Genomic DNA, 67,810 nt, shown 5'->3' on the forward strand with positions numbered 1-67,810 from the left:
TCACAGAGATTATCTGGATGTCAGATTTAACATATAATGAGAGCAGTTACTCTACCTAGAAGCAATTCTTTATTTTTGAGCTGGTCACATATCTAAGAGGCTGTTTCTTCTGTTACAGCTGTATGAAAAGGTTGCTCTTTTCCTGACAAATTTAGGTAAGCAACGTTAAATGCAAAATTGAATGATATTGTACTGATTTTTTTTGGTCCCTATACTGTGATAGCATTCATACTGTCTGTATAAATATGAAAAATCCTGATTAATTTGCAATCTATAGGAATAATGTTTTTCTGAAGTTTATAATAAAAGAGTATATAAACTAAGCTATAGTGCCATTAAATCAGTGGTGAACAACTATCGCCCACCTACCATGACTGATCCTTGTTCCAAACCATTATCTTTTAAGAACTTAATAAAATTGTAACCTTGGAAGAAAAAACATGAGTTTTCAGAGAGACTGAACACTGTGGTGGGTTGACATTGGCTGGATGTCAAGTGCCCACCAAGATGCTTTATCCGTCCCTCCTCGGCAGAAAAGGGTGGGAGAAAATAAGATGAAAAAAACCATGTGGGTAAAGATAAAGGCAATTTAATGAAGCAATAGCAAAAAGTCACATGTGCTGAAGTGAAGGAAAACAAAAGATGTTATTCTCTGCTTCCAATCAGCAGGTGATGTTTGGCCACTTCCCAGGAAGCAGGGCTTCAGTACACATAGCTGTTGTTCCAGAAGACAAACATCTTAAATAATGATGTCTCCCCTTCCTCCTCCTTTCTCTTAGCTTTTACATCTGAGCAGACATCATATGGTACAGAACATCCCTTTGGTCAGTTTGGGTCAGCTGTCCTGGCTATGTCTCACAAGATCTTGCCCACCCCCAGCCTGCTGGTGAGGACAGGGAGAAGGCTGGAGAAACAGCCTTGATGCCGTGTGAGCGCTGCCCAGCAGTAGCCAAAACCCTGGTGTGCTGTCACCCCCTTTCTAGCTGCCAATACAAGCACAGCGCTATGAGGGCTGCTGGGGGGCTCAGCCAGACCCAATACAAGCACTCACAACCCTTGGGTTCTGTGAAGACTTGGAAATGGGGGAATCATATCTGGAAACCAAATTCATGGCTTGAAGCAGGTACTTATTGACTATCAAATATGCGTCTTTAAAAGGGGCAGTAATTTGGAGGCAAAATAACTGATTTATCAGCTCTACCAACATCTAAATTCTAATGATGTTCTGAGTTGGAGTAATCTTTTCAGCTCACCTATAAAGGTGATCTTTATGCTAGAGTAAGGACAGCACGTACTCTCACTGCGGTAGCAATCACTCATATATCCATGGTTCATGCAGTCTCTGGAGATCCTAATCATGCTGGAAGATTGCAGTAGTTGGCAGCAATTGGCAAGGGCTCCTTGGTGTCAAGAAACCTGAAACGAGACTCTTTCTGAAGGCCTATTAAGCAAACCATATTATGACATGTGTAGAAGTGGTTTGAGGAAATTGATTTGAGCTTCTGGATATCTCTGTACATTGTTGATGTTCACTAAGATATTTTTGGACCAGATGGACAGATTTTTGTGTCTGATCAGAGGAAACACACAGCTGATTTTAGCTAGTGTCAGGGCTTTTCTACATCTAGGAAGTTATAGGTGATATGTTCAAAGCACATCTGTGTAAGATAGCATTTTTTTCTGTTGTTTCTTATTAGACTGAGAGTCCTCATTTGTATGCTGTAGATTTAAAATATTTTTGCCATCCTGTACCCATGGAAAAGATACCCCCTAGTTACAGCTGAGCAATATGACTTTCAAGTGTGTGATTTGCACAGGCTATGCCCTTTTACTACCCGTAACACCATGGGGACAGTAAGATACGGTCTAGAGACTTTGAAGTTTGATTACTTTCTGGCAGGTTGTCTAGAAGGTAGGTCTGCTGCTTGTAGCCTGTGCAGAAAGAACGTGTATGAAAACTCAGTGGGTCAAACTGTTCTGACCCTTTTCAGACTGGATGGCCTGAGTAGCTGATTTCATTTGAATGATCTTTATCAGCATAATAAGCTCAGAGCTGGATTGACAGCAAAGCTACATTCAGGACACCCTTCTTCAGCCTTTTCATGACCTTTTTCTGAGCTCATGTCTGTGTTCCTCCAAAGCTTTTCCGTTGTCCCTAATGGGCATATGAGCAAAGCTTCAGCTGCAGCAGCTTTGTTAAAGCCAAACTTGTCCTTCCCACCAACTGGCATCAAAAATCCACAATGTTCTATTTCCTTCTGCTTAGCTGAAAATGTATGTACTGGCATACACACAAACTTGTGTTTCTTGACAGGCATTTCCAAATCACTAACACAGGTGTTAATTTATGGTTTGTCTTATGGTTTTGTTGATGCATCTGTTTGAAATTTCCTCCTGGGTAAGGCAGCTCTAATTAAAGAGAATCTAGTTTATTGTTCTTTCTGTACTTCCAGGCCTTTACTGGGGCTCCTTTGGAAATAGTATATGAGTACTATAATTACAATACTCAGAATCACCATTAGTAACTCCACTTCTCTGATTACTCCTGTTCACAGCAATGTCGACTAATAACAAGCTCTTTTCAAGTGGAAAGTAGTTCCAGGACATGGTACTGATGTGTTGGCCTAGAAGTTGTTCTATTAATATCTGTCTTGATATTTCTTTAGATGGAGATCAAGGGCCTAGCTGAAGGGAAGTTTCTTTCCGATTTGCCTTACCCCATCCATTGCAAAATATTTTTTTCTCAGTCTTCTGTGATGAGTTTCATAAGATTCATGAAAGGGAGTCATGCAGTGGTGCTCCACTGGTACCTGTGTGGAGTCCTTAGGTGCCAGCACAGTGGGCAAATCTGTGAAACAAAATTACAGTGCAGATTTGCTCCAGTTCATCGTGACATCTCTAACAAAAAGGCACTTTCATAGCTTGTAGTGAGCTGCATTCTGGCAATGCCATTATGGTAGGTTGCAGAAAAGGAAACAAGATAAGTGTCTGAGCCTGTAAAGTACACAGGAATCCAGGAGGATGTTTAATACGCATATTACCTTGACCACGTTCTTACAGTCTTCTGGGAATATATATATCCAGTATCAGAAGAGATTCCTAAGTCTTTACAAGCTCACCTGCTGTGTGCTGCTTTTGGATACAATTTCTTCTGTCAGCTTATATTTTGAAATCAGCAGGCTAATTTACAACTACATTGCCAGCCCTGACAGATATGTGCAGCCTTTTAGCCAATAGAAATTGTTAATCTGATTAAACCTCTGAAACTTTGCTTTCTTTCTTCACAGAGCAGCCTCGTACTGAGTCCGAGTGGGAGAACAGCTTCACTCTGAAAATGTTTCTTTTTCAGTTTGTCAATTTGAACAGCTCTACCTTTTATATAGCATTCTTCCTTGGAAGGTAGGATTGATGTCCACACTCTCATATGTGCAAAACGAAGTAGGGTGAAGAAATAAAATCATCTGTAATGAAACAAAATGCGACCACATATTATCACACATCTCAAAACGCAAATTCCATACTATCAAAGCAGGACAAATTGAAGTTTTATTTTCCTTTCAGAAACCCAGAAACAATCGTAGTTTTCATTTCCTAACACCACATTGGCTAATGCTAACTTTTAACAATTTCACTACTTTGAACGGATGCATCCCACAATACTATACATGCAAGTCACTTCACTTTGTTTTAATGTGTATAATTTGTACTGGTAAGTAAATAAAACTTTTTCTTTCAGAATAGAACAGAATAGTTCGGTTGTAAGGGACCTACAATGATCATCTAGTCCAACTGTCTGAATATTTTGCTGCTTCTGTTACACAATTTGTAATGCTAAGAGTGAATTATGAGCTAGTTGGGATTTTTCCACAGAACATGAAATTATATATTATATATATACACATATATATGTATGTCTCTTTCTGAAAGTCCCCTAAAAGCAAAAGAAGAGACTCTGAGTAGAGAAAGCATAATTAGACAAACCCATCAGTATGGATTATTTGCATGTGGGCATCATTTTGGGAGAAAACATGGGAGAATAGTAAGAAAATTATGTTTTCCTAAGGAAAACTAATATTTTCACTGATTTCACAGAAAGGCAGATATCACAGCCCCCGTTACAGCATAAGGAAGTGGACTGGCAGTTGAAAACCATTTTCCAAACTGACATGAACAGTTTTGTTCAGATTTTCTCTCTTCTCTGCATATGCTGAATATCCAACAGCAGAGTATTTGGTATTGAAATAAAACTGGAAGTAAAAATATACTTAGCCCTTCATGGAAATTATTCCAGGAATCCCCAAAAACATTTTGCAGACATGCAAAAATATATAAGATGCATGACATCTTTTATAGTTGTATCAATCACGCTAAGATGACATTAAATTAAACCAGTGTGAGCTTTCTTCTGCTACTGTGAACAGACTGCTTACACAACATAGTTGATGTATATTCCTGTGTTAAAGATTTACAGGACACCCTGGTGCCTACTTAAGGCTGATAAACCGGTGGAGACTGGAAGAGGTGAGTGTTCACTAACTGTACACTGATTTATCTACTGCCCAAAGATGCGGTGAATGCAAGCAGAGGCAGACACTTCATTCTATCTAGGTATTTTTGAGTCTGTTATTGGGTTTTCAGCTGCTGTCTAGCTCCACACTAACACCAACATCTGCTACAAACATCTGCATATTGATATATATGCCCTTTTCAAAGCTAGCAGTTTTAGTGTTCGCATCACATTTGGATACTTAGATGGTTTAAACATCACTCACATTTTTACATTGGAAATATTTCATCCTTGAAATGAATCAAAGTCAGATATGAATCTGACAACTTTTTGCTTCTAAAAAAATCCTTTCTTCTCAGCTTTTCCAGCCTTGCTGATCAGAGAGCTAAAATAACAAAATAATAACTTAAAAATTCAGACACATAAAATGTACTTGGAAATTGACCAAAAGATCTGAACAAACTTCCCAAAAGAACTACTGGCATAGTGTTTCATATCTATAAGACCAAATGGATTTGAAGAGCAATGAGAGGTTGGATTTGCAAGTCACTCAAGGACAACTCCTGGTATTTTTTGGCAATACATTCAGAATTCAAAAAGCATTGGACAGTTATTGGAGGTGAACAGCAGCAGTTTCTGGACCAGTTAAGTAGTTTCCAGTGCTGCTATCTGCACACTGATATCCCATTGTTTCTTTCCTGCTTCACAGCTGAATAACTGAAAGGACTTTGCAAATATATGACAAACGGCAAGTGGAAAATGCAGGTCTTACACTGCCAACGTGAATTTACAAACACTTACAGATATATAAATATCTTGGTTAATAGAGGTGATCCAAATACTAGTTAAAAAAAGGAATAATTTGAAAAAGTCATCCTAATTTTGAAGTAGTGAATTTTGTACATTCAAGGAAACTTGATAAATGGGCAGACAGAAATTCACTAAACATCCCTCCAAGTCTGAGAGGGGCTGAGCTGACCTAGCAGCTTGCTGCTGCCAAAAGAAGACAGTTTGCTCTTCCTTTGAACCTTCCCCCAGAACTTTGTTCCTTCCTCTTCCTCTGCACTGGCTCTGGCTTGTCCATCCCTATGAGGAGCCTATTCAGTTCCTGTATCCCCAGAAAACTCTTCCTTTTTCTGGCTGAATGAGTTTTCTAACGAACTACTGGGCTGAATCATCTCAGGGATCAGTGAACAGGGGAAGAACCTCAGCTCTCTGCAGAGGCAGAGATGGGAGGAAGAAACAACCAGGTCTGGGAGGGAAACGCAACAGCGAGGTGCTACAGGTCAGTCGTTAGTGGAAGCTACTATTAGTCCCTGCTATTTTGCTTTTCTCAGAGAAAAAAAAAAAGTCTAATACTAAAAGAAACATCTACTAAAAAAGTCTCGATTTTATTGACTATATCTGTGCTAGGACTTATTAGGAACAGACTTTAGAATATAATGCCCAGATATCCCTCCAATAGCCCTCTCTTCACCTGTTGGATGAAGCCAAGTCTAGGATATTTAATAACACAGTATAGTCCAGTGTCCATGGGCATATTCAGACCACAATTTATATATTAATGATGTTATCGTTGTAACATCACTGCTGCTTTATTAGTACTGCATCTGTGTCTCTCAGGTTATATTGGCTCATGTGAATAATTCCTAAAAATCAAGGTTGGTGATTTAATAATAATGCCAGAAAAGTTAATTTAAAAAGATTATATGAATAATTATCTGCCACCCTCTTAATCTAAAAAGAAGTTGAATGAGGTCAACAGAAACCTCAACAGGGATCCAGGTTCTAAGCACTATATAATGCAGTATGTATAAGAAATTCATATAATATTTTGTTACAGGTCTTAACTAATTTTTCTTCCTAAAAGTTAGAGAAATAGTTCCACTTCTATGATAGTGATCTGATCAACATATACATAATACCCAAGATTTAACAATACAGCTTGGACTCCATTGTTTGGATCAGCAGAGTCAATTGTGCAAAATGCTGTTTGAGGGCAGAAAGGTTTTGGTCCTTTGATGTTTCTCCAAATACTAGATGAAAAAGCATATAATTGCCTGAATTTGTACTAGTTGAGCATCTCTCCCAAAAGCAGCACCACTTCTTCAAGGCCTGGAGCCACTGCTAAAGCAGTCACTCAGAAAGAGACACTAAGAACTGTTGTTCAATAGTTAGAGTTTTTTAGTTCTTCAAGAAGATAAGAGCTTTGCATTGTCCACTCTGTCGTAGACATTAAATAGTACTCAATAAACAGTATTAGGCATATCCTCTAGGCATAAACTGTTTGCCTTTACAGCCAGGAGGAATTTTTTCTTCATTATTTGGCTTGATGCACAGTCAACCTCCCCAAAAACTATTCAGATCGTTAGAGAAACCTGGTAGCCTTTACTTTTGTCCCACCCACAGCTGCACAACATATCAGAAGCACTAATGTGAAAACTCCATTGGTTTCAGCTGATTCTGACCTCTGCAGAGAACTAGATGTTGGGCTTAAAAGGCTGATGATATGATACAGTCTCGTATGTTCCCATGCATTTATATTTAAAAAAAAAAAAAAACAGAGAATGCCATTTAATTTTATTTAAATAAATTATCTATTTCTTGTCTTTAAGAAGTGCTTTAAAACTCAGCATTATTTCTGTTTAAACTTTTATTTATTTTTTTCTTTAGTGCCACCCTAGCGGATGCCTTATTGATCTCTGTATGCAGATGGGTATTATAATGGTGTTAAAGCAGACCTGGAATAATTTCATGGAACTGGGCTACCCGTAAGTGAATACAATGCCTATGATTCTGTAGGTTACAGAAGAATATTAAGTTTATGCTTTCCTTATGACTGGTTACATAAAAGCAAGACACAGTAGCCGTTACAATAGAAAATCCTCCCTAGGATACAGAACTTTTAAGACAGATTTCCAAATGTATAAATGGTGTCTGGTTTTTTTTCACATTGGACATAGTTTGCAAAAGTGAAATGGTAATGTAAATATTAACAAATAAATAATATATGGGAAGTAGTTGATCTGACTACATTGAATTCAGTGTTTTAAAACTCCTTTAAAATTACTGTAGGACCATTGTATACCTTACACAGGAATACACAATGTTATATGTATCAGTTTTTAGCTATACCAGCAAGTTCTAAATTGGATTTCTCCTTGCTGGGTGATAAAAGATGCCTGAAAGGGCTGGTATCAGGTAGAAAAATGCACTGCTGGCATATAAAATCTCAGAGATGGAAAAACATACTGACTGGTACATAGACAGGTTCCCTGGTGATCTTCAGGATATTATGGAGCTGTGCCCTAGCTAAAGAGGTTGATGGTAATTAATTTCCTATTGGTTCATTTCCTATTGATTAGTATTTAATGAACATGTTTAATATGATTAATATGAACAGTTGATGCTAGAGGCATTGTGGCAGGTCATCAAGGGAAATTAGGAAGTGTGAAAATACAAGAGATAGCTGACGTTGTCAGAAAGTTTGCCCTTGCAAAGTTCAGAGAGATTTGCTCTACTGCAGGATCCACAGCAGAGTTAGTGCAGAATTTGGTCCCTGAACTGCAGAAACATGTTGCAGAAGCAGTTTCAGGCAGCCTCAGTGCTGATCACATCGAACTGTAATGAGAATGAAGTAAATGATTTAAATGCAGAGAGTAATTGGCAATCAGGTACTCAAAGATTGCTATCTCTTTGTCTTTCTGGGTTTGTGCCTAGCACTGCTTGCCAGGATTTTGCAGCTGTTAGGGCTGGAGGAATTGGCCAGGGTGGGGAGGAGGGAACAGCAGCAGCCATTGTTGATCCTTCTCCTTCTGCTCCCTGTCTCTTTTGTGTAGTTTTCATTAGAACTTTCTGCTACCTATTAATAGGGATTTTGAAACTTAATAAAGAACACTGAAGGGGATTTTTAAAAGTGACTGGAGGAGACAGGAGATTGTTTAAGAAGAATTGGTTTAATAGGAATAAACTGCTTCAGGTGCAGTCAGTCTCTTTAGAGTCACAACAAAAATCACAGTGCAAAACACAGTCACAACAATGTGAGATGCTTCAGTCTATTCTGATGAGAGATGTATTTGCTCTCCAATCCACCTTCTAGCCCTGAAATTCTGCAGACAAGTGCATTTCCTTTTTTGTGTGAAAAAATTCATTATAATTTCTGCTAAAAGCATGATCAGAGCCCAATACCATGTGGATGGCCTGAGGATCTGGAGGCAATGCTATAGTCTGTAGTAGAACATCACAGCACTTCCACCTGTGTGCTGGCTACTACCTGCCAAGACCCAGGCAGAGCCAGCCCTGCGCAGTGCCAAAGCCGATAGCAGAGTATTTCCCCATAAGACAGCCCCAGGAGAGGAACACCAGCAGCCTGTTCTGGAGAGGGTTTTTGCACCATTTCAGGGTGGCAGCCCAGCTCTGGTGCAGGTATGTGCTCCCACAGGGACCATAGAGACACGCAGGGCAAGTCAGAGATGCCAGTGGGTGTTCCTTGGTGACACATTTCTGACTGATACATGTGGCATTGGCTTCTCTTCTGAAATTTCTGCCTGAGAGTTAAAAACCAGGTGTCAAAGCTATCAGAGAGACCCCAGGATATGTGCTAGAGCATCGATTGTTCAATGGTTACATTTTTAATACAGCTACCGGTATGTCGGAGTGGTGCTTCTACTTCATACAAACACCACCCTGAAACCTTTGAAAGTGCACCAGTTCTCCTCTCCTGCATGGATACATGTGCAATAACTAAGAAACAAAGTATAAATTATTACTTCATTTGGAGATGGAAAACCCCAATTTCAAGTTGATATTTTTCTTGGAAGAACAACGTACATCCATATTAAAACCACATTACATCGTATTGCTCACATTTTACTCACACATAAATCAGAAAATGACTTTTCTTTGAATTTTACTAGGAGTCTTAGATATTTAGTAACACTGGTTATGGGTTTCCTTCTCTCACAAAGAAGGAAGCTAACTAGGATCTGACTCCATGTATTGGTCTCCCACCCACCTCACCTCTCAATTGGCTGCCTTTGCAGGAATTCAGTTCTCAGCCCTCTCACTTTCTCACGGGCAGGACACGAGAAGCAAAGTCCCAAAGGGTGCTGTAAACTGCAAAGATGTGCCCTTACCTGTTCCACAGCTCATCAGTCACAACCATGGTCACTCACAGGAAAGGTCTTTTTAGGCTTTTTATACATTAGTTTTATCAGATTTTGTAACCAGAATGTATAAACTAACTAATACCATATGGACATATGGTTTTATTTAACAATCTGCCCATATTCTTGAAGAAACAGAACACGCAAATTATTTCAACTCAGGATATCCCATGCAAAGAACTATCAAGGATGATTAACTGAAGTAATTGCTGCTGCTTAGGACAAGGTGACTTTGAAGAACAATTGCATCCTGGAAAGTTGGCAACACAAAACTCTTGCAATCAAGATATATCTGATACTTGTTGGACAGATAGACAAAGATATGTCCTTAAGTGAACTACCTTCATTATAATACTAAAAATCACACCCCTCACACCAGATACCCCGGCCCACAAAAATATCCTTTCTCAATGAGCATGTGTACTTAACCAATAAGATTCTGTAAGCATTAGAACCAATAAGATTGTGTAAGCATTAGGTTGATTACCATCCAATCAGTGTTAGAGGTTCAGAATTTAACAAATTAATATTCATGTAATCCTGTCTAAATCTGATTGTGGAAGCCACCAATGGGTGCTAGTTCATGTAGCACCCAAACTTGCAGAAGTTTGTATTAAAAACAATATCTTACATTCTTAGACTTTTTCTTTGGTTTTACACACTGGGTAATGGATTTACGTTTGAGACGACCCTAGTGACTGGCCACAAGCTACTAACCCCAAGTATTTTAATTATTTCTTGTACTTCCAAATTTTGGCTTGGAGCCCAAGCTTGTACTTCTAAATTTTTTTCTTGCACTTCTAAACTCTAGATTTTAATGCCCTGCATTCAGTTGCACCTACACCTCTCTAGAGAAGACAGGAAAAGCTATAACCTCTCTGGTAAATGGCCTGAATGGAAAAATAATCTTTAAGCTTTAAGAAAACAAGCAATTGGGCCAAACCCTTATCCAAACCTAGTGGCCATTGGCCTACCATTCACAGACCAGACCAGACCACTATGAAGGCAAGAAGCAAAGCACAGTCCAGGAAAGGACTGAATTATTTGGGTAAGCCATCGCCTTCTATCTTGCTGAGACAAAGGGGTCAACCAAAAGTTTGGAGAAAATATCTGTTGTGGTGGGGCTTTTCCCTCCCTCTGTACTAATTGTAACTCGTGTCCTTTGTTGGCCATAGCAGTACAACTCCCTGTTCTGGAGAGGCAGGAGTGTTTATTTCAGATGTGAGGACTCATTTCTCTTCTGGTTCGGTGCCTCCCACAGTGCCCTTACATACGCATTTCTTCAGGAACAGTACCTTCCTCCTGAAGGTACTGCTCCCCAGTTTCTCGAGGTGGAGACAGCTGTCATGTCAGCTATCCACCTCCGGGCCACCATGTGTTGTCAGTAGTCCTCACCTTATTTCTGCCTTTTGTGGCTCTGTATATTTGGCTGCAGACACCATTCAAGGTTGCTTTTTCCCTTCCGGGATTGCCTGGGGACTGTTCCTTTGCAGAGTGTAGAGCTGTGTAGAGATGCTGACTGGCACACAGGAAGGGATCAAGCAGCATTACCACTCAGTGTACTGATTTCTTAATTAGAACTCAACTATTTCCACACAGCATTGCATTCTGCTGTAGAAACAGACCCTGGCATTATTTGCCATTCTGTGTAGAGAGAAAAGAGGTAAATAAATAATGTAAAGATGTCAAAATCCCTCCACCTCTAACAACATCTAGGCCTGGATTACAGCTCATCAGCTGTGTCTGTTTTCATACCTATTATGACATGTCATCAGCCACATATATTACTAACACTTTATTTTTCTGTGCATTGGGAAATTAATGCAACAAGGTATGTTGCGCACACTTAGCCTCTTCCAATTTTGTGATACATAGGCACTAATATTATTTACCTTGTTTCTTTAATTTAATTGAAAACATAGGCTAATTCAAAACTGGTGGACCAGGAGAAAACTACGACAAGAATATGGCGCACAGAGAAAAACAAGCTTCCCACAGTGGGAAAAGGACTACAATCTGCAACCTATGAATGCTTATGGGCTCTTTGATGAATACCTAGAAATGAGTATGTGTCCTGTTTCCAGCTGGGATGGAGTTAATTATCTTCTTAGGAGCTAGTACGGTGCTGTGTTTTGGCTTTGATGTGAGACTTTTCAGTTCCTCAGGCCTTGCTAGCAAAAAGGCTGGAGGGGCACAAGGAATTAGGAGGGGGTGCAGCCAGGTCAGCTGACTGGAACTAGCCAAATAGGTATTCTGTACCATGGGACGAACATGCTCGGTGTATGTATGTATATATATATATATATACATATACCTGGGGGGTTGGCTGAGGTGGGCAGGTCATTGCTTGGGGACTGGCTGGGCATCGGTCTGCAGGCAGTAAGCAGCAGTATTGTGCACCATGTATTCCTTTCATCCTTTCCCTTCTTTTTATTTTTTGGATTTTATTCTTTCCCTTCCCCTTTTCATTATAACGGTTATTGTCATCATTGTTATTATTATTCTTTCATTTTTATTCTATTTCAACTATTAAATTATTCTTATCTGAACCCTTCCTTGGGTTTTACATTCCCTTCCAACTCTCCTCCCCATCCCTCAGGGTGAGGGGTAGCGAGCAAGTGGCTGCATGGTACTTAATGACCAGCTGGGGTTAAACCACGACAGTCGGGCATTGACCTTTGTTCTCTCTCTTTCACTAGATTTTAATGTTACTGCATTTTTAGTTTTTTTAATGTGGTCTGGTGTATTCTTTTAATTATTCCTGTATGAAGCTAATGAGGCTGCAAAATGATTTTCATTCTCACAGGTCAGGTGAGGAATGGGAGTGAGTTTGTGAGAACCAAACCAAATCAATGCAGCTAACCACACTGCTGCTGGTTTGCTATCTCCACATTTTTAAAATCCAATAAACAAAAAACATCCACAAAACACTTCTTATTCTGGCTTTGTGTGGGGAAGGTTGTTTTCAAAACCACAGCCCACCTCTTCACCTGCATACATTTCTGAATAACTTTATTACTGTTATTTACTAAAGGAAGTTCCCTTGGGCTTTTGTTTTTAAACTGCATGGTACAGACCTGCATCTGCATGTTTGTTTATGTTTAAAATTCACCATTGTTTACTACCTCATGTTTACAAAATAGCTTGCTGTCAAAAGGCATTGCTCTATCCAGAGGAGAGCAGAGGGTAACTGCTCAAAGAAATGTTAAAGAACAAGAACATTTGCCCTGTGTGACTGAACTGCATACATCACAGGTTTTTGTTTGTTTTTTTCTTTTCTCCCTCACACAATTCTTTTCAAATTAATGGGAAATATGACAATCTGAAAACCTGCCCCTAGAAACACAAAGTTTCGAACTGCTGCCCATCTGTACTATAAAGAGGAATGTGTTCAGCCCTAATCATTGCAGCTATTGAGAGATCCTAGTTGATGCTGGACTAAAAATGTCCCTTTCGAAAAGCACAGTTTGTCTACCTACAAACCACATTCCAAATATACAAAACAAAGTATAGATGTTCTCTCCATTGCAGGGACAGATGTGCACTTGTTCTTGTCATCCTTGCTCTGAACTTTTGGCAAGGAATTGCTGTAACAGTGTCACTAGATCATTGTATGGTACAACATAATAAGCAACGTTTGTATATTTATATGTAATGTTTGGATGCATGTATGATTTGGTATCTTAGACCTTGGGGTGAGATTTTAACAGTCATACTGTGATCTTTCATTTTTTTCCCTAGTTCTTCAGTTTGGGTTCACGACCATTTTTGTGGCAGCTTTTCCACTGGCACCACTTCTGGCCTTACTTAACAATATTATTGAAATTCGGCTTGATGCATACAAATTTGTTACCCAGTGGAGAAGGCCTTTAGCTTCAAGAGCTAAAGATATAGGTGAGCAATTTGTATGTGTGTTTGTTATGTGTGTGTGTTATTTTTAAGGCAAAGTATTGACCACTTAAAGTCAGAGCAGATTAACATATTTTCAGTAGTCTTCCCTATTAATAACACACAATTTGATTGTTTCAAAAAACTTCAAGTATCTGATGCCGATCTACTTATGCAATTAATAGTCTATATTAGAAAATGTATTTTAATGATTTTCTGGGGGACTTAACAGCCAAGATGTTTTAATAAAGTGATCAGTGTTCTCTGCAGGTTTTTTCTTGTGGCAGACACAGTGTGAACACATGCTGCTGCTTGGGTTTAATTCAATAACCAGACAGAACAGCTGAAACATGAAAGTCAAATTAAAGCAGCCACTATCCTGTAAGGGACCTGTGTGTTTTATATTTACCTGGCCAAAACCAAGTGACCCTGTGACTCAGAGGTTATGGCCGCTAGGTCCCTGGTGGGTCACACAGGGTGGGTCTAGATCCCTAGAGACAACTTGCTCTCAGTGAGGCACACCTACGTTGCTAAATACAGGGTTCACATAAATTTGAGGTCACCTAGCCACACACACTACTGCAAGGGCTCTCTGAACATGATTTGACTATGTCCTTGAAGTGTGAAAAAGCAGAACATCTTTAGGAAGGACTCTGTAAAACAAAATCATCTGCACAACACTGAGACCCTGGTGTCTTTGGAGGGGTAAATAGGATACCTTGCTGCCCATCTGCATTGCAAAAACCAGTAGCCCACACAATGAAATAGCAGAAGCCCAGCCTTTGCGCTCTCTGAATGGTCTACCATGCACCTAAAGTCTGCATCCTAAAGCTTTTTATGTAAACAGAGTGGATCTATGAGTTTAGGTACAAGCCTGGACATCAGCCAGTACACAGCATACACTGCAGACATAATTCCTGGAAAAAACCCATACATAACATAGATAATAAAAGCACAGAAAAATAGATGTTGTTTTTTCAGGCCAGCTAAGGTGTGATTTCCCAAAGTAGGTTGCATTTGCTCCCTATTCAGCGAAGTTTTCAGGGACAGCTTGATGCCTCATTAAAATCAACCAGTATGCCTAACCTTCCTTTGGTGTGGTCCTCACGACCAGAGTTGCTGTGTGCCTGTACCACAAGATCTGTCAGGCAGCTGAGGATGGGCCAAAAAGCCAAGGTGATGCCTAGAGGCTGTGTGCCATTGTATAGCATTAGCATGCCAGGAAGATTTTGATGCTGATAGGTACGTGCTGACCAGCTGTGCACAAGTTACGCACACAAGGCTGCTGTGGCAGGCAGATCATGGATTGCATGTACTCATGGCTGCCCTGGCAGACCCTCCTCAAAGGCTGGAGGGAGGCTTACAGTGTTTCTTAAAACTATTCACGTGATGATGTGGCTTGGTGGAGGCAAGGCCTCCATGAGCATTTTTGCAGCTTTCTTGAGATTATTTGCAGTATAAACAAAATAACTGCAGGATAAAGAAAAATCTGGTCCACTGATATCCTGCTGTTCAATATGAAAAATTATTTTTACTCAGTGATTCTTGGATAGAAACCACATAAAAAGACCTTCAGTGGTGGGGATAACGGCTTCAGAGCATGCAGTCTCTCAGGCACTTTGATTTTTCTTTTCCTGGCACTAACATACTCTCCTTGTTGAACAGGAATCTGGTACGGGATCTTGGAAGGCATTGGAATTCTTTCTGTTATTACAAATGCATTTGTTATAGCTGTGACATCAGATTTCATCCCTCGTCTTGTTTATGCTTATAAATATGGGCCTTGTGCTGGCCAAGGAGAAGCTGGACAAAAGTAAGTTTTTCTTTGGGAAAACAGACGTGCATGAAAATCACTTACTACTAGAATAGATACAGCAGTACTGTCTGTATGTTCTGATTTTATTAGCCCAAATTTATTGTTTGTGCTTAGGTAACAGATCTCAGCCATACACACTGATGCTTTCCATATTCACAGAATGGACTGCTGAGTGACTAGTTTATGTTAATTCAAGGAAAAAATGGCAGAGCTGTTATAGAGATTTGGGGTGTGTAACAGCATGCTGCACAAGCTGCACATCCCAGCTGGTGTGCATGGATATGACCCTCTTTTCATTATGAAGCAATGCTGATATTTATCAGTTATGGATTTAATGAGCATTTTTAACTTATTCACTAGACTTTTTTCCCTAATGTAGTATTCAGCATGCATTGCTCAAAAAAAGTAGTAGCTAACAAGAAGCAATTCCCAACTAATAAATCCAGATATACTTACAGAGCAAAGTAATTTGTTTTTCTTCTAAAACTAGAGTCCTTAGATTAAAGCTTTCAGCAGACATTTGTGAACTGAATCCCTGCTGCCTAAGTGGATTTTCTTTCAGCATTGCTAAACACTGAGATTACATTAGTGTGTGCACACTACCAGCAGGTATGGGTATAGTTGCTACACGGTGACTTGTAAAATCTAGGCTGTTGGACACTGAATCCAGCTGAACACAAATAGCCATCGTTTGCAAATGATCTCCTAGCTGCTCCATCAGCAAGGATCCTACTGTTCAAAGAAACCCAGGCTAAACAGTAGACAGTGACAGAGAGCTTACCTTCTGCTATTAGACATATGGCAGATGGATTTTTATTCCCTGCTACAAGAAGCGAGTTCTTCTGTTGCTGCTTTTTTGCCATCTTTTGGTTGTCAATACTGTTTAATCGTACTGACAGAAGAAGAAGGGCAGCTGGTGTGGCAGCTCCTGATTAGCAGTGCTGCTAACTTGCTGTCCTGCAAGGAGTTTGGCATTTTAGTCAGTGCCAGGGGAAATGTTCCATTTATTTTCATGAAGAGTTAAAGTGTAAAGAAAGAGTCTGTTGCCAGTTGCTCCTGAGCGTGTGCCTCTGCTTGTTCCATTATGAAAATCCATAGGGCATGGAGGCACTGTCAGCAACTCTCCTTGCTACTGATTTTCTCAGGACCACTGTGCATGATAATACACCACCTTCAGAAATTATATTTTTATGAAGACTCAAGTATGACTCAGTGACTTTGAAACTAGTTCTGTATGGGGAAGCAGCTTGGCTCACAGGGGAAGCTCTTATCTTTTCAGAAACCTCTTGTACAGTGTTTTCACACTTTGCTGCTTTTCTGACTGAATTTCTAGATTAAACCATCAGATAGTAATCCTTTGAAGGAGACAACTTGGATAAAAACTATGTCAGCATTCTGGATATTGTTATTAATAAGTACTGTTACAAAAGCAGGAAGCTATTCAGAAATCCACAGGAATATTGAATTTTCTCGAATTCAGGAGTCAAGAACATCTGCTAAGGAATAACTTAAATGAGAGAGGTGCTTTTTTCTTTCAAAAAACCATCTGTAGGTATTAGATCCATATGACACCCAGTGATACTAGACAAATACTGTAATTAAGTTAAGTTCCAAATCCAATCAGTATGGAGATTTTGAGACAAAGCCAGATGGGGTCTAAATGTAATTTCTCAAAGACTATAAAATCCATAGTTAAAAAAAACCAAACAAACAACCCTTACTGTGCATTATACTCTGCACCAAGCTGAGCAGCACGCCTAGACGTACCTGTGCTTGGACAGTGCAGAGTGAACAGCACAACACACTTGCTGTATCTCTTCTCAGCTTTATTAACACCAAACTTGAGCCTTCTAGTGAGTCCCACAGACCTTCGTTAGGCGACATACATTCTTTTACTCAGTGTTCTCCAAACTCTGCCTGACTCTCCCAGGGCTCAGCCACCCTGGGATCTTTTAGTACTGATTTCCTCTGATTGATTAACTGGACATTTTTTTAAAAGCTGTTTTAAGTGTGCTGCCTTTCCATCTGATTTAATGTCCCTTTGTGCTAGTACCACAACTTTGTGCTAGTAGTCCCTTTGTGCTGGTAACAGTGGGAATATTCTGATTATCTTCCTTAAAAATAAAAATTATTATTTTCTCTACCTCTATTGTGTGACCTTTTAGGTGATTTTCTTTTCAAAAGTAACCAGTCTCAGTCTTCACCATTTCTTCTGCCATAGAAATCTGCCATTGTTTCACTTTTATTGTCCAACTGACCTACTTGAGTATTTCTTTTATATTGCATCAACATCATTTTCAAACATTAATAACCATCACAGTTATACTCTTGATTTCATGAAACCCAGAGAACATCCTCCTGGGTACAACAGTTAATAGAAAAACCTTGCTGTGTCCTGACTACAGGATTTTTCCCCTCTAGGTGTATGGTTGGCTATGTTAATGCCAGTTTATCAGTATTTCTTGTGTCTGACTTTGAAAACCGTTCAGAGCCAACATCAAATGGAAGTGAATTCTCTGGTTCACCGTTAAAATATTGCAGGTAAGTACCTGATCAAAATACCTCTCTGCTTTAAGGCACTGTAAGGGAGAAGCATCATGATAAATTTGGGATTGGAACTAATTTTCAAAACAAAAAAAAACAGTAACAGAAATAACTGTGCTATTCAGGGACATGCTCATGGTGTGGCTTTGCTGTTACCTGTATGATTCCTTAGATACCAGAGAAGCCAAAAAGTGACAGGTGTTCCTAATGCAGGATTTCTATGGTGTCATGGCTTGAATCAGACACAACCATCATGGAGAAATGTGGTATCAAAGGGCCAATAACAGGTGACTGATTACTTAGGTACCAGTGAGATGAAACTGTAATCAGATTATATCATAGCACATACACGAGGAAGTCAAGTTTGCACAGAAGTGACCACACTCCATTTCACATTGTTTGCCATAGCACTGTTTAGTAATGTTTTGTAATTCTTATCATTCTTTTCCCCCTCTTTAACTGATTTCTTCCCCACCTTGAGGCTGATGCTACTTAAAGCCAGTGGTGGAAATCTCATCAACAAAAAAAGTTGTCCCTTCAATAGCCCATAAACAGAAAACTATTTAAAATGGTGTAATAAATCTCTAGAAGATAAATCTGTTCTTTTGGGAGACACGGAACTGTTATATGTATCTACCCTTGAAAGAAAATTAACATCTTACTTTCTTCAGCTGAGGTTATCAGCTACTTAATCCACCTGAATTCTGCTAAAACATCAGTAATTTTAATTGCACCTCAGGCCAGATACTGATAGTGAGGTAAGGAAATATTATGTTCTACTGTGCAACAGTGTAGGCATTTTTCCTGGAAGGCAATCTGCCTGAGCAAAAACCAGTGGCCGTATTCAGCTACTTTCTGCTTGTCTGGAACCTACATGGTGCCATGTTATTCTCATTGTTTATAAAAGGTTTCCCCATTTATTCATGTGTAGTACTTGGTTCCTAGCAAGTAGAAAAAGGAGACATGCTCTTCTGACTTGGGACTTGGTCCAGAGACTTCAGTTTTCAGGATGATTAGTATACTGTAAAATATCCTAAACTATGAAGTCAGAATGCTGCTTGAAAAAGAGAAGATAATCTCAGTTTTATCAACTTGTACTAGAGATAGCGCAATTTGAGAGGTTTGTTGCTGACTAAGACACAGTTTATTTCATTTTGTGTAGCACCCTCTGCAATCTAAGAAGGTGAACCTTCAGGGAGAAATACAGATTAACATAGAGATGAAATAACTTCATTTCTTTTGCTTATCTAAATTTTCTTTAGTTTCTTAAAACTAACAGAGATCAAGCTTAATTGTATCATTTACTATAGTATTTTCAATATTTTTTTTTGTAGGGGGTTTTCTGTCCCATCCAGGAAACAGATTAAGGAGAAAACAATTTTTCCACCGCTTTTAAATTAAGTTTCTGTAATAGCATTTTGGAATGAACATACTGCTAGTAAAAACGGACTCCAGAATGTGTGACTTTGATTCATGATTTGTTAATGTAATTTTGGAGTCTTCCTGGATCCAGCTTTCACAATAAATCTCTCTAGTTACATTACTGAGACACAGAGTCTTTAAAAAAACCTTTTGTGGGACAAGGCAATAGATCCCTTTTTTACACATCTCTTGCCCTGTTGGTATACCAAGACATGGATCCTGTCTTGGATCCACTAAAGTCCTGGATCCACTAAAGTCAGGATAAGTTATGCTTTACACCAGGGATGGCCAACAAATTGACAAAGGGCCAGAGGAAGCCCATGAGGCTGTTTTATGGGAGGATGGTCAGGATGACAAAATTGAGAGCATTTATGGTTTTAAATTGACCTTGTAGTGGGAAGAAAGTGGTCCTTAAAACAGCAGAGCATCCCACCCTGCTCCATGTTCTGAGGAGGTGCTGCAAGGCACACACGTTGCACTGGCAAGGAAGATGCTGTAGGGTCAAACTGCTGGTGCTGAGCACCCAGCATCCTTTGAATTTGCTTCAGCAGTTTTGCTTCAAACAGGTACTGGCCTGGTCCTTTGCGCTGAATTTCCATTAGCAGCTGGAGCGTGAAGTGCGCTCCTGGAGTGCGTCTTACTGTTAGGTTTCATCTGAAAATAAGCCCGTTGGGGTGAACCAAAGCATAGCAAGTGGAGGTGATCAGGACACTTGCTTCAAAAGCATACACCCGAAGTAAAACACTAGTGTTGGCCCAGCTTAAGAAGCAAGCAGTGTTCTGGTAACTTGTACAGTTTACAACGAGATAATTTTGGTGCAGAAAATGCAATGACTGAGAGCAGCTGGATTTTAGATTTGCCTTGCTCCCAGGCAGCAGGGCAGGAGCTTGCTAACTCCTTTACTCTGCTTGTCTTTCAGGTACAGGGACTACCGAGACCCTCCGCACTCCCCAGTGCCCTACGGTTACACACTGCAGTTCTGGCACGTCTTAGCAGCACGGTTGGCTTTCATTATTGTATTTGAGGTCAGTGACCATTCAGGTGGCAAAACTAAAACAACAAAATTAAACAAATTTCCCTCTGAAGGTTTTTCATTAGGCTGATCTACGATGGCAGCTCTTGAGCTTTTTGTGTTAGTTTCTACTGTTTATATTGTGCTTTGTATTCTCAGATCTGTTTTCTCACCATTCACGGGTATTTAGGTTCCAACAAAAAGGGGAGTGCAGCACTCTGAAAACTATAACAGTGACTTGCAAACAGGGGAAATAATGAAGCTTTTGTTTACTTTCTGAGGTCTGGCATTCATAACCTGTTTAGGCTGGGAGGCTGTACGCTGACTAATGTGTAAGGAAGGGCTGAAAGAACATGAGATAAAAAGATAAAATCTGAACTGAAAAAATGAAGGTAGTTTAAGTTACAGTATTTACTTAGATTATTTTCTCTGTTTTTTTTTAATACCATTCATTTCCCCAGAATGATTAGCATCACAAAGATGATGGTGATGAAAAGAATTTAATACCTTTGCCAGCATTCATAATATTAGTCCTTACTGTCAGTATCTCAGAAATCTTTAAGACAAACTGGAGAAGATAATACTAACTTCCACATGACTGGTATTCCTATGACAGTTTTGAAGAAGGGAGACAGGAGGGTAGATAGATAGGATGAGGTCATTTTAAAAAAATGCAGCTCTTAAGGCCTGAATTTCAAGTGTCTGAATATACCTGCCAGAAACCAGGAGCTCAGCATCTCTCCAGCACAAACAGTTGGAAATGCCTTTTATACTGTGAAGAAGCCAAATGGGGAACAAATAATTTTTTACAACTCTTTACTTAATCCGCTACTCTGAAATCATATCACCAGGGCATCCAACACAGATACAGAAGCTGTAATCACCATAAATTATTGGCATAATGTTCATGAGCACATACTGCATTTCTGACTCACATTACTGTGTAGATTCATTCTGAACGGAGCTTTTGAAACACCTGTTTGGATCACAGAACTGGAGCATTTCAGTTAGAGGAAAGGTGAAGGGGAAATACTTTCTAGAATATTTATTGTGTAGGAATGTCTTGGCAGCTCAGCAGAAGTCCGAGGTCTGCAGAGATTTCCCCTGACAGTTATTTTCAGCCCTTCCCAGATGAAGAGGGAACATGGCACTGCAGGCTGGGCTCTCTCCTTCCTCTACGCTGCGCCAACTCATTAAAGGTTGGTCCTAATGAGATCGGCTCTTCCATCATCTGCACCACATTCAGGGAAACATTAAGGGAAAGAAAGAAAAAAAGATTTGATAGAGGCCTGCTAGGCTTGACCTCTTTGTTTCTTTGTTTCTTGAGGTACTGAAAGCCAGGGTATCAGACTCCAAAAAGGACTACAAGAATGGCTTTGGCAGGTCAGCCTAAGCAGTTACAAGGTTTAAGAGAGCCTGGCTTCTTGATACATTTGTCATAAAGGCAACATTTGGCAGCATGGGAGAAGGGCAAAAATGACTGAGGCAAGAAAAATCAGCCCTACTCAAGTCTCAGTGCCCAGTCCAATTTGCAACCTACCGTGGAATAGCTTTCTGTGTCTGCCCAATACCTGCACAAAACATTTGACTTTGCTTTGCCCCAACCAAAGTCATAAGCTGGCTCATAGCTGGCTCCCTCAATGGCAGCCACTCTGTTTATTGGCACTGCAAACTTTCCTTAACTATATCTATAAAATCAAAAAGATAATTGCAGCAGAAACATTCTTTCTGCTTCTCTTTCTGCTGTCTGTCTTTCGCTATGGAAAACAGTAATGGGTGTATTGTGATTGCTGCAGCAATTACAGTAAAAGATTGCACTATGAGATAAATGATTCAAGGTGGGATTTTTCATAAATTAAGTAATTACCTAAGCTCAGGCACCTTTTTGGCCCTGCAGGTGTGGTTATCTATATAGCTATCTTGACCTCCCTCAAAACCACACAATTTATTTCCTATCACTGCAACAGGAATATTTGTCCAGGCTAAACTGACAAAAGAAGCTTTTTTTCTTTTTTAGGTTTGGCAAAAAATCCAACAAAGTATCACAGGTTTATTTCTCATGAAGGAAGAATACATGGGAAAATGCGTTACATTGTCTTTTCAGTGGCTTTCCAAGGAAAGGTTCTTGGAGAAGAAGAAACTTTTATTTCTCCAATCTAGAATGAGTGTCCTTTCTTAGATGGAGGATTTTTGTTTCTCTGCTGCTCCTCTCAAGTAGTGTCAGAAAATCTCCAAGCAGTGTTTTTGATCTAAAGAAGGACACTCAAGCAATCCTTCCCCATCACACTCAAGCTTTGTTGTGGCATGCCTAAAATAGGAGGGACAAAGGATCAGCTACCTTGTATTTAATTATGATGTTTAGTAAATGGGAATCTGTCTTTGGATGAGAGATACAGTATAAGAAATATTTTATTTTGCATAGGTGATTCATTGGTTCCAATACTGATGCAAGGGTTTTCTGGCAACAGGAAAGTATTATATTGTTTGATCATCCTGTTCCTGCAGAGCAATCCACTAATTGCCAGGCCCTGCCCAAACAACCTTACAGCAATTCATGGCCTCAGGGGGTTGAACACACAGGTCATACAACAGTTTTGAGGCCTTACTTGAATCCAGCTGCTCATAACCTTTGCTGCAATCCATACTCCGCTGATTTTGCTGGAGTTCTTTTGTGGGAAAAAGCTTTGTGCTTTGGTTTCTTCAAATTTACTAATGAATTTAGTTCTAACACAGTATCTTTTTGTGAACTGGAAGGAGAGGGTTTTCAGAAGATATGGAAAGTACTTGTTTTCTTACTAGGATTTTAATTTTTCATCCCTTGTTTTCACAGCACCTTGTCTTTTGCATAAAGCACCTGATTTCCTACTTAATCCCAGATCTCCCAAAAGACCTAAGAGATCGGATGAGGAGAGAAAAGTACCTGATTCAGGAAATGATGTATGAAGCTGAACTAGAACGTCTGCAGAAAGAGCGGAAGGAAAGGAAGAAGAATGGAAAATCTTATCACAATGAGTGGCCATGATGGGGTGAGGAAGAAACTTCTTAAAAGAAGATAGGAATTCTGTTTATAAAAATTTCCTGGTTTTCTACAGTGGAGAGTGCACTGAAAGGAATAGTCAATGTTGTGTGCACTTAGCGTATGTGCACCCATTTCAATAGGGTGCATATTGTCATAGCCTTGTGAAATTAGAGGTCTTTCAAGGCTTAGTCTTCTCCAGAGCTAGAATGTCAGCATGAGCAGTTCAGACCAATGCTTAAGTCTCTGCACTCTTTCCAGGAAGCTTCCAGGCCCTGACTTAAATTCAAGGCCCTGAACTTCAAAGCAGTTATATCTTACAATGCTTTACAGAACTCGGTGATCTTACGGTTCATTCTCATGACCAAGTTGCTTCTTCATAACCAGGGACTGCACCTTGGCAACATGGCAGTATTTGTCCATATCTGTGGCTACCACTTGCAGCACATGCATGGCAGCACTGCCCTCTTCCACAGTGGACTAAGCTGTGTTAGCTTGCATTTACTACGAATTAAGGTCACCTATGTGGACCGTTTCCATTAGTTCAACAGTGCTGAAATATTTTTTAGGAGGAGATGCTTGATCATGAGTCTAATCAACTCAGTCTAACAATGCTGAAAAATTTAGGTGTGCAGAAGCACTGACAGATAAACCAAGCATCTAAATGTGGCCAGAGGTATCTAACTGTAGGGTCATTTATTTGGAAATGATACTGTGAAAATTTGGTAATATATTTTAAAGATTTGAACAGTGCCTTTTCAGCTATAGGACTGTCTGTCTCTGAGGGAAACAAATCAGGCTAGGGCATCTTGCCCAGAACTGCCTGTGTATTTTTATTACAGGATCCCACTGAGGCCTCATCAGGAATTAGGGTGTATGATACACATAACAGAAGACAGCCTGTGTATTAAAGACCTATCTGCACAAGTATAAGAGAAAAAAACAACAGATGAACAAGGTCAGCAGAGCAAAAGAACATAGTCATCCAGAATCTCTACACTTGCAACATTTTCTTTATTCGTCCTTCCATTACCTATGAAGGGGTGGAGGGGAAACAAAACAACAGACCTGTAGTATGAAACAGCTTGAAATCCTTCATGCAGAACAATTCTGCACAGGCTGCAGAATTAGACTGGGGTGAAGTAGGCCACTGCCTATATCCTTTTGCAAATTCTAGCATTAAGAAATTAAAAATTTCCCATATCATTAACACAAAATAGTGGAGTTTTAGGTCTGAAGACTGAAGAAGTGTTGGATGGAGCAACATGAATCAAAATACTGAGTGTTGTGAAAGCTCTACCACCTTTTGCCTCAAAGTGATAACACTGCAATTCTTGCAGAACTTGCGGTGGCATAATCAGCCCCATTACAAAGAAGGAAGTTCAAAAGCCAAGACTGTAAGAAGCCAAGTGGAAGCAAGCCTATGTCCTGGTGAGGATGCAGCTAGAAACAAATACTGGAGCTGATTCATTTGCCTAGCCTTTTTCCAAGTGGAGGTCCATGAAAAATATAGTTTTCTCAGAAATCTTAAGGAATTGTGACCTTATTCGTTTGAAGATACTTAAGAGGGAGGAAAATTCATCAAGTTGTTTCTACAAGTCTCCTCAAAATCATTCAATAGAAGAGCTAGAATGTGCCCTTCTGGACAGACCACACAATGCAAGACCCTACGGATGGATGCCTCAAGCTCAGAGACCCTTGCACCAAGACCCCATATTGCCAAGTTAGAGCTATTAACTTCTTTCCGCTGCAAGGGAGGACTGTGCTATTTCTGTGCAGGAGAAGGTTTTAATGAAAGGTAATATGTCTTGAGGAAGGAGAGGGCTGGAAGAAAATGTATGCACCGTCATCTGTGTGGCCACTGCCTGCCTACGCTTTACTTCCTTGCAGCAAGGAATCTCCTCCAGTAATGACCCATCACCCTACATGAAGAGGACAAATGGCACAGCAGCTCCCATTTATCAGGTGCTCCTGGCCCAAGCCTGAAGGTCCCATGAGGAAACCAACGTAAACACTGAAGGAATTTCAGGACTAATCTGTTCTCTGTTGATACAGTGGCAAACTGAGCGGGGAGCACCACTAGTGGTTGTGGGGTGTATTCCTGCCTAAGGAAGAAGTGAACCCGTTCATCTTTGCTGCAGCTTACAGCAGCTGTGGACACACCCTGTGTGGGCAGTGGAGAAATGGGGGTATTTCTGTCTCTGCAAATAAGGGACGGGGATTAGGCAATGTCATCCTCCGTTACACACATGCCAGATGGATTAGGGTTTACCATCCACCACCTACGGGTATGTATTGCACTTGCAGTCTGGGGACTCGGGCAGGATCGCTGTGCAAAATCACATTCAGACCGAATTCATGTGAGCAACTGGATTAGTTTGCGTACCCTCTGTTTAATATCTAAAACAACAGATGACAAGAGCTTAGAAACCGTTTGCTAAGTAGTAAAGTGAGACATGAGTCATACATAAAATCAGTGTCACCCATATGAGTGTGAACCTTTGCAAACTCCTGCAGCAAAATATAGCTTTGTCTATGTAGATCTCAGTACCTTCCGAGAATTGAACTAAAACCTAGTAGAATATAAACCGACTTCCACTCCAGAGGAACCACTGCAATATACTGTGTCAAAACAACTAAAGCGCAGCAGAAATACAATAGATGATAATTGCTTTTGAGACTAGTTTTCAACATAGGTATATTATGATGAATTTTCATGACAATACATTGCTAGAAGTTGTGTCCTGTTCTGCTCTAAATAAGAACACAAGTTGGTTGCTTACCAGGCTTGTGCTGAGTATGACGCTGAAAGGGGCTCTGACCTCCCTGGCAGACCCTGACTACATTTCTGTTATTTAATGTTGACCTGTCAGTCAACTCACCAGGGTTTCTGTGCTGCTGGTCTGCCGGATAGATTTCCCTTGAGTCTTTCAGCGCTACAGAGCAGAACACTCAGGAAAGATGACCCCTTTATTTTATTAATTAGGAAAATATAAATAATAGGTTAATAATAAAAAACGGATTTTTAATGGTCTCTAGATAGCAAATTGATGCCATTCCCTTCTTTCTGATCTGATGATGGGTTTTGTTTAAACCTCCAGGTGATCATCCTATATGTTGTTTACTTATTCCAGCTCCACAAGAGCACTACCTTCAAGGGAATGAGAAAAAATGCAACCTCAATGCATGCCACAGACATTTTACATAGCAAGCACTACAGCACACATCAAAGGACTTACTATGAAACCATCTTGCAATCAGCATAGGATTGATCTTCATAGACCACTCTTGACAGCAAGCATGTACTTCATGGGCAGTTACACATCAGTTTTTAAAACCAAGGAAAAAAAGTTGTATATTGGGACTTTTTCAGCCTGTTTGCTACGTTTTTTGCATTCTGCCCCATGTTGGTTTTACAGATCTTAGAATAAAAAAAAAAATGTAAATGAACAACCTGGATACTTTGACATGAGAAAAATCCTAGGTATAAAACATCATCTGCATTCAAGCCGCTAAATATTACAACAGAAACCATGTTTACAAATCAGTTCTTTTTTATTTTAAACCTTTCTGATGGGACTTATGTTATTTACCATATATATATATATATATATATAAAGTATATAGAGAGATTGTTTATCTGTAAATAGAAAAATCCTACAGAGAAGAATGTCAAGTTTTCACACTTTAAAAAAAATCATCAACATAAAGCCATGTTTAATGCTTGTATAATGTGATGCAATAAACTTTAAAATAAATTATGCATATGAAATATTTGCTGTTTGGCATTCATGAGTTATTTTCTGTTTACCATATTTGTTCAGCAAGCAAACAGACCAGTCAGGTGGAAGCAAATTTAAATGCAGACTAAAAAGGACCAAAATCTATCCCTACTTTCTCTCTGTGGATCCTTTGTGATTCACATAGCCAAATATTGTTCCTGTTGCGGTTCTAGTTCTTTTTTTAATGTTCCTACTTGTTTTGTTTCTTGACCCTGCCAGATGCTGCATGTAACCTGGACAGTGTGGAGTGCTCCCACTCCCATGGAATTAATTGGTTTTGAGCATCCAGCGTTTCTTTGTCGGGTGAGCTTTTAGCTGGGAATGATGAAGGATCAGGGTGCAGGACTGTAATGGATACACCAATAATTATCTTTTGCAAGATGTAAAGATTTTGTAAGAAGTCTATTTAAAATAGCGTTTACATAGACAAGGCCTTGGCTGACAGTCCAACTAGCAGAGGACAGTATATGGTCCCAGAAAAAACATTATTCAAAATGAATTAGTTGTTTTAATTAGTGATGCCAATTAAAACAAGAAGCATATAGGAAATAGTAAAGTAGAAAGAGTCACTTTGTAGCTCTGCAGCAATCATGGGAGGTTAGTTAGCTAGTAATGTGGTTGTGGGGGTCACCTGCGAAGCTTAAGAACGTTTGTCTCTAAAATGCTTACAGCAAGATATTCTCCCCAGTGAAAACTCATCTTGATGTTGTGATTACGGACCAATAGATACCACCCGGCCCAAACTCACTTCATACCAAAATTAGAGTTAAATGACTGCTTAGTGCTCAAATAGTGACTTCAAGCAGTAAGTGAAGGTAAGTTTGTCGTTTACGTGTTTTCTCTGTTTTAAACCACTATGTGAATTCAAAGCAGTGAGAAAAAAACTCTGTGGTGCCACATTTTTTTAACTAACTGGGGAAATTAATCTTCACTCCACAAACAAAACAGGTAGAAGTCACACATCACCCAAGACAGTTTAAGGCAGTATCAATTACAGTGCAAACAGTGATCTCAGTACTGAGTGGTGCCATGGAGGCCACGCTGATGCTGCTTAGCACAGCGGTAATCAAGTCACCCTTCTGAGAAGCACATTCAGATGGGAGTTCAGCATTTGTGTTGGGAGGGCTGTAGCTGGACCAGCAGGCACACAGGTCAAGTGCTTGCCACAGACTTCTGTTCTCTCTGTCCACAGCTTGCTTTGTACCATAAAGCACAGGTACTCAGAGCCACACCAGTCCTCTTCATATCAGTATTCTGCAGCAGCATGGAGATACCAGTACTTACCCTCTTTCAGACCTGCAGGCTGGAAGTACCTGGTAAGTATAAATTACTGTCTTCCAAGTCCCAAGACCTATTCCATAGCACAAAATGCAGTATCTATTTCTGTGTCATGAAGACAAGGCACCAGCTTGCTATGCTTCATAAGTCTCAGAAAAACAGTGCAGCTCATTCAGCCATTGGACTAGCTGTCTCAGAGTGACTAGGATAGTTCCAGAACAGAGACCCCTGTCCTGAATCCCAGAAGACTTTATTCAGCATGCTATTGTTTGTCTCAGATCTTAGATGTAGGGACACAAGACATAACTCGTGGGATCTATCCCATTCACTCACAGCCCTTCCACACAGTGGCTTTAGGCGCTTACCTGGTGGTCACAGAGCTGCAGCAGAGGAATGGGAGTCAAGGGGCTGGCCCTAAACACTGCATTGGATCGTGCAAACTACTGCTTCAGGAGGCAAAGGGGGAACCTGCTCCATCGTGTAGCGTTGCCCTGGTTAGCCCATCGAGACATACCTCTGGTGGCAACGCATACAGCATCTCTCTGGCCTGTACTCTGGTAGAGGTATGCTCCTTGGAGCCCATTTTTTCTTCCTAATGTTTTCTGATCCTGTCAGTTCATCTTATGCAGTAGACCATCAAGTGCTCTCTGTCACAGGGGCACAAAATAAAGTGATTTAGATGCTAAGGGGCCCTAGTCAAGGCAGATAAACTAGCACTGTGTCATATTTCAAGTTACAGCAGCTCAGCACCTCAAATGCAGCATGACTTTTATAAAGCACTTAAAACATGCAGTTTTTTATTTGATTCTCAAGCATGACTGCTTTCTAAGCTTCACAGCTCAACTTTCCTGCAATGGCTTTTATTTGCCAACTTGATTCTGCTGTTCTAGAAGATTTTAAATGCTCATGTTTAGCTATAGCAAAAAGTTTGCAGTACAAAAACAACACAGTGGATCAGAGTCTGTTCCCTGCTGTACAGGAGAAGGAAGCAATAGCGATTTTCCCCCTCCCAAACCACCAGTACCGTACACGGTCTGGAACGGTTGTACTGCTCAGTGTCTCCTGGCAGCCCAGCCAGAGGATAAGCCATCCCGTGCCCTGCAGCCCTGGACAAGCCTTCACCAAACGACATCCTCTGCGATCCCTTCCCCATCCTGGGGCATTGCACAGCGGACTGTCTGCCAAAACACACAATGTGCTCTTGCCTGATCTTGACCAACCTTGACCATGAATTCCTAGAGTGACAACAGGGACTGCAGGAACACAAATGGCTACGTGAGGTTTCAGGTCACAGCTCCGCAGATAACAGCGGTGGCAACTGCAGATGCAGCCTCGCCTCTTGTCCAGCACAGCACACTGGGCATGAACTAGAAGACTACTGTGTTCTGCTCTATGGCATTGAACAAAAAGCCCAAATAGCTCATTTTCTTCATGAGGACCAACTCTGTAAGGGTAAGACAGGGCAGAAGAGGGAGATGGGGTGTGAAGGGAAGGACATTACTGACTCTTGACTCTACCTATCACCAAAGACATTCTTGTAGCTTCCAGCAGTGAGCACAGAGGAGGACGTGCAGGTAAATAGGGAACAAGTGCCTTAATAAAAACGAACACATACAACAAAACCAGCAAAATAAATATGCTTTCAAGATCAATTCTACAAAGGAATCAGATGGCACTAAATATACCTCCTGTACATAAAGAAGACCCACTGTTTCCTGTAATCTGATATGGTCCTGCAGCGCTAATCTCTTCATACTTTCAATGTCTTAAAAGAAAAAAGAGGAAAAAAAAAAAGAAGAACCACCACCATGTCTGGGAGAACAGTGCTCTTATCAAGTAAAAAATTTACTCCGAGAGTGAACTGAGATTAAAAGCAGATATTTTCCAGGACGCTCAAGAATATCAGGCAAATATTTCACATAGAAACATTGCCTTAAGCCCTGTCACCGAGATCCAGAGTAAGAGAATGAGGAAGTGCAAGAAAGACCTGATTCCTTTCTTGACTAATGTCAAAGTCATGCAAGGGTGACAGTGCCATGAAGCTCAGCAGACACCTGCCCGTGACCCCAGCAGGGCTGGTAACTGACCCGACACAGGAATGTCAACAATGCTTTACATGAACAAAACTGTCCTCGTGGGCTGACGTGGCCCCATGTCACATATGAAGGCCATTGACTTTGTTCTTACTATCTGCAACATCCATTTCAATGTGGCTGAAAGCAGGGTTGTCTGTTCCTTCATCAGCCATGGTAAATGGTTTCCAGTTCAACACCTCCTGTTTCTCTGGCTAAAAAACAAAAGACAAAAACCATGCTGTGAAGTGGAAGAAACAGTCTTCCCCTCTTTGACCTGCATGCAGAGTCAGGCCTGACATACTGGATGCCTTGCAGAAAAATACATGTTGGTTGCTAATAGATGATAAACAGTTATTCAGTATAGTAGCTAGTATTTTTCTAGGTGCACAGAAGGTTTCTTATTGCATAAGGTACTAGTTGTACAACATGTTCTTGTCACATAAAACGTTCCTGTCCTGCAAAGTGTCTAAAGTATTTTTAGGTGCACAAAGTTCTATTTGCTGTTTTCATGCCTAGTAATACGTCACCACCAGCTCCTTGAGCTATTGATTCCCTGCTCACAGTCCTTGCCTCATCTTTGACATGAAGAGTACATTAACATGCATGATTGCTTAGATGTTCCATCTCTGTTAAACATAATGAGATGTTGAGCTCTTCATGTGCAGGAAGTTGCTCGGTTCCCCCTGATTTTTTTTCTTAGCAACTTTCTGCATTATTTGTGATGTCAACCACTTGTTATCCAGCTCTTAGCTGCATAACAGGGCAGACGACTTCTTTCTGACTCTGGGCATAAAATAGGATGGCTGTGGACATTAGCTTCCATGTGGATGAGGGTTTTTTTAAAAAGATGACTTTAGGGATTAAATTCTTAGATAGTGAAAACAGTTGCTGGTCCATTAAAGACAGTGAATGACAATAACTGGATAGATGGTCTCCAGTCCTGATATGGACAAATAGCACATACAATTGAACTGTAAAAATCCCTTTCTCTTTCTGGTGTTCACATCCAGAAGTTGAAATACATGAGGTCATACTAAAAGGAGTTGTCATCATGGAGGAAAAATATTTTGCAAACTGGACCATCTCAGAGATATGATCATTGCCTGTACTGCAGCACTTGAAAAGCACTGAACGCAGCTGAGCTTGAATGTTCAGCATCTTGATAATACCAATTGAAAAATCATCTATAGTTTATTAAAAAAAATATTCTCCTATATTCTCCCTTCTAAGGGATTTTTTTACTCAGTAATGTCTCCCCTTTTCTTACATCTTAGGGAGGGAGCTAGGAAACAGATACACTGACTAGAAATGTTTTCTCTCAAACAGTAGCCAGAGTTGAAAAAGAATCCAGACTTTAGAGACACATTTACAAACAAAGGAAGCTTTGCTGAGTCCAAAGTGTGCCTTGGGCCAGCTTCCAAGACACTAGTGAGGGAGTATTTTGGCAGAAACCTGAGAACAACTATCCCTTGTCTCAGCTGCTGCTCTGTTGTTCACTCAAGTCAAGCTGTGGCTAAACATAGCTTCCCTGCCTATGCCAGCTGCTTTACTCCTACCTGCCTTTTGCTCTGCTACTGCCTTAAAGCAGACAGTCATATCAGACAGCATCAGGTACTGTTCATCCCGGTGGGAAAAAATAAGCCAGGGACTGTTTGCCTTTGGCCCCAGGAGGAAAGATTGATTTAAATCAGAGATGCATGATTACACTTACTGTCTCAGATTTAGACCATGAGAAGTTGGACAGGAAATCTTCCTTAGTCAGCAGGAATTTACAATCTGTGTTCTGCTTTAGTCCTCCTGCAAAATAGGCAGGTTTCAATCAGCCAGGTTTCCACATGCAAATGATTTGTCAGAGCCCAGCTGTGGACACCAGGCCAGATGAGCAGGGCAGAGTCATACAGCAAATGCCATCAAGCAATCACAGGCCTTAGGGATGATTTCTTTACAGTGATGTATACCCTGTACCTCTCAAAATATAAAATGATCCCTCAAAGTCTACTTGAAATGCCTTAGCTATTTCCCAAAATTTCCTAGATCATCCTCAGATTTCTTATTGTGTAAAAAAGCCTGAGACAATCATCAGAAAAGCACGAATCCCAACAACAATACCTGGGACCACCCTGCCAGTCCAGGAGATGTAATACCAACTGCTTCCCTGGAACCTGCACCCCAGTCCTCAGCCATCAAGACTCCTGTCTCTAAATCACCAGCAATTTTTATAGTGAGTTATTTAAGAGCAGCCCCAAAGTGGGGTGGGGTGGGGTGGGTGCATGTGTGTGGTTAATGGGATGTTTGGGCATTTTTAAGGCATGGAAGATTAACTAGTCTTGTGTGGGAAAGAAAGAAGGTGCAGGTTCTGGGAATTAGCTCTGATTGCCACCTGAGGCTTAAATGTCATCTTGTACCACAGAGAGCAGGGTGATAAAGTGGTTGGGTTAGTTTTTTAGGGTTTCTGTTTCTTGGGCTGAGGACTTCTCATCTGAATTTCTCAGTTTTCATGTTTTGTTTCAGAGCTGATCTGATCCTAGCTTGGTAAGTAGCAAAGTTTGTCTACAACCATTACTATAGCAATGAGGAGAGCGAAGGAAGGAAAGGGGGTGGGGAGCCAAATTCTCTAGAAACTCATAAGGAAAAGAAAATGGTAGAAGTGTAATATGCTTATTAGTTGCAAGGTAACAGGGAAGCTAATAGAAGTGAGTTTGTCTGTTGTGTTTGGAGTTTTATAATCTGGACTTGTTGTAGGTCAGTTCAATAGGTCTGAAATCTGCCTCAAAGACAGTGGCTGTCATAGGAATCTGGCTGGGTATACTGGGGAAAGCTGTAGAGAGAACCTGCTTTTGTGCTATTTTTGCCATGCAGATAACAGTTGCACATCACCTAGATGCAAAAGTAGTGAGGCCACGGTCTGGAACTGAAGTTGTTGTTGTGCATCTCATTCCCCTGGTCCCTTACCTGTAGGGTGCTGCTTTTTTCTCCTTGCACAAATAGTACAGGTAAACTGAGAAAGAAGCTAACATAGCCACGCACAGGGTCTTCAGCTGTTAGGTATGTGCTTGGGGGATGTGGTGAAAAGCATGCACTGTACCAGTACAAACAATATCCCTTGAGTGCTCTGAACTCACTCAAAGTACTCTAGAAGCATGGGTGTATCTCCTTGCTTGGAGTTGTTGCCATGTTCAGGGACAATCTAAACCTCCAGCCCCTGCTGGAATCTAATAAAACAGGAAAGACAGATGTTTGGGGTTTGGGGGAGGGGGTTTGCCCCTCAGGTTAAAAAACTGTTGAAACTTCTCTCTCCTTAGAAATTTGAAGTAACTTTTGCTGTGAGCAGAGACCAAAAGTGGGTTGCTGAGGGGAAGGAATGAGATTTATGATGGTAACCTTTACATCGTGTTAGCAATAGGGTCACTGGCACTTCCTGTGACTTCCTGTCAGCTCTCTGACCATCTTAGTTTGAAAGAGATTTAAGACATGTTCATTCACAGCTTGAACCAGTACCTGTTAGGAGGCTGATAATTATTCCCACAGTTACTGTGATAAGTGTCCCAAGTGTGCTAAAGTAAAGATAAGACAAGGAATACCAGTTGTCTGCCAGGGCAGGCCTGAAAAAGAGCAGAAAGTGTTAATCTCTACTTTCCTATTCCAAGCAACTTGAAAATGTTGTCTGTTTCCAGACAGTGTGTAAATACAGAGTCACTTCTGAACCAAGCGACCTGGTAGTTCTTGAACTACCTCTTTACAAAATATACACTGAAAATTTGTCCTAAAATTTGCAGCTCCTTTGTATGGGAGGAGACTGGTTGGTACAGTGAGGCAACCCATGAGATAGAGCAGCTAGAACAGAACAGTTCTGTCTTGGCTTGGAGCCTAGTGCAGAGCTGAGCACTCCAGCTATCCAGATGAAGTGCTAACTTCTTTAGAAGGGGGGACAACATTATTTAAAGGAGGGGATGGACATGGACACACACAAAAAAAGTTGGAAATCAATCATGTGCATCTCCAAACAGCCAGAAACAATAGGACAACTGTCACACCTAAGGATACACCTTATTTTGTTCTCCCTGACAATGTGCTTTGTTGTAACAGTTGTTTCCCTGCAGCTGTGAGCAATGCCAGAGGCCTTGGTGAGAGGTATAACATATGAAACTGGATGTTGGGCACCTATGTGTGTACCAGGTTATCTGTTGATTGTACAGTTCTCTAAGGTGTAAGGATTGGAAATCCCTAGAAATGTGGGAATTGTTCAGCTTCTTTCTGTTCCTGCTGTTCTCTATGTCATTCATAACTGTTACACTTAACTGTGATTGTCCAAAGTAAGACATTGGTAATTGCAGAGGGGAGAAAATCCTTTATATTATGCCCTCTTCAAATTTCCTGAATAGAACTATTTCTGCACAGACAAGCTCTTGTAGCTGGAGCTGTTGAACTGGCAAATGGCCCTTTAACAGCATACTGCTTTAATTCATGTGGCAGGCTATGGAAGTTAATCCAGTAACTATGAATGTTATGCTTTGGTTTCTTTAACGTCGTGGTTCCCAGTAAGGCATATCCAAGCCTTTAGACTCAAATATTTGAACTGAAGCTTTTCAGATCAATAGAAGATTCACTTTGACTTCTGTTCTGCAATAACTCAGACAAACTTCATTCTAACAAGGGAAAAAAATACTAGAGAGAACTGCATCATCTTAAACAGTCTGGCAGGTAAGTCAAGGAGGGATAGTTATAGTCATCTAAATGCTAGGCAGATGTTTGTGTTGCTTTGAAACAAATACATGCTTTGTTGATCGCACTTGATGAACTTTTATACCTCTCTGCAGTTGTTGTGCTGAAGACTGTTGTTAATGGATTTTCTGTTGATGTCAAATTTCCCAGGGATATGTTACAGCCCGCAGTTGAGAGGTATAGTGGCTTGGTCTTCTCTGGGAGTGGAGGATAAATCTGAGATCCGATTCCAACCCAAAGTGAAATAACAAAGCCACTGACAAGACCCACAAATGCACCCTGCAAAAAGAAAATGAAACTTGGATTTACATGAAAAGCAGAAGGATATTTGAGAAAATAAAACACACACAAACAAAAAAGAACCACCCACATGAGTAAGAAACAGTCAAGATAATCTAAACTGTAAGGCTGCATAGCAAAAATGAAATGTAGAGTTAGGGAAAGCTGGGGAGTTTGCTTCATTCCTACTTCAGGAAATACAGTGTTTACTTGCAGCTGCTGAGCATACTTCTTTTATTTTGCCACTGTGTCCATACAATAAATGGAAAGCTTTGGGCTGCATAGTATATGGGAAAGTATTGCTTCATTTGAGGCCCTCTTTGAACAAATACAGAATCAATATTTCTTTTTCCTCATGTGATCTGTTTTTACAAAAGTCTCTTCTACTTCAGGTGGCAGGTTTTGGCTGACAGCTAGTGACTTATTTATTTATTTTTAATATATACCTAACATCTGCAACTGTAAAGAGATAAAGGTTTGTGATTAGTCAACCTTACTAAATAGCAATCCTGTCAGACTACCCATGGACCATAGTTCCAAAGTTCTTTTTTTTTTTTTTTTTTTGATGGAATAGCTTTTTTTTTGTCTGGAAATTATAATTTCATAATACCGAAGCACTCTGAGAAACTCCAGCCTGCAATTGCTTGGGCCCCATTTTCCCAGCCTGACCCCCTTTTTATTTTTTCAGACGGGCCAGCATCCTCTGAGTCCACTGGGTGTTCAGCTGCATCTCCAGGCGCATCGTTCCCTGCTTCTGAAACTGTTTTCTGGAAATCATTGTCAAAGTGTTGGGGGTTTTTTTTGGTTGGTTTTTTTGTCGTTTTTTTTTTTTTTTCCCAGATCCCTCCTCTGGGCATGTAAATCTCTTCATGGGATGGAAACTCAAGTTCCTATGCAGCCCTGTTCATGGCTTCTCTCTAATAAGGAGGAAAGGCAGCAAGGGAAAACGTCCTTACAGAAAGTATCAAAGACATGTCCCTCATCACCCCAACATAAAAATTATTGGAGGGAGAAGGGGAAGGAGATGCCCAAAATTATCAATGAATTTTGGACAAACGGGGCTTTAAATTCTACTTACAATTCCATTTGCAAAGGAGCAAAGGATTCCCAAGGCAAACAGTCCTAAAAGGGGGCCACCAACCATGCCAAAAATGCTGAGCGCTGCCTAAGGAAGAAAGAGTGTGTTATCAGGTGCTGTGCAAGCAGGTTAAAGCCTCTAACGTGGCAAGAAGAGAAAATATTGAGAAGGAAATTATGAGGGGGTTTTTAACTGGTGTGTGCTTGTCTGGCAGGACTTGGTATAGTTCCCTGGTGCTTAAAGCAGAGGCTGAGCCACGGGCTGGTTTAAGGCCAGTACCCAGCAAAGAATAAAAACTAATCTCAGAATGGTATCCAGCAATTATTTTCTTATGTAATTCATTCTGGGCCATTCAACATGGGCATGAAAAAGCAGTCTATACCTACCTGCAACAAGGCTCCCAGGAGCGATGCCAGTGCAGCCATGGCAATGCAGATTCCACCATAAAACAGGCCTGCAGGGGAAAGGCAGAATGATGCGTAGATCTGCCAAAGTTTGAAAATCACTAGTGGAAATGTTTCCATTTAACCCAGCATGACCCCTGATGTCTCCAAAACAAACCTGCTAGCATCTGGGTTTTGTTTTTTGGTTTTTGGTTGTGTTTTTTTTCTAAGAGAGTATGAATTGGCCAAAAGGTCAGGCTCTAAGAAGAGATCATGCAAACATGACAAAATCTTCTTCCAGTATATTATTATAGTTACTAAATGGCAGCCATATGGATTAGCTGTAGTGGCAATAACAAATGTATTGTTCATCTTTCTCAGCTAATCTCCTGTGTCATAGTCCTTATTTTGAGAGAATGACTTTTGCTTCTTGGTCTAAAAATTTCGGAGCAAAAAGGTAAATGCTGGCGGATTACTGGGAGCTGACACTGTGATAAAGGACACCCTCGGTCACTAGGATATAGTGTCTCTTCCCAGGGCCTGTAACAATGGGCTTTGGGGTTTTCTGTTTGGTTTTTTTTTACACCTCCACCCCAGTAGAGTTTCACTGCACAAGCAATAGGTTAATCTCATTGTTTAATGTGCTATATTAAGCAACTCATGATAAGACCAACTGCAATTTTGGCACAAATATTGTTTGCAATAATGTTTAAGAAACTGCTCTCAGGTGAAAATATTTAATAGTTGTCACCTGCCACCAATCTGCTGTGCTTACTGGTATGAGCTATGCCAGCATGTTGGGACTGTGGTTTTTCCATGCTTATTACAGGCACTGTCTTGGGCTACACCTGCAGCTGGTCATAGACAGTACAACTAGCAGAGATGGCAATTGCATTTCAGAGATTTAAACATCTGCTCAGCCTAGTTCTGACCCTTTTGAGCCACATTAAACAGAGAAGCTAAACAGACTGAGGCTCTGAGAATACATCAATGAAGACATGAATTTCTTTTTCTCTGGAACTTTATCAGGACACAACACCATTGCTTGTGTATCACTCAGTTCAAAGGGTTTGTTACAATGTTGTTTCCTGTGCTTCTCATTTTTGACAGATGAAAGAAAAATAACAGGTGTTTTAGTCTGAGACATTTGGCTTTGTAGTATTCCAAATCAATATTGAATACAGATGCAGTGCACCCTCCCTGCTTAAAGATCAAGCAAGATGGTGTTGGGTTTTTTTTTCCTTTATGCTCACTTGAAATAGCTTGTCCCCTATTCTGTGCAAAACCTATGCAGCAGACCTTGTCTCCCTCAAGTACTGCATCAATGTAGTCCTATCAGTGTGAACACACTTTCTCCTGACTTACACTGCCATAAGCAAGATCTGAATCAAGCCCTCACTTTGTAAAATGAAAGTGGAAAAAATATTTTCCAGACATACTCATCCCCATGGAAATCCATGACAACTTCTTTTCAGAGAGGGATCTGAAGTATGGCTTGATCAGGTCTTCAACAGTCACGGCAGCCAGAGCATTGATGCTGGAGGACACTGTACTACAGAAGGCAAGTTTTATACATTTTTTTAATCTTAGAAGCTGAAATTATAGATAACAGATGAGTTACTGGCAGAGAGAAACTGCCGCTGTCTAGAACAGTGTCAGAAAACTAATGTAACTGCTGTATTGGTTGAAATAACTTATTATTCCAGGTGATGCCATTAATAACTAACAAAAATTGTTGAAAATAATTGCTCTTAGGGAAGACAAGGCAAATTTTGATGAAAAGATGGTCCTGGAAAAGTCAATGAAAATATCTATTACATGTGGCTACACTGTAAACATTATTGGTGTACATGATACCTTCACAAATTATCTACACAGTATATATCTGGGTAGGTAAAATTTCTACACGCAGGTCATTGATTACTTTGAACGCACTCTGAGAGAAGAGAGGAGGATTCAGGTAATCTAATTATATTCATCCAGAAAGTAAGGATCTACTCCACACTTAACTATTCCAGGCTCCCTATGGCATCCAGAGAAACCAGCACTCCTAATGTAGTCAGGTGATCTTGCGTCTATGTGTACCTTGCTCTTGCAAGCCACCAGGTTTTCCTTAGCATGTGAAAAACAAATATCCTGGCTGTTCCCTCTACTTACATAGCTACAAGTACTCAACAAAAAAATTATTCTGGTGTCACATTCTTAAGTTTCCTCACTTTTACGTGCTTATTATTGTTCAGAGCCTTCCTTGAAAGGCAGTGTTTCCTAAAAGATGCTCCTTGTGAAAACTGAACAAAACACTCCCCATTATGGGATAGAAGGGGACTGATTTGTCTCCTTCAATAAAAATATATAGTGATTGCTATTTTCATGGGGTTCATTCAAGACAATTGGAAGTCCAGGAACCCTTTTGTAAACAAGACTCTAAAGATCAGGTATGAGGAAAGGGAGATGGCTTTAAAGTTATGCAGATTTGAAACTGGAAAATTAAGGATGAGCAGTAGGAAATTCCCCCAAACTATAGCTATGTAGTGCAATCACCCATTTATAACATTTAAAAAATCCTATAGCAGAGGGGCTTTAAAGGTACAGAGAGGAGGGTTGATTAGTGCCATACATAGCATGTTGCTAGCTATTTCCTCACATTGCTGGTTGGGAACTCCAAACAGCTTTAAGTCCTATGACCTCAGAGCACCACTGTAGGAAACTATGGGCTTTTTAAGCTGCATTGTCAAAGATCTTACAGTGCTTTTCTTTAAGAACAAAAATTAGCTGGACAGAGATGAAATGCAAAAGTTTTAATATAAATGAAAATTCAGCTCTAACAAAAAAAAAAAAAAAGACAACAGGTTGCAAATTATTCATTTACCTTAATGTCCCACTGTAGGCACTAGCCACAAAAAGCCCTGGCACTCCTGGAAAATCATGGAGAATATCCAGCACTAGGTATGGCATTAGCTGAAAAATTCAGAGAGTAGGAAATATTACTGTCTTGCCCTAATTTTTCTTTTTATCACAGTATGCTTTTTGTTACAGCCTTCTCACTGACATTCTGCCCAGCTGTTCTAGCATTTAATGTCCCACCTTGCACTATTTATTGGTTTTCTACACAGAAAACCCACTCCTAAAACATCTACTTAAGATACAGCAAAGTCTATTTAGACCACCTAGCAGAGGTGAGCATTTAGCCATGCCATCAGGCATGGTTTTGAGTGATGATGGTATAGGAGGCTAGTGCTGGGCAGCAGGTAGCCTGTATTGTACATCACTGTTGGGCTTGGGTGCCACAGTAGATTCTCATGTCTGCTGGGAATTCCACAAAAAGGCTTTGTAGATACAGCCCAATAACCCTCAGGTTACCTGAGAACAATTTCCTTATTGGAAACTGTGTGTCATTTATTGACTTTTGCAAGATCTGAGTGCTGGGAAGAGATAGGAATTTTAAGATTTTCTTCCTGAGAACCAATTTTTTTCACAGACAAGTTGGTCTTTTTAGTATCTTACTTCCAGTTTCCACCAAAGGAATGTGACTGACAGGAACAATTTCATTTCCTTTGAGTTTCCACCTTGGTTTTCTGTATCTCATTTTATTCTAACCTTCAACACCAGGTGGTCCTGCCTTAGGTACTTCATCACCTCTGCTCTTCTCCTGGCTTTCCAGCTCTTGTCTGTGGGGCATTACCCAGAGCTTATGATTCTCCCAGGCATAAACATACAAAAAAATGTTTCCTGGGCCCTGACTCTGGTCAGTCTATGGGCTCCCAGGGCTCTTGTTCCTCAGGATCTGTTTAGGGGGAGGCCACTGTCAGTTTCAGAGTGGTTTCTCCGCAGCACAGTACAATGCTGTTTGGTTGCCCAGCTCTCCTCCAAAGGAGGGAAGGATGCACCATCACTAGCAAAAAGCTGCCTGCTGCTAACCTTCTTCCAGGTGTGTGCTTTGGGCACCATTATGTTTCAAATATGAAAAGGCTTTCGCATCCCTTGGCACGAAAGCAGTTTAGGTGCGATGACACAAAGCAGCCCTCTAGGGCCGGCCGTCACTCACACAGGCACCACTGCTTCAGCCATCCCTCGCAGCAGCCTCTTCCCCCATTTCACTCTGAAGTGGTTTCACTCGCTGTTGGCACTCTCAGGCACGTTTTGTTACAGAGTCAACTGTTAAGGGACTCGGGCATGTCATTATTGTCAACCCTCGGCTCTTGAACCCCCACACCTGGCAGTTATGGTGCAGAGGAAGGGCACCCCCTCACCACCCTTGCCTGAAGCATGGGGCCCTACCTGATCGAGTGCCGACACCTGCTTTGCCGACCATGGGTCGCAGTCCTTGTAAATGGAGTAGAGGGCCAGGCCGCACAGCACCGCACAGGCCAGTATCGCCCAGAGGCCCACCAAGTTGATGTACAGCGACCTGCAGAAACACCACGTTAGAGCTCAATGTCCCCACAAGACCCCACCAGGGTCCAGCAAGCAAGCTGAGGAAACCTCCTGGCTGGTGGCTGCCCGCTGGAAAGGGAGTCACGATACAGGTCCCAATATTTCACCTGGTGCGAGATCATGGTTTTACATGTACAAATTACGCTTCTGGTTTTTGGTGGTACGGTCTGAGTGCCTGTCCTCTGACAGTCTGCTCTGGAGAAGATGGGAGAGATATGGCAATTCCCAGGCATGTGTGTGGGTTTTATGCTGCAGGCAGCTGGAAAGAAGATGCTCTTCCCCCCTTGCCACACCTTGGTGAAGACAAACCCCAGACAGATTTGTAAGGTGGGATGCCCCAGATCAAGCTGTGGGGTATCTTTTAGTCAGCATCAGCACTCCTTTGCCTCTGGAGCTGCAGTGCTGTGCTTACACAACAGTGGGGTTGTCCTTGTAAAGCAACTAAACCACCGTTTCCTCCTGGAACGATCTCAGTGGGAGGCAGCCACGAGGCACTGGGACCCAGGACCTGGTCTGGAGCTACCTATAGCTGCCATTTCCAGAGAGCAGGGGGTGGCCACCGACCCCAGGGTTTCCCCTTTAGTAACTAAACAACTTGGAGCCTGCTATGGTCCAGTATCCCCGTTGCCTCCCTATGTCCTGACAGGAGCTTCAGCTAACACGGAGGGCAGAAATGTGTTTTCACCAGGCATTATGCTACTTTTGCCACACTCAACAGGCAGCCTCTACTGGTGGTGAAAACTAACTTGTTGTTCTTGCTCAGTGAGGGCTTTTCCTTTCCATCTAACTATCCAGTCTTCTCAAATGTTTCTCAGCTCTTGATGACTCCTGGGTCACAAATTTCTTCTCACCTAACGTGATCAATTCAAGCAAACACATCCTCTGGGAGCTTGGCCTTGAAAAATAGCGTTCCTTTCCATCAGTTGCCTCCCAGTTATCCACCAACAGTGATTTAACTGCCTGACAGATCATGTACCCTGGACCCGTGCCAACTGCTAAGACCTCCACTGGGAGAACCTTTGGTTTCTGTGCAAATAGATCCATGCCTGCAATGCTTCAAGAGGCCTTTTAGTACTTTCAGTTCCCAAGAAGGTAAGGGACACCAGCCTTTAGACTGCTCTAGAGGACCATCAAGAGAATGAAAAAGTAAACTTAACTTTATAGGCCTTGTTAAGCATTGAAATGGACATTTTCAGAAAGGCATAACATAGATTAATTAGTTGAACTATCAGTTTCATACCATAGAAAAGTTTTTGGCAAGCACAATGTTAACTCTTAAAAAAGACCATATAGCTGAAGCTGTTCTGAATTGGCATAATCTGCCTTGATATAAGGCACTCAAACTGATCTAATGCAAGATTTAACCAATGAGTTAAATCAATACAACTCTTTTGAACAGTATTAGCCTAGAGCCTGCAGGAAAGATTAAAAAGTCAAGAGAAACACATGGAAGCAAAATAAATTGTTTGTCTGAATCCACAAATTCCTGTTTTTAAACTGCATCAGTGTTTGACACTGAAAAGAAAGCTGTGGGGTTTTTCTTCTGATTTACATCCCAGTTCATGGTACACCCTATGACTAAGCACTAGAGTATAGTAATTGTAGCACTAGTGGGGGGACGTGTTCCCATCAACTCTGGGTGAATAACATGGGGTGGAGTTGTGAGAAATAGGCACCATGACTGTGCAAGGCTTATTTTTGGTTGGTTGTTTCAGGCTGGCTTTAAGGTTTTAGCACTGAAACATGCTAGATTATGACCTTGAAAGGAGAGAGAAATGTTAGTAGCCCATGTTTTCCTCCTGCTCTAAGCGCTTGTTATCATTCTTGTATAACCATTATGTTCAATTTGCATAGTTACTGTTTGAAGTTGACAACATGTGCTCCTACGTACTGGTGTGTTTCTTGAATGGGATGAAATCCTTTCCCAAAGCCTGAGAAAATTCCTTCTCCTGTGCCACTGTTAAAGGCTTTCTTAAAAACTGCAAGTTGGGATCTGTGAAAAAAATTTCTTAGCTCTGATCTATTACTGTGCTGTCTTTATAAAGCCCTACAGTAAATGCCACAGAGGTACACCCTATTACTCTGACCTGATGACATTTTACATTTTATGTACAGATTAATAATAATAAGAGGTGCAGGCTACCAAGGTGACTTGCCAGATGTGTTTAACTACATTTGAAATTACCTGGATAATCATCACAGAACGGCAGCATTTATAGTTGTGACAAGCTGCAACAATTACACAAGATGATTTCTCCATGCAGGGGAAATACACTGTACAAGCGAGGCACAAGCAAGATGCCATGGAGTCCAACCACACACACCAGCAGAAAAGGACTCTACTGATTAAGGCTGTGCCACCACTAATACGGTATGAGCTATAAATCCCATTCAAACCCCTCCAGAACCAAATAGCCTCTAGCCCTGGTTAAAGCTGCTGCAGCAGCTCAGAAAATCTGCCCAGAAGCTGCCATGGCACCACATTCCTCTTGGCCATGCTGCTTCTGGGTTGCCCTGCAGGTGTGCCTCCTTACAAAGAGGACAGGGAGGTTGCAAGAGCAGAGCACATCCCTAAGTTGGAGCAGGTGCTTGGGAAGAACAGTCTCACCGGCACACAAATCTAGCACAATGTATGCAGCTGTTTTCCTATAAGCAATATGCAATCATGCCAGGCAGCATTACAAATGTGGGATGCACCTCCTGCTTGTGCAGTGCTGAGAATCTGGAACCCAGCCATGCACCAGAGCTTGTGGAGAAGCCACATGTGGAGAGCACCAGCTCATTCCAATCTGCAGTGCAAATGGCTGAAAAGTAGATATTTATTGCCATAACCAAAATATTTCAGTTCTAAACTGTGCATGATTTTGTGGGTATTTTGCTAAATTTATGAAGTGAAAGCCTTCATAAAATTCCTTCTCTGTGTGTCACTGTATTATACAACTTATGGGGACTGTAGTTATGATGTGCATTTATATATTTCTCCTATAAATGGACTTTGAGCTCACTAGTAATTCTTAAATCCTGAGTTAGGAACTACTGGAATGATACTAAAGATAAAGGTAAGATAATAGAGTTAGTAAATATACTCCATTCTAGAGTAAAGGCTGATCAGAAATGTTTGAATTCAAGAAAACAGAACTCTCTGCCAGTTTCCATAGTGAATTCCTAAAAAAAAAAAAAAATATATATGATTCCTCAGCAATTTTATTCCTCAGTTCCTCAGCACTGAATAAAACACTTCTGCATTTTCTCATGCCTATACTCATTGGTATGGAAAAATCTTTTAGTCTTTACTTATGCAAAATTCCCACACAATGATTTAGGTTTAGTAGAGTAGCAATTCAAGATGCTGTCTTGATACGGCTTCAGAACAGGCACTATATTATTTGGTCTTTAGGTTGCATATAGACTTAATGGAGCTATTTGTATGCAAGAATGTATGCAAGGCATAGTGAAACATTCTGGCACAAAGTTCAATGTTGTAGCAACTATACATGATTCAAATACCAGTATTTATTGTATTGATTTGTCTTCTACCTGGTCCAAAAACCAGAAAACAAAAGCTGTTACATTTTACAAATGGATTTTATATAGATAAAAAACATTCCATTTAAAAAAAAAATATCCCCCTTATAAAGAACAGTCACTGTTAAATTCAGATGTTAAGAGTTACTGTAGGCAGACTTACAGTTTTGCGTGGAACCTGCTTTTGCATGAAATGTACCTCTGTACTTGAGACTGGTTTACCCCATATATGCTAGTCCATGTGAAAGTCCCACCTATAACAATTGTCCAGAAGGTGTGCCTTTGCAAAGGATCGGGATTAAAGCTACAATGAGAGGCAAAAAGAGAAAATCAGAATATGAAAATTTTCTTATTATGAGAAAACCTTAATGCATAGGAGAAAAAAATTCCCCATAATTGTCCTAATACAAACTCTTTTAATATGGCCAGATTTTTCACATTCAGATACTCCAACTTCACATGAAATCACAGAAAGCAAATTTTAAAACTCAGAGCTGATCCAGTGAAACACTCTGATCTGTCCAAAGGTGAAGTTTAACTAATTTATTTGCCTATACACTACAGTCCTAAGTAAAGCTATATGATGACTATGACTGTTGTTATTAAATGATGCTCCAGTAAAAAGTCTCACATGCCTACTTATCTAGAGGGACATCAGTTTAACACCAATATAAAGGTGTGTTTGCAAGCCCAGCCTTTGTGGGCAGTGCCTCTGTCTGTAAAACATTTTTCTGGTTTAGTTCTGAGTAAGAGATTTTACATGGCCATAAGTACTTTTTTTTTTTAATCACACTTTAATATAGCAATAAATTATGCTTATCTTGGTGAACAATGTAATATTATTTTGCTTATTAGATGTTTTTATTCCTTTTCTTTTTCCATCTGTGAACCCTGTGACTGGGGGGAAAAGCAATGCAGTATAACCACTGCAAATCAGCCAAACTGATTGAAAAAAATGACTGTTCACAAGAAGCAAAAAAACCCACCCCACAGATGAATTACTTACTGAAGAACTTGGTGAAGAATTTTACAGAACAACCTGATTAATATTGTGAACTGATAGAAAAAGGTAATACTTGTCACACTAAACTGTCATTAACAGCACTGGGTGAAGTTTAATGACTGGACTTGATGATCTTAAAGGTCTTTTCCAACCTAAATGGTTCCATGATTCTAAGTATCTCAGAGGAATCACCTATTCACCAAAAGTACAATAACTTTTTCTTTAATCTTAAAGTGGTTTTCAATTTAATACTGTCAGAATGAATAATCTTGACCTTGCAAAACTGTATTTTTAGGCTATGATTAGTTACAATAATGAAGAGTGAAATACTATTAAAACTACTTTCAATTCTTCTTTCAGGAAAAAGGAAAACATTGCGGTTTTTCAGATTAGACAAAAACTATTATTTTCCCAGTTGTTTTGGTTCAGTAGCTGAAATGCCAAATCAGCTGTTTGGAAACTCTAAGTGTAAATATGATTGTCCTCTCCCATTCACCGTTCACTTGCAGTGGAACCCAAAATGTATCCTTAAAACACCTACTTGACAAAGTAAAAAGGCTTTTCTTTTTTACAGGATTTTGCATGGTGTAGAACCTAAAAAATATCCCTCAAACTAGGTAAGCTTGTTCAAAAATACATAAAAATTGGGTCACAACTCCTCCCCCCCTCCTCCTCCTTCAATAGCAATTTAATTTCAGTTAGTCACCATGGGCCAAATTTATAGGAATAAAACAGCACATCATCTGCAAGTACAAACTCACTCCCAGAAGTTTAATCTTCCTCCATAGTAGGAATCGTTTATGATACGTTCAATTCCCTCCTGAACCACCACAGCTCGTATAATCACAGATGAAAATCCAGCAACCATGATTCCAACCTGGAAAACATCTGTCCACACCACTGCCTTCAGACCACCCTGCATGAGGAACAGCATGTATCAGGTACAACAGGGAAGCAGCAATCTTGCTTCGTACTCACATTCAACTAAGAGAAATGTTACAATCTGTGTTATGCATAATAGATCAATTTCATCTTTTTCTTTCATAGAAATTGTTCTGTTACTGGAGTGTTTAGGAATTGCATCCTGGAACCTATTCAGGACATCCTGGTCCTTTTTTGAAGCGCAGTAGAATTTACTTTGGCCATACACACAGTTTAATCCAATATTTCCTTCATCACATAACCTGATTCAGAAGTCTGTATCAAAAGATAAACTGGCAGACAGTGTTCACCTTACACATATACAGTACCACTGGCCTCCAGAAGGCATACCATTCACATGAATAAAAATAAACATGATTTAACCGAAATTACACAAATAAATTTGTCACTGAGGTTCCATTTAATAATTTCTAGACATGTGGTCAATTAACACTAATCTAAAGACCAATCTGTTCCTGTGGTACTTGCTATTTTCAGTGGCTCTATTCAGAAACAGACAGGACTATTATAGTTGCTTTAAGCAGGTGCTTGAAAAATTATGCAACTAAACCTGGATTAGAGGAAACTAGATTAGAAGAAAAATCACAGGAGGATTTTAGGAGGGGAAATTGTCTTTTTGCTGTTCTTTCAGCTACAACAGAAGTTTGAATGTTTCAAAAGAGAAAAGGCTCGAGTCACATAGTGGCTACCTTTGCATCCATAGAAGTCCCTGGATGAATATGGCCCTGTGGCTAGAGCTACACTGTGAAATGTGCTCCCATGGGTAACCCAGTTATTAGGCTACTTTTCAGTAAATTCCATATTTGATGTGAATGGTGAAAGGAATAGAGATTTTTTTTCTTAGCCAAAGGGCCCGCATACCAGTGTGCAGTAGAAAGTACAGACCACGCCGGTTGCCACCACTGCACCCCACAAGTCAAAGCCAGTAACTGAAAAAGAGGGAAATGGCATCAGTGTGATTGAGGCACTGGGAGAGGAAACAAACAAGGTCAATTTTTCACCCCCAATCTGGTTTTTGAAAAAACCTAGAAATAAGTTAAATGCAAAAGTAAGAGTAAAAATGGAAATGAAAAGATTAGGGTGACTGAACCAGGGGATTCGCTCTAACCAGTTCTAAAATGGAAACGGTTGTTACAGACATTGGAAAATGCTAAAAAGTTGGATATATTTCAGGATTCAAGCTATTTGTCTTTAATGTGAATGATGCCTAACAACATCCAATATATTTGTAGCCCCAACTCAGAAAGGTGTTAAAATAGTTGCCCTTTCTTGAAGTGCCTGGGTACTCCCACAGAATCCTTAGGCAGGGATTTAAGCAAGTAAATAGCATGGGCATGCTCCGTGGAGGTAAGGTGGTTCAAAACGGTCTGGAAGAAATGTGTCAGACTAAAAGCCTTTCTTTTATTTTTTTTTCTTTTAGGGAAACATGACAGTATGCCTACACCAGATGATGCTGTACTGTGCTTGGCATACAGGCTGTCACTGCCCCAGCTTGGCACACTCATGTGCTGCCAGGCAGGATACTTGTGGGCTCCCCAACAGATAGCTCAGGTTAATGAGAAATACTGCAAAAAAACCAATGAAAAACAGTGCTTCTAGCTGGGGGCCAGCTAGGTCATAGCTTGGTTAGCATGTATTTGCAGGGCAAATATAAAGGATATAAAACCTGTGGGTCTTATACATTGCAGAAGACCAATGCAGATAGTGTTGGGGTTTTTCTTCCTTTTTGTTCAATGAATGAGCCAAAAAACACCCCAAAACAAACAAACAGAACAACTGTGATTTTCATTCTAGACAAAATTATTAATTTTTATTTGTATTTTGTTATTGCCTTTTCTTGCCAAGTGGACAAATTAATTGCATCAGATTAGAAGTTTAATTTGGCTCCACATAAAAGCATTTTTCCCCTTTAGAAATAAATATGGCTCATTTTCAAAGCAAAGAGTCATTTTGAAGTAGAAAATGGAAATATTTCATTTTGTAAATATCACAACAAACATCCTAAGTTGAAGATCTCTTTGCTGTTACATTGGTTTTCCTGGCAAAATGATAGGCTGAGTTAAGCAGTTCCAGGCAGCCCAAACCCATATTTACAGAACTTTTGCCTTGCTCTCTTCTAGAAGAGCACTTAGCCAGGGGAATTAGGGAATTAAATGTTTGTTTAGTCTCTGCATTGCCTTCAAACTTTACTTAAGTCATCTTAACTTTTTTGAATGTAGCCATTACCTAAGGATATTGCATGAGAAGTAGAGTGAATGTGAGCAGGTTTTGCCCTTGAGCCTCTTCTGTAATTCCTTACAGGTAGGGATTAAGGGATCAGGATTAAAAATGGGAGGCCTTCTATCAGAGTTCCCATCAGGATCAACAGAAATCTTAGAAGACTTCATGGAAAAGCCTTGATCTATATTTTTAGGTGTGCATTACAAAAAAAAAAAAAAAAAAAAAAAAAAAGAAAGCATACCATACTATGCACAGGAAAAATTATAACAGTAGACGAACAGTTGCAGTATCCTCATCTTACCTTGATTTAGTGCTAAAGCTGGAGCATAAATTACAATACCAGTGTACAAAGTCTAGAAAGGGAAAAAAGATAAAAGATTAAAATAAATGTAAATTCTTGCAAAGGTGATAGCTTTCTGAGATTATTTCTTTTCAAGTATTTATGTGGTCTGTATTTCCTACATAACTGTTGTGAAATAATTCCAACTGTTAGAAGACTAATGTCTGAGACTAACCAACACTGTAGTTTCACAGCCTAATGTTCTTAAATACCAAGGACTTTTAAATACCATCCCTCTTGAGCTTCTCCTAGCTTTTATGATTAACTTATTTTATTGCTTTAAAACTTCAGTCATATGACAGAAACAAGAGCAAAAGGAAGTTGATGAGGTTTACACACAGTTTGCCAAGGCATCTATTACAATTTCTCTTCTCAGTCTTGGGATCAATATGCCTCTCAGTATGCAACTACAATGCACATGAATAAGAACAAAAAATACAGCATTAGTTAGTCATTATTGATAGCATTATAAGGAATTACACTCCTATAAGATAAAGCCATGCCTTATTATCAGTAGATTTGTATTTTCACCCAATACAGTAAAGATACAGACAAATGAAGGAGCTACTCTCCACTTTTGTGGGCACAATGAGATTCACACACTGATATCCTCTACGATTTCTTTGTTTAAATTTCTTTATTTTTAAATCATGTTTACTTTTTTACTATTGTTATTACTGCCTTGTAATAATAGGACAAGTTCAGCTGTGACATGATTCAGGACAATACAGCCTGCAAAGACTTCTGCAAAGGTCAGTGATCTTGACTCAAAAGATCTAAATCACAGTCAGGTCCTGAGCTGACATGCATCAACTTTCCATGGTCAAACTCTTCTAACTCCCTGATTTACAGGGTTGGGACTTGGACGTGGAAAAGCAGCAGAATCAGACATCATCCAGCATTCAGCAAGCCTTTGCCCCTTCCATGAGTGTGCAGTCCACCCTAGGCACAGGTATTAAACCAGAGCAGGATGGTTAACCACAGGATTACTCACGGTGGCTTTTGAGCAGGTTAAAACTGGTCCCTGTGGCAGAGCTCTGCCACATAGCCAATGGCTACGCTGGGGAGAGAACCAAGAGGTAACTGGAGTGAGTGGTAATCCAAACCCAGCAGAGGGGCTGCTTCACCCAGCATGACCAGATTACCTTGGCCCCTTGCTGTAGACCTGCTACAAGCACATGTCAGCAAAGATGGTAGGGCCACTGGGGAAATAATTATTCCACTCATTACTGGTTTCCAGTAGGACATTTAGCTGTTGACTGCAACTCTTCGGATGTAACCATCCAGCCAATCCCTTATTCTTGTAGTAGCCCATCAGTCAAACCCATATTTCTCCAAACCTGCTAGTTCAGGGATTCAGCATGAGAAAGCGGCATTCTCATATGCAGCAAAAAAGTGCCAGAAGCTTTGAATCATGAGAAATTAAAATCTACAACTCTGATCACATTTTTGTGTAAACTAAAACAGGACTGATTACACAATCTTTCCACTTCTTAAGTAGTTTTTCAGGTTGTATTACTACATACCCTATTTTTCTTCTTTTAAACACATGCCAATATTCAAAGAACAGTTAAAATTACACCATTAAAATATTGGGGAGTTTCCTCTCCTCACGATTCTTTTTGTTATTCAGGTTAAGCTGTTAGCACTTGCATAGAAGACACCTATAGATCTTCAGTTAATTTCCTTGAGTACATATTTAGGTTGTATAGAATTACTTTTCTGATCTTTGCCAAGGAAAGATTATGCTTGGCTTGTTCCAGTTTATGCAACTGTGATGTCTTTGTATTTGCCAGTGAAACAGCATCAGGATTCTCACTTGGTAGCACTCTGCTTTTCCTATGGGCTTGTGTATCTGTGAATGCCAGCTAAGCAACCCTGTTCAAGTAAGTAATTAGCACTGCACTGACCACCATCTTAACTGGTGCAAGTGTGATTGCCCTGTAACTAGGAAAAAAGCAAGCATGTAACTTGAAAAGCTTTCTGATTGTGTACTCATTCTTGCTTTGAATTCCCCCAAAAGTCCACTTCAAAATTGTGAAAAGAACACATTCTTGTTTCTGGTGAATTTAACACATGTTCACTGTACATTTAAAAGCTGTGGTCTCTCACCGACTCCCTGAATGTGCTCTGGATACAGCAAGCCACACCAACAATAATTTCAGGGACTGCTTTAGTTTAACATTCCCTGAGGCAGTAATTTGCTATTTCTCAGTTTGCAGACACCCAGATTTTTCCAGTGGTGGTGGTATAAACCCTTGTGCAGTAAATGACAGCTCCTGACTGTTTTGTCACCTTGCACAGACTCTTGAGAATTAGTCAGACGCCCAGAATCCACGCACTGGAGGATGAAAACTGCCGCTGCAGATGATTGGGGCATGTTTACATTTTGAACCCATTGTGGGTTTCTCCAGCAGGCAGGCAAACAACTGCTCTTCACACTGCTACCCTGCAGTGAAGGGTCGCTCATCTCTTGGCATGGTGCTGACGCCAAGTGACTGCTCTGGGTGCTCAACAATGCACACAGAGAGACACAATGCACAGGGGCAGGTAGCCCAGCATCCTCTCCCCACCTCATTGCTTTGGAGCAGAAAGAGCTTTGTTTCTCGCACTCTCAGCCACCTATGCACTGTGGTAACCTCATCAACTGTTCAGAGAAAACAGCAAGTTACACCAAGCTGAAGAATCCTGGTGGCTACAGGGACCACAGAACAGCTTTGAGATTTACTTGCCGTTTGTATAATGAAGAGGACCGTTCCACAGAGGCGCAGGTATTTATTAAATCGAAGCTCTAAATACTGCAAAAGAGAAGAAAAACCAAATTATTTTTTTTCAAAACTTGGCACTATTGATAGGACTAGAGTGAAGAGATGAGCAATACAGAAGGGACATAGTGTCATTTTTACATTTTCACGAATGGCCAAAATCCTTAGAGTCACCTTGATTGATATCTCTTTCAACTTAATGTGATATTTTTTACAGACCTCACCACTGGATGATAATACACAAGCAAGTGAAGTAGATGTAAGCTAGTCACTATATGATGGAGTCTGCCGAATGGAAACCAGTGCTACTCAGCAGCCTCAAGGCACTCAATAGACAGGGAGCTGTGCACTGTGACCTGGTGAAGATCAGCACATATTATCACAGAATCATTGAATATCCCTGGAAGGGACCCATAAGGATCACAGAGTCCAGCTCTTGAATCTGCACAGGGCAACCTAAAAGTTCACAATGACATACCAGCAAACAGCAGAACTCACTTGCATTGTGAAATCAGAAAGAAAAAGAAAGCATTATGGCTATTCCTAAGCCTTAGTGAATTTGGAAACTCTGGCATTATGTGTGTCCATTTGAACTGTTGCAAGAGAGGGCAGAAGGTTTTCAGCAGTCGGCAAGCTTCCTCCCACGGTAACCTCACCTTCTGCACTGCCCACAGCAGCTCACTGTAGTCTACCAGTAAGTAGAAATTTAGCCTTTTGCAAAACAGAAACCCTCACTTTTCTTTCTAGCCTGGGACAGCACAACCTCTGAATGAGTTTGTCATGCTGTAGGGCAGATTTGTTCCTACCATCTGTCCTAATAACCCTCTAGGGCGTGTGGTTGTACAAAAAGAATCAATCTCCTTTGCCTGCCAATCTGTTCAATTGGCACAGGCAAACACTGAAGCATCTCAAAGTGCTCACTCATGAAGTGAGCATTTAAAACATGATCTGTGAGCACGTCCATGCAAGAAAGCAGTGCTGAACCCCTGGACAGACACAAAAAAAGTTGTTTAATCTCTGAACTCTGTCCACAAACAGAAGATATATCTTTTATAGGTGCATTACTCAGATCTAACCCCAAGATTATCAGTGAGTTTCTGGTCATTATTATAGAGCCCTATTTTTAAGTATCTTCATAACTGACAGTCCAAAGATTAGTAGTTTAAAACACACTGGAAGACACCAGAAATTTCTGTTGGTGAATTCTTATCTAAATCACCAACAGAAACCTTGTTTTCAGCCTCAAGTGCTGCAGTGTTCGTTCAGTGTAATAAAATGCTAAAGACCAAAGTAGCTGGCCAAGGACTTTCACCTGCAGTGATGCCCCTTTCCCAATGTCCTCTGTGAAAAGAGCAATTTGCCTCCAAATCTGCAGCTAGGAGCTGTCTCCACACAGGAAGATAAACAGGTTCAACAGACCTTCTAAATCAGAAGAAAGTCCTGACCAGATGCTTCCTCACCCCAAAACAATCAGACTCTACCTGTGATTGTACCACCACCCCAGACATCTCAGTGTCACTAGCTATAGCTTGAACTTATACACTGAGCTGAAGACCAGCTCAGCCGTATTTTGGTGGAAGTAGGAAAACTCTCTCGGGTGCACAGTACTTCCTGACCTCCCTGTATAAGCATGATGGAGAAGACATTCACCTGAGGCTGTTCAGGAGGCTGTCTGAACAGCCTCAAGTGAAAAGGTTGTCTCCCCAAAATCTCTAGTAGCAGCACAAATATATAGTCTGGCAGAGAGGGCCTTCTGTGGCTGCACGTAGAAAGAAACCTGTCTGGAGGGAGCATGATGTGAGAACTCTGGTTCCTATGTAGATGTGTTTGCACTTCGTTCTTGGTACATTAATTACACATCATTAACCACATGTCCCCATCTAAGCTGCATGAGGATTAATCCACCTGCTGAACTAAGTGTCTGGAGTGAGGAAACAAACCTGACATGATGCACAGCTGCTGAGCATCTCCTGTCTGCAGACGCAGTGTGGGCAGACTTGGGGACAGAGTAGGTTGCAGCCTGCTCTTGGGAGAGTGGAGATATGTGGCACACAGAGCACAGGGTGTTTGGGGAAAGAGACTGAGGGAAGGCATGTAGAAAGCAGGCGCGAGAAGCCCCCCAGCTCCCTGAACGCTGTGGAAAGGCTCCTTCTACTCCACCTTACCTCATAGGTGCTGGTAATGCCCAGCTTGTAGAAGACAGGTAGGAAGATCTCGGCACTGCACAGCACCACCAGGCCATAGGTGATGGCAAAGATGCAGAAGATGGCACCGTAGCGATAGATCTCGGCAGGGGTGCCCAGTACGGTGACAGCTGACATGAAGCTGGCGGTGAGGGAGAGCGCGACAGGGAGAGCGCTCATGCTGCGGCCCGCCATGAGGAAGTCCTTGGATGTCTTCTGTCCTCCTCCCACAAAGGCATAGTAGACCCCGATGATGGCCGAGACCAGCAGCATGGCTGCAAAGACCACGTAGTCCCAGACAGTGAAGCTCCCCATGCTACTGGAGGGACTCGCACTTGGAGCCGAGGGGCTGGCCCGAAATCGGAGGGGCAGCTGCTGCCCGCGCAGGGCAGGAGGAAGGGGATGGGGACGGGACCCGCGGGGGTGCGCTGAGCCCCACCGGGCCAGGTGCGGTGCGGAGCGGTGCGCAAATCTCTGCCCGTGTGTCTGCCGGGGACGGGCTGCGCCGGGCGCGGCAGTGCGAGTGCCGGAGCCGGGACGGCGGGCGGACCTTATACGGCCCCGGTGCCCGCTCCTCCCCGCGGCGGTGAGCGCCCCCGCGGAGCGGGAAGGGGCGGCGATCCCCGCTCCGCTGCGCGGCCCCGGCCGGGCCATCCCGGGCCACTGCCGCCCGCCCCGGGCCCTGCGGCGCCCCGGCTGGCGGGACGGTCCTCTGCACAGCCACAGCGCAGACGGGGTGGCGGTCCAGGGTTTTTGGAGGGAAGACAATTCAGCCTACAATTCCCCAGGACGGTATTTCCTACCCTCCTTCATTACCATATGCCAGCAACTCCCCTAGAGAAGAAGGTGAAAATATGGTTTAATATACACATTTCTATGGGTTGAGCAATCTGGAAGATAACTCAGTCTCAGTGATTCAGGTATCATAGAAGACTTGCCAAGGCGAGTTGCGGAACACTGCAGTTATATGACAGGGAATCCCCACTACCTGCACTGTGCTCACGGAAGTTTTACTAACACTCTTCAACTAATTGTAGGTTCAAGAGTCAAAGTGCACAGGAATATCACAGATGGAGCCTCACATACCTTACCCACAGGGGAACACATCAAATACACCTATGGGATTTCAAGGCCAGGGATATCAAGTGGTGGAGATGCACCTGTTTCTACAGCTAGCAGCACATACAGGACTAAAGCAGCAAATACTACGTTTGGCCTCTTTGCCATATGTTAGAAACCCCAGGTGAGGGCTTAAGATGTAAGGATGCCAAAGCTGTCTAAGGTGGGCCTGATAGCAGCACAGCTGCACACACAGCACACCTTGCGACAAGGGCTCGGTAGCTCTGCACAGCAGCCTTCCCACTTGAACTGCGCACTGGCGAAGTGCTATGCTGGAGTTGTTTTCCTAGTAAAAGTCATCACCAGCTTGAGGATTAAAAATTCCCCAGTTTTCCTTCATGGCAGGTAGGTAAGTATCTTTCCTGTCCAGCCTCTCCTGGCTTTTATTCACATTTGGATTTGCCAGAAGCAGTTTTCGCTGCAAGTGCTCTGGGTTCAGCCCAAGGTCTTCATCTGATTTCAGTCATGGTTTCTAGCAGCCTTCGATATCTTAGACAGATATGATTGGCCAGATACATCCGACAGCCAAAGAGAGCTCATGGAGCATTTTTTTATCTCCTTGGGAGCTCTGAGTTTGGCAGGCTATTTGGAGGTAGTTCTGAGTGTCCTGGTTTCAGCAGGAATAGAGTTAACTTAGTTACTGGCTGGGGTTAAACCATGACACTGAAGGCACGTTAGAAGGAGGGGACGCATGTGGAAGACTGGTCTGGCAGGGTTATTGGGTTGAGCAATGAAATCATGCCTCTGTTAGTCTGGCCTCTAGATGCCCATCTGGGAGTATAAAGATCCCTAAACATACAGAAGCTGGCCACTGTACTGCAAGGGGCATGTCCTAACCTCACCACAGCAGGTCAGGGTGTCAGTTTCTCTGGCTCAATTACTCTTTAATTACTTATACAATGAATAACAGCTTCTAGATGTCCTGCTAAGGAAGAGCAAGAAACAAACTTATTCTGTACCCCTACCAATTAGGCTACTGAGTTATTGATTATCTGAGGTGGTTGCCCTAATTTGCTATTAGCTTTTGACCACATGAAAAATGAGAAACCCTCCCAGCAAAGCTTCAATCAAAACCAGCACCTTCCCACACAGGGCAATGAACTGCTGTTGTCCAGCAAATAATACGTGTTGTCAAAAACCATGCCCGCTTTCTCACAGGAAGGACATAAGCAGCCTCCTGCCCAGACCCACAGCTTGTGCTGCTCAGAGCTTCATGCTCGGTGTCACTTGTTTGCACTCTTTCAGGTATTATGTTGCTTAAACCATTCAAACAATAACATGCACTTAAAGTATTAACTACATGAGGTGAATACAGGTTTGATTCTGCTTCTTTGTCATTTTTGACATAATGTAAATACAAGTGATAACATGTATTGGAAAACAGATCATGTTTCTTAACTTAAACACAAGCAGCTATGAGGAAATGCATGCCACTCTGGTCAGGTGGCATCTCTGATTCTTTTTACAGGAGTGTTAAGCAAATCGTCTTTCAAATGTCATCATGATTGACATGGCAAGAAAGGCCGGATCCTCCCATTCGGAAGTTTCCATCTTAGGAACCAGCAGCAAATCTGTATGATACCCATGTCCTAAATCACAGTAAGTGGACCTGGAGGAAAAGGCTAAATGTTTTTCTTCTGGATTTTTCACACATGAAATGAAATTAGTTCCATGGAACATGGTGGGCTTGTGCTGTGTAACAGACACAGAACTGCAAGTGTTTGCTTTTTCTTATTGCTACAATAGATATTTATATGTCTTCCAAACTCAGAAAGCCTATTTCATTGTTTTCTTGTACCACATTGTCCCATCTTCACCGGGTCTTATGCAGTCCCTCAGCTCACTGGCTCTGTGACTCTGTTCTTGTAGATCCAACGGTATTGGTGGGATTTGGTGTTTAATAGCAGGAAGTAAAAGACCAACATCTTCCAGCACCCTCAAGTTAAAAAAGCCACCGATCTGCCTAAACAAATCCCAGACTGCCCTATGGGGTCCAAACAGTTCCTTCCTTGTGCTGGTATTAGGCTCCTTTCCATTACTGGACAGCTCTGTGAGGTGTTACTGGTAGTGTCTGCATTGCTTGGAAGGAAGTCCCTCCTTGCTCCTTTTCAAGAGAATTGGCACTGAGGGACTGGTGCCATGGGTTTCCTTCTGTAGATGAGACAAATATATCAAGCCCTGCACTTGGAGAAATGCTGCCCACCTCTCTGAACTAAGTTGCAGAAATACACTTTAAGGGGTTCTCCTGCTTGTAGGCAAATGTGGGCATGGGCAAAAGCAACTAAAAGTGAGACAGGAGAGCACTGGAGGCACAGTGAATGCTGTTTGGCAGTGATGCAAGACCCTTTGCAATTTGCCTTGGCAGCCTGGGAGCCCTCCGACTTCCAGTGATTCCTTGCTTGAGTGTGCAGTTTCAGATTGTGTGGCATTCAGCTGTACCTGCACCAGCTGAGCTGAGTTTGCAGATGAAGAGCAGTTCATGATCAGTGGTACTCTCCTGTGTAGTGCCAGATCTGGGTTTGGGAGTCTGAGCTCTGTTCTCTTCCGCTTACACAGGAATCAGTTTGGAAACCTCATCAGAAAATAGCTGGGCATTGGTAAAAACAAACAAAATCTGCCAAAGCAAATCTTTGGCCTTTTTGTACTCCATTTGGCCTTTTCTGGGAACAGTGTTATGATTTGTCATTGTGAAAAACTCTGTTTAGTTTTGTTTGGATGATTTGCTTAGGAAATCAGGGGCATGGGATCATACATGTATGCATGTGGAAGGTGTTTGCCCTCCATCCAATAATCATTGAACACTGTGACCAAATTTACAGAGGGGTAAGGGTCTCAGCGATATTAAGGTGCCACCAGTTTCATGAAAGTAGATGAACAAAAAATAGGGATCCCATAAATGTTTTTGTTGAAAGGAAGACTGCAGCAGCTGAACTTCTATTAGATAACAGTGAAAAAGAAAGGCTTGAAAGACATCCAACTGCAGGAAATGGTTCTTAGCTTCTTAAACACACAAGCCAGCCAACCCCAAGACACAGAGCTATGAGGATCCACATTCCATTTTCTCCTCTGTTCATGGAGCTGCCTGTTAAATTTCCTCTTGGTTGTAGCTATTATTAGGAATAATATATCAACATTAATCATTGACTTCTAATTAGACAGTTTGGCTTTTCTCACAATGCAATGCTTTAAGTCAAAATGCACTTCTTTAACTTCTGGAACATTTTGATTCCAGTAAAATTAATAAAACCACAACTGCTTCCTGCACAGCATCATTATCACCTTGAAAAGCCTGCTCAGATTTTGGTGAAATGGAAGTTCATTGCTGATGGTGCTTTATGTTACCAAAGATCAGTTAGCGTTTGGCTCCACTCTAACCTCTCCGACTGGCTGTGCTTGTCCATACACTGCTGTTTTGAATTGCTGGGCTTAGTATAGCTAGTTACCTGACTACCATCAGCACTGACTTTGCTTCTCCTGGTTTAACACTACCTTAGAGAAATCTTCCACAGTGTTATTTGGTGATGTTCTTAGCTGTCTGTTTAATTATTTTTCTTGTCAGTTCTTCTGTTTATAGTATTTGGACATGACAAAATGACTCTGCAAGGCTATTCAGAAGACCAGTATCATCACCAATATTCCTTGTGAAATTTGGTTGCATTCTTTAGAAATAGTCACATGGCACCTGTATTATGAGCACTGGGATTTTCTTGGTACAGAGATGTCCCACAATTATCACCTCTTTATTTCCAAGAATACCACTACAGTACATTTCTAAGTATACTTTTATAAACTTCTTTCCAGTTAGTTGGATTTGCAGTGTCCAAAGCTCCAAACAGTATGTTTAGAAGGCCCTCTTGCACAGACTATGTGCTGTCTGTGGGCAACCACAAGAATGTGATGCAATTTGCCAGTGTCTTATGCCTTAACACACCACAGTAAACTTAACAAGTTAAATATCTGAAGAAGCATAGTACCCTAATTCTATGTCTATACCATTTCCAATCCTCATCCTATCCAAATCCTAAATTTGAAGGGGTGTAGGTTTGCAAAAGTTCTTTGCTTCACACCCTAATCATGGGAAGTCTTTCAGGGTAACAACTTGTTCTCTTGAAGTGCTTGTCCTCTCATGCTTAGCTTGTTTGGAACACAAAGACAAAAAGAGTGGCCTGCAAAGAAAGAGATCAATAGGGAGAAAAGAGCCAGAGAGATGCATAAAAGTCCCAGAAATAATTCATTGACATTGACAATAAATATTGACATTTTGAATGAAAACTTCTTGGCTGTGTGGTTTTTTTATTTATTTTTTGCATTCCACAGAAATTTGAACGAATGCAATTTGCAAGGAAAATAATTTAAACATGAGTGCTTAACGGTCTTGAGAAGGAAACTTCAGACTGTGAGATCCCTAATACAAACACACCATTTAAAATTAATAGCCAGTGCCTCAGGACTGAAGGAAGTAAGTTATCCTTGAATACTGGGCATTTAAATCTGAATGATTTCGAGCCTATAATGTATTTGCTGGAGAATTCTGCTCTTCCATTTAAAAAAAAACAAATCTCAAGATTTATTTATGGACTGCCCACACAGTGAAATGTGGCATGCATAATTATGTGCTCAAGAGAACAATTAGTATGGAAATAAAATTGTGGTACAGTTTTTACTTCTTTAACTCAAACAGATAAATAAGTTACATGCTTGAACTTTATTCTCATGGCTTTGGGATCTTTTGTTTATTTAAGGTGTTCAATTTTGCATCAACAGAATTACAATTCAACTAGTTTGTTTACTTGCAGTTAATGTATGAGAAAGGACTGTCAAATGTTCACCAGAATGATCAATGAAAAATTATTTTTTTTTTCTGAGTAGGTCTTTCCAGAATTTCCTTCTTTTATTTCTGCTGTTTTCCCTTTTTCCACTATCTGCTACCCAAACCATCTCTGTTCACATGTACTAGTTGGTGTTATTTTGAGATGTGTTTGCTTTAGGTGTACAGTGTATGTACTTCGGTTATGCAGCTTGGTTCCCTACGTTTCCTTTCTAACTGAAGGAGGAACAGGCTCTTCAGAAAGAAACTGCTGCTTTGATATGCTCCCTGAAGGAGCCTGTCTCTTTCCATTTTCTACAGAGGAAGCCTCTGGAAATGAGCCTGCTAACTTTGGCACTTAAAATATGCTGAAAAATGTTTTCTGCCACTGTCCCAGTGCCCTAACTAGCTCTTCTTTTTGATTATTTTGATTTATTCTTCCATTCATACTCCAGAGTGTCTATCACCAGTTCTGACATCTCCCTGGTTACCTGCCTTCCATCCTTCTTCGCAATTTGAACTGCTAAATCTCTTGTGCTCCCTCATTCCTTTCATCCTCCCGTCTCATATTAATTTTCTCTTTTTTCCCTTCTCTCACATTTCTTCTGCCAGAATCTTTTTTTTCTTTTTTGGACCCTCAGTCCCAAGAGGCATTTCCCCAAAAATTGCTGTTTGCTATTCAGTTCATTTTCCATTTTTCAAGTGTCTCTATGAACTGACTATCTTCTCTCTCTTTTAAAGCCCTTCTTGATCCTCTTCAGTCCCTCTTCCGCTGTCTGTCAAGGCTGCCCACACTGGAGATCACACAGACACGTACATCGCTTGGAAATGTTTGAAGGCAGTTACGTATATTTGCACCAGCACTATATGTTTAATTGGTTTGCTTGTCAGACACCCTCAAAGCAACATTCACCTCCAAGTGTAGATAGGACGTTTCCCCTCAGGTCCAACTGTCTGCAGCTGCTGGCTTTGGTTTGGTTTGTTTCTTCTGTTTTCTTCTATAACATGGGGCTCATTGCAGCTATTTCTGATGTTATCTGGACACTTCAAATAGAAAATCCCTGGGTTTCCAGAGAGTGGAAATACTGCCATCATCCTTGGTCTCTCCCAGTATGCTGCTGGGACACACCATAATTTTTGTGGCCTCTTGGACTACAGTCTTACGGCTGTTGCAGGATGCTGGGGAGTGGTGGGTCATTTGTGGTGGGTGGGGGACAGTGAGCATGTGTTATGTGGATTTTTCACGACCAGACTCCATGGGAGGAGGACTTTACTAATCCAGGCACACTGGGGACTCTTACAGTGAATGTCTTTATTATTGTAGTGGTACACTGGTATCCAGAGTTAGCATGCATTCAAACAGGCTGCTGAGGGGGGTTGATGTAAATGTGTATTGTGGGCTAAGGCAAAGGGGAAGAAATAATAACTTTAACATGCATTTCTGAAGATGCAAAAAAGAATGGTGCAGATACAGCATCATAAAGCCCCCCCAGCTTCTAAACAGTCAGGTTAATACCTGTAATGGAGATATCATGGGATAGTGTTAGCAATTTGCAAACTCAGTGAATGTCATGACGCACGAGGAAGCACAAAGGTAAAAATGACAGTTGGGGAGAAGCATTTTGGCCATGGCTGGTTTTAAGGGAATCCATCTCTTGGCACAGCAGATGCTCTGTATCTGTACAATAGTATTAGCTTGTCACCGTTTTAAGGGGTCTCACATCATCCCACTTCAAAACAGGCACTGGTGGAGCACCTGTTAACTCATCTATGTGGCACCCTGTAAGTACTCATCTTCTTCCACTGGCTATGAACGCCAGGTCAAATATAGCCCTCCATGCAGCAGGTGGCTATAGTCATGCAGGTGAGCTTCACCCTTGTTGTAAGTGCTTGCCCAGTACAAGCAACGAGGACCTTACCTGCTTCAGTGACTTTTTTTTTCCCTCACTTGCAGTTGTTGCTCTTTTCCATTTTCTCTGTTTCTGAAGTGTCAGGCCCCACCTAGGTATCTTTTGCACAGGCAGCTATTATTTCAGTATGCTCGTTGTAGCAGTTGTTTTTATGGGTCCTATTTGACTGATCATAACTTAGACCTACAAGTCATATTAGAAGCAGCAGCAGGGTCCAAAAACTTATTTAAGTTTTGTGGAAAGAAGGACCAGCCCTGTTTCTTTCCTGAGCATCATCAACATCTCTACAGTCACAGTATCAATAAAAGTTTGAATCACTTCCTCCAGAGAGAACTGTTTTCCAAACAAGATACAGTTCTATCTCCTCATAAGGTTTTTATCACAGAGAGGGACTCACTGACTAGCAGAAACTTGGAGTGCGCAGAGTTAAGAACACACACCTGGGGTGTAAGTCCTACTGCAGTATCACTAGGGACACTGTCTGGAAGCAGAACAGATTCTGGTGGCAAATCCTTCTTCAGTTAACACGGAGTTTTGGAAACCAACCAAAGAATCTAGTAATGTTGATTTTTTTTTTTTTTCTAGTTGATATAGACCTGGAACTTTCTCATAAACATCTATGATTTAGCAGCCAGTACCAACAGCCAGTGACACAGTGGAAGTGGCAAGATGGGCTGCTTTCTCTCTTGATGTTATATAAAAGTTCATCCATTTTTCTAAGCTGCCCACAAATATTTCACCAAGCAGTACACACCAAAATTAGACTGCATCATAACAGACTCAGCTTAAATGTATATATCAGTTTAAATGTTTTTTACCTAAAGGGCTCTGCAGTGCTGAGATTATTAGACCTTTTGTGGAGCGTTTCAGCTTTTGTACACTATGCCTCTTGGATCTATGAGGCCAGGAATGGTTAACCAAGATACTGTCTTTATTGGAACCTGAGAGCAAAGTTAGAGCTGCATGAATATTCAGACAGCTCAAGCTTCAAATAAGAAAAAAAAATGCAAATTAATTAGCCATGACCTCAAATCTAGGTACCTAATTTTGGACCCATCTTGTTTGAATGAGATGTATGCAGAGACATGAGTAGTATAACTGCTTTGTGTGTTACCTTCTATTCAACAGCAGGAACATCCTATCCCTTTCAGTAACAAACTGCTGAGCCTGGCCTTATTTGCCCCTGAATGTCATGCACAATTGACTTTGCAAGTTTGAAAGCTGAAACTATTTGAGAAAGGAAATATCCTTGACCCCATCTGTCTAAGATTTTGTTTTCTTCTCACAATTAGCTTCTCAATATCATTGTGAGAAATTACTGTCTTGGATTATTGATTTAGTATTTCCTCAGTGGCATTTTACAGATAAAGGGACCAATAAAGACAAAGTAAAAGAGGACAAAAAAGAGAAAGAAAATTGTGTATGGGAGATGGCAATAATTTTGAGGGAAGTATTCCCTTGTGCACACCTATTCCCATCTTTACTGTTTTTGGAAGGTGTAACTTCATCTTAAAACTTACCAGTTGTGATCCTTCAGCCCCCAACTTGTCATCTTACACTGTAATTTCAAGCTTCCAAACAAAAAAGAGGGATTTGGAGTGGGGTGGACGGAGAGATTTGGGAGGGGTGGAAGGAGAGATTTGGGAGCACAGCTTCATATTCACAGCTAAAGGCTTTCCTTTTTTTTTTTTTTTTTTTTTTTTTCCTGGACATGCCAAACTGCCAGGTTTCAGGACAGTTGTCAGAAATCTGAGTTAGACTGTAATCAGATGTTTAGTAGTCACAGACAGCCAACAGACAGCCTGAAAACCAGATGGTCTCTGTGAAATCCAGATGCCCTTTGTTCTAGTGGTGAGGGTGAAATGCAGGAGAAACTTCTCATCCCTTTTGGGGGACAACACTCCATTCTCCTTGTTCATATTCCTTTCCATGCCCCTTGCTTCTTCTGTGGGTCCTCCTCCTTCTGCCTCTGTTGCTGTTGCTTCCAACAACGCTGAAGCCAGTTCTGTTGCTGCTGCTGTGGCAGAGCAGTCGAGCGAAGAACAGCAGCAGTGGTCACCACTGCAAATCCCTCCTGTCCAGGGCCATCTGTGTAAGTGCTGTCTCTGCAGAAATCAGGCCCTTTTTCTTTCCAAATTAAATTATAAGACTTTCTTCCCCACCTTAAGAAAAAACCCTAAGGTGTGGCTTCCTACTGGGCAGAAACCTTGGAATTGTACTAGTTGGCATGAACCAAAATTGTGCCAGGGATTGTGTTGATGATTAATTGGTGTGGATGATCCCTGTGCTCTGGCACTACTCAGTTTACTTCTAGAGATGGAGCTAGTACAGCCCACCTCTTCCACCTCTGCAGCAGGACCCTGACTCACAATAGCGGAGCCACTGGCCTAGATGTCTTAAGGGGCTGAATCAGGTTGTTGGTGCACCTTTCTGTGAGGGAAGTCCCTAAGTTCAGGATATTTTAGGCATGAATGCTCACCCCCCCCACCCCCACCCCCGAATAGCTGCAGAAATCTGGGATCTATACTCCAACTCCTTGTCCAAAACCCTCTCTGATCTGCAGGCCTAAAGGTAGGTGAAATTCTCCCCAGGACTCAGCTAGCGTTGACCTGGAGTTGCATTATTTGCAGAATCTCTGTGCTTCAGGCATATTAGAAAAAATGTGGCCAAACAGTTCCACCCATTTGCAGAACAGGATTCCAGTATCTTGTCTGCTTTGATTTTGAAAAAGCAAGTGCTCTTGAAAACACCCTACATAATCCTCTTGTGGTTTCCTCCCACAAGGCATGGCAAAATGTCAGCTAGAAGCTAAGGAGGAAACTGGAAGTGAAAATATGTCATCGTGTTTCAAAGGGCTCTCCTTGCTTTCCATACAAATTAAAAAAAAATAAAAATGTTTGCTCCAGCATCATGCACTTGTATAACCTGACTGCACACTCACACCGGCTTCCCTCTCAATGAGGATTTCAGAGAGCTCCTGTGATGGATGCAGCAGGGTTCCAGCCATATGCACCCAGCCATATGCACCCCAAGTTGTTCTGTGGGGTGAGTAGAGACAGGCAAAAAGAAGCATTTCTGGGTTCACAACCAAGGCAGGCACCACTTCAAGACTGCAGTTACTTATTTAGCATCTATAAAATTGACTGAGGAACCTACCTTTGGGCATCCAAGCTTGGAAGTTGTTTGGCTCAATTCATGAGTGTTTCTGTTAATATTTGCCTATTTTTCATTTTGAAAAGCAAGATCTTCTCACAATTAAATACCCTATGTAAACTCCTTTCCTGGCACATCTCCACCATGCCCATATGAATATACTAGAAAAATGAAAATTTGATCTTACACCTGCACACCTATGCAATCTACAGTATCCTGACGTTAAAAATAAGCTGTTCTGGCTGCTCATTGGCTTGTACCAGATAGTATGTCCTCTAGGTTAGAAAGTCAGTGTCATACAGGCTTCATGAGTGTGTGTTGTGCTTGTGATTAATACATGTAAAAATATGAGGGTGGTAGGGCAACTCTACAATAATTTGAATACTGTGTATTTACGTAGTTATCGAGCTATGTCATGGGGGGCATTCACAGGGTCAGTTGCAGATACGCACATACCATCTAGGTCATCCAGACTCTCTGAGACTAACAATTCAAAGGCATGATTCATTTTATTCTAACACAGATGTTTCAAGTACAAGAATGTACCTAGATCTGCACTGAATATAAAAGCAGCGTAAAGTGACTGCTCAGAGGCAGATGTGTATTGTAAATGTTGCGGGTTATATGAGATGAATTCTGCCCTGTGAGACCATCCTGGGTTAAATATTGAGGTATTTTACCCAAATTACTATTATTAGGCTAAATGGACAGTGCTCATTTAAGAAACCAAAACCGAAACAAAAAAAACCAAAGTAATAAAATAAAATTAAAAAAAAAAAAACTTGAAAGTGTAACACCGACTCAAGGTAAGATACATTTCCAGACAATAAGCCTGCTTTGCTTCTACACAGAGTGGCTCTGGCTCTTGCGACATCCAGCAAATAGATTTTGGACAGCAGGACTAAAAAGCCCAGGAATTGAGAAGACATAGGAATCTTAGACCCACCCCAGAAGTGCTGATGGATTACTGTCAGGGACTGGTGTTTGTAGCCCACAGCGACTGTTTGAAGTTAGATCTGTATAGATGATTACTTTGATAGATGTGCATGTGCTGTTTCACAATGGTTTCCTCTCCATGCCTCTACCGGTATTACGACCAATAAGCCATCACTCTTCAGAAGGCCATCTGCTTGCCGTTATCATGGATTTCTGAAGGAGACCTGGTGACAGCTGCACCCACCAGTTAATCATAGGTTGTTGGAGCTGGGGCCTGCCCAGAAATGGGAGCGCACATCTCTTCCTGGAAAAGTAAAAGAATAAGGCCTGAGGCTTGAGGCATTGCAGTCAGAGAGGAGTATATGTAGAAAGTGAATTGTTAACATAGTTGAAACACATAGAAGTGGGGAAGGGACCTTCTGAGTCACTGAACCTTCCCAGCTGAAGCGCCAGTCCTACTGTCATGGCCATACTGGTATCAATAGCTGAGTTACTACCCTGAGGCTCACTCAGATGTATCTCCAAGTGCTGTATGCAGTGCTAGCTGAAATACAGTCCATCACTAGGTCTTGTAGGCAGAAGTTGTCATGAACATCAGCATCTGCAGGTCTAGCCTGTCTCAATCTTCTGAGAAGCTGCCAGTTTACAAGCATAAAGAAGCATTTATAACTTTTAAAAAAAATCCTGTAACATCTTTTATTTTCGTTGGTGACTCCTCTTCTGCAACAGGCAGAGCACACCTGAGTTCTTCTCCCTGTTGCTTTCCACGAATGTTAGGTTTTACTCATTCCCTTGCGTGATTTTGGAGCACGTGCATCCCATAAGTTCAGTAACTATACAACATGCTATTCATAATGAAAAAAGATCTTGCGGACTGTTTTTCACAAGTTCATATGTAGGATACACAATAGGTGAATTTACTAACCACGCCTGGAGGGGTATTTGTGCTCTTAAACGGTTCCACATTGGTAGCTAAGCTCTTTTGTGGACCTAGACCCCTCCACATGCTTTTAGCCACACATCCTCAGGGAGACGTTTGGGCTCGAAAACACTTAAGCCTACAAGTGTCTAAACTGGGCATTCTCTTCTCACTTAATGCAAATGCCAGAAGTCTTTTCTATTCCAGCAGTAGAAGAGCAAGCTTTAAAGCTAACAGCTATCTCTGCAGTTCTCTGACTTCACAGGTGCCAGAGCGAGCACACTGCCCTGTCCAGATGGCTATCGTGTTAATGGTTTATTGCCCGCCCGTGGGCAGCTTTTCTGGATGCACCCGGCAGCGTTTAACCTGTTGGGTCTGTTCAAAGTTTGGGTCCCTACACACTCCTAATGGTGAACTTCAGACGTGCTCAAAGCCAAGCTCGTGTCTTGCTGTCGAAATAACCTGCCAGCCTAGCTTCTGAGAGCGGCCTTGAGCTGCCTGCCACAAGCAGGCTAGGGAGGGACAAGCTGCCCAGCCCGCCAGCTGCCGGGCCGCTCGCCCCGCACCTGCCCGAACCAGCGCTTCCC

General features: G+C 41.3%; 2 protein-coding genes across 3 annotated transcripts in view; one reads left to right on the plus strand and one right to left on the minus strand.

The window, feature by feature from the left end:
- The window catches only part of ANO4 (anoctamin 4), a 227,652-nt gene extending 200,288 nt beyond the window's left edge, over nt 1–27,364 (plus strand). The window contains exons 19-29 of one of the 2 annotated variants that reach the window (XM_080394148.1): nt 119–155; nt 3,288–3,399; nt 4,464–4,521; nt 7,181–7,278; nt 11,595–11,737; nt 13,414–13,566; nt 15,226–15,373; nt 17,798–17,917; nt 20,262–20,367; nt 23,185–23,380; nt 24,213–27,364. In XM_080394148.1, the coding sequence (XP_080250274.1) occupies nt 119–155; nt 3,288–3,399; nt 4,464–4,521; nt 7,181–7,278; nt 11,595–11,737; nt 13,414–13,566; nt 15,226–15,373; nt 17,798–17,917; nt 20,262–20,367; nt 23,185–23,376 (1,167 nt within the window). In that variant the 3' untranslated portion in view covers nt 23,377–23,380; nt 24,213–27,364. Of the gene's footprint in view, nt 1–118; nt 156–3,287; nt 3,400–4,463; nt 4,522–7,180; nt 7,279–11,594; nt 11,738–13,413; nt 13,567–15,225; nt 15,374–17,797; nt 17,918–20,261; nt 20,368–23,184 lie in introns of both variants that reach the window. The other variant, XM_080394147.1, reaches the window with a different exon arrangement.
- Nucleotides 27,365–30,570: 3,206 nt separating this feature from the next.
- Nucleotides 30,571–54,745, minus strand: SLC5A8 (solute carrier family 5 member 8). Its single transcript, XM_080394174.1, has 15 exons — nt 54,362–54,745; nt 52,164–52,229; nt 49,393–49,444; nt 47,733–47,800; nt 46,691–46,845; nt 45,090–45,230; nt 41,246–41,375; nt 39,837–39,925; nt 38,407–38,519; nt 36,971–37,038; nt 36,585–36,671; nt 35,313–35,506; nt 34,004–34,107; nt 32,217–32,302; nt 30,571–30,717 (listed from the first exon to the last, which is right to left on the minus strand). Exons 1-15 carry the CDS (start codon nt 54,692–54,694, stop codon nt 30,586–30,588), a joined length of 1,818 nt encoding a protein of 605 aa, XP_080250300.1. The 5' UTR covers nt 54,695–54,745; the 3' UTR covers nt 30,571–30,585.
- Between the last annotated feature and the right edge of the window lie 13,065 nt (nt 54,746–67,810).

The sequence above is a fragment of the Falco punctatus genome (genome assembly GCF_963210335.1).
Source record: "Falco punctatus genome assembly, chromosome: 6".
In the NCBI taxonomy this organism is placed as follows: domain Eukaryota; kingdom Metazoa; phylum Chordata; class Aves; order Falconiformes; family Falconidae; genus Falco; species Falco punctatus.

Coding starts and splice junctions, on each gene's coding strand:
- SLC5A8 (XM_080394174.1), bottom strand. CDS start 54,694: ATGGGGAGCTTCACTGTCTGGGACTACGTGGTCTTTGCAGCCATGCTG. Junction 39,926..41,245: donor AGGTGTCGGCACTCGATCAG/GTAGGGCCCCAT, acceptor TGAATTTTTCAG/CTAATGCCATACCTAGTGCT. Junction 32,303..34,003: donor AATTATCAGCCTCCTAACAG/GTACTGGTTCAA, acceptor CCTATTTTGCAG/GAGGACTAAAGCAGAACACA.